The sequence below is a fragment of the Bidens hawaiensis genome, unplaced genomic scaffold (genome assembly GCF_021521415.1).
Source record: "Bidens hawaiensis isolate Kalapana, Puna unplaced genomic scaffold, B.hawaiensis_p1.1 tig00006617_1, whole genome shotgun sequence".
Lineage (NCBI taxonomy): Eukaryota > Viridiplantae > Streptophyta > Magnoliopsida > Asterales > Asteraceae > Bidens > Bidens hawaiensis.
In genome coordinates this window covers 1,118,497-1,190,585 of record NW_027491447.1, presented here as the reverse complement: position 1 = coordinate 1,190,585, position 72,089 = coordinate 1,118,497, and the positions used below count along the sequence as shown (strand labels likewise).

At 33.9% G+C, this 72,089-nt stretch overlaps 5 protein-coding genes and 2 pseudogenes across 5 annotated transcripts; 5 read left to right on the top strand and 2 right to left on the bottom strand.

The window, feature by feature from the left end:
- The first annotated feature begins 15,092 nt into the window (after nt 1-15,092).
- Nucleotides 15,093-17,910, top strand: LOC143633107 (serine carboxypeptidase-like; annotated as a pseudogene).
- A 2,142-nt stretch (nt 17,911-20,052) lies between these two features.
- LOC143633129 (uncharacterized) lies at nt 20,053-21,634 on the bottom strand. Its single transcript, XM_077101473.1, has 4 exons — nt 21,546-21,634; nt 21,378-21,431; nt 20,585-21,297; nt 20,053-20,516 (listed from the first exon to the last, which is right to left on the bottom strand). The coding sequence occupies exons 1-4, from the start codon at nt 21,632-21,634 to the stop codon at nt 20,053-20,055; spliced, it is 1,320 nt and encodes a 439-aa protein (XP_076957588.1).
- Nucleotides 21,635-24,539: 2,905 nt separating this feature from the next.
- LOC143633128 (uncharacterized) lies at nt 24,540-26,080 on the top strand (the record flags this gene model as incomplete). Its single annotated transcript, XM_077101472.1, has 6 exons — nt 24,540-24,613; nt 24,691-24,756; nt 24,859-24,952; nt 25,030-25,146; nt 25,775-25,875; nt 25,976-26,080. Coding segments are annotated over exons 1-6 (510 nt in total), but the record flags the coding sequence as incomplete, so codon positions are not given.
- A 16,934-nt stretch (nt 26,081-43,014) lies between these two features.
- LOC143633170 (putative CoA ligase CCL7) lies at nt 43,015-46,795 on the top strand. The gene is made up of 6 exons (XM_077101518.1): nt 43,015-44,012; nt 45,084-45,273; nt 45,516-45,661; nt 45,876-45,943; nt 46,473-46,575; nt 46,657-46,795. The coding sequence occupies exons 1-6, from the start codon at nt 43,020-43,022 to the stop codon at nt 46,768-46,770; spliced, it is 1,614 nt and encodes a 537-aa protein (XP_076957633.1). The 5' UTR covers nt 43,015-43,019; the 3' UTR covers nt 46,771-46,795.
- Nucleotides 46,796-56,566: 9,771 nt separating this feature from the next.
- On the top strand, nt 56,567-59,384 carry LOC143633106 (serine carboxypeptidase-like; annotated as a pseudogene).
- Nucleotides 59,385-61,526: 2,142 nt separating this feature from the next.
- LOC143633126 (uncharacterized) lies at nt 61,527-63,108 on the bottom strand. The gene is made up of 4 exons (XM_077101471.1): nt 63,020-63,108; nt 62,852-62,905; nt 62,059-62,771; nt 61,527-61,990 (listed from the first exon to the last, which is right to left on the bottom strand). The coding sequence occupies exons 1-4, from the start codon at nt 63,106-63,108 to the stop codon at nt 61,527-61,529; spliced, it is 1,320 nt and encodes a 439-aa protein (XP_076957586.1).
- A 2,905-nt stretch (nt 63,109-66,013) lies between these two features.
- Nucleotides 66,014-67,548, top strand: LOC143633105 (uncharacterized). The gene is made up of 6 exons (XM_077101454.1): nt 66,014-66,087; nt 66,165-66,230; nt 66,333-66,426; nt 66,504-66,620; nt 67,245-67,345; nt 67,446-67,548. The coding sequence occupies exons 1-4, from the start codon at nt 66,061-66,063 to the stop codon at nt 66,593-66,595; spliced, it is 279 nt and encodes a 92-aa protein (XP_076957569.1). The 5' UTR covers nt 66,014-66,060; the 3' UTR covers nt 66,596-66,620; nt 67,245-67,345; nt 67,446-67,548.
- Nucleotides 67,549-72,089: the final 4,541 nt, after the last annotated feature.

Below are 72,089 nucleotides of genomic sequence, written 5' to 3'. Positions count from 1 at the left end.
TTGAACCTTGCTTGCATAATTGTAGTAAGTTGAGTTTGTGTCTTTATTTATTTCACTCTGGCCGGGTCAAGTTTGTATTTAAAACATTATGTTTTGGTTTAGGCCATACATATTTCTTTATAGGTGTCGCCGTGTCGGAAATTTTTTGGCTCGATCGGTACACAGTTGATTATCGTGTGTGTATATAGGATCGTATCATTGCAGAACTCTTAAATTATTTAAAAACTAGCTTAAATGAACTCTTAATAACTAACGTTTTTAATTAATCTTTTTGTATGTTAATGCTATTTGATTGTAGTTTTATCACTTTTTATATCTATATTTACGATTTCAATTATGAAAATTAGTTTTTATACATATATAATTTTTTTTTACGTATACGTAAATTTGTTATTACATAAATTTAACACATATGTAAACTTGTGATTTATATATAAAATATGGTAAAACTAGTCTCAAACAATGCTAATATATGAAAAAAAAAAACAAAAAAAAATGTTTGGTTGTTATGAGTTCGTAGAAATTTTTAACTTTTTTTAGAGTTTTGAAATTATATATACATATATATATCGTTCTTGTTCGGCCGTTCCAGTCTCGAGTCAAATTGGGTTGGGTCGTATATAAAAAAGATAACTAAACAAAATATCGTACAACCACAAAAAGGAATGTGAGACACAATTAATAACGCATAATTAGAATACAATATAACTAAAGTAATTCTCTATGGGTTTTTATAATTTGAAATCTAACCATAACATCATTTAATTTAACATTCATAAGCAAGTTTTTCTTAATATAGTAAATACGACTATCGTTTAAATTTACACACCCAAACGATTGCGCTAATCGGACTTCACACACTTCATTGCCGAAAAACAACTTTTAACTGTTGCGGTTGCGACGGGTAATAAACAAGCTAGTTTCAATAAACGATAAACCAATGCATATGAATGGTGTTTCTTTGTTTGAACTATAACTGTACAAGACTTGATAAACCATTCAAGTTTTCAAATCAGCTATCTCCATTCAAATTATCGATGTAGGTCTTGAGTTCAACCGGAAGTCTTCTTTAATCAATTTCATCAAAATCATATTGGTACATCACGCTAATCGTAATATTTCTGGAATAGAAAATGCACAAAATTATCACAGGGAGTCAAACGACTCAAAGAAGCAAGTTGGATGTTACCTCATTAAAATGGTTCCCTTGGATTTGTATACCTAAGACAGTGTTGAAGAAATCATACTCACAATAGTGGCGATTTGTGATTATGGGCCGAGCATTTAGTAATGCACTAATGCTTCATTAATTTTTATTAGGTTGTAGATCGGGCATTTTAAATATCGGCTAAAATTTTAGAATTTTTAGCAAGGGTCTGTTAAAAATTATGGGTTGTGTGTAGGGGGGTGTTCAGAGTCAACATCCGAACTTTCAGATAGTGGATTTTACTATCCGAATTCGAAATATCGGATGTTCAATCGGATACTGAACAAGATATCTGAAATATCCGAAAAAAATAATTATTATAAAAAAATTTTAAAAACTACTTTTAAAAATATTTCGAATATCTAACATACCCGAAAATTATCCGAAGTATTCGAAAATTATCCGAAATATCCGAAAAATTATCCAAAATATCCGGAAAGTTATCCGAAATATCCAAAAATTATCCGACACTTGTAAATGATATTTATTATTTAATAACCAAAAAATATTTCGGATAGTGCGAATATCCGAACTATCTGAAAATTTTCAAAAGCACTATCTGAATTTAAAAATTCGGGTATCCGAGGTTCGGATATCCGAATTTTTGGATAATTCGGATTCGAATTCTCGGATATTTCGGATGCGGATTCAAATTTTGTTGAACACCCCTAGTTCTATACTGAGCTAGAATTATTTATGTTTTAACTAGGTATCTCGTTGATAAAGTAGTGGCATATAACATATCTGTCATATCAAATCTAGGGTGTTCTTCGGGTTTTGAATTTTTCGGGGTCGGGTTTTTCGAGTTTCAACATTTTAAATTAGACCCGAAACCTAACGCAAATCCTAATACAATGCTAAAATTAAAACAACATATGCTTCTTCACTCGTAATGTAAATAAACAAATGACAAACCAAAATAACCTGATAAAATAATCTAAAATGAGTAAAATTTAATAAAGTCCAACCATAAGGGCATGTGTAATAGGCGAGAAAAAAGGGCGACAAAGGGGCGATTTTTTTTAGAACCCCCCCCCCCCCCTCGCGCGATAAAAGAGGTGACAGGGGGAGGATATTTGCCGCCTGTCATTGTTTGAAAATATTATTATTTTATTGTTATGTGTGTGGGGTGGGTGTCTGTGTGTGTGCGCGTGCATGCATGTATATATATACTTGGCTACAACACCACTAAACACCTTAAACAAAAATGCCTCATTTTTTGACTGGGCGTCACATGTCAAAAATCGCCCCCCAATTGGTAGCTCCCCACTACACATAGCCTAATAAAAAGAAAACCAACAAATCGTCTTTAATCTGCCGTGATTAGGATGTTCGATTATGGTTTCTTTTATTCACAAATCAAAAACATTAATAAATAATAAAAAGTCAAACCATAATAGGTTGAACGGGAACTGTTGATCTGTGCCAAATTCATATTCAGATAACCTTAGCGGCTAGGGCCCAACCTATTATAGTTAAAAGTACATTTTGGCTTTAAAAATAAAAGTTTATTTTGGTTTTTCGGGTTGACCTGAAACCCATAATTAAGACACAAGAGCCAACCCAAATTGCCTCGGTTAGGGTTCGGGTTGGTGTTTTATTGTGTCTGGGTTTTCCAGGTCGGGTTAGTACGTGCACTGGTACGGACTTTCTCGGGTCAGGTTTTGGTTAAAAGTACTGATAGCCCTAATCAAATCTGTAAAGTCTAAAAGGAAATCAAGACTTTATTACAAAAACAAATGAAGTTGATAGAAAATGTTGAGGTGGGATGATGAAGTTTGACTTCTGGAATTCACGGGCAAAAAAGGAAAACACAACTCATCAGTTACGGTTCATAAACTTGTGTACTGTGGATCATACGTGCTCTGAGCTGCTAGCTGTACAATATCTATCTGCCTCACAAACTCACGAGTGTCCCCTTGTTTTCACCATTTATTTCTCTTCACCCCTTCTTACAAATACCACACTTCAATTCAATCAAAACATAACACACATTCAAAAATGCCATCAACTAGTGATATTCTTCACATTGCTTTACTTGGTTTTCTCATTATTTTGTCATCCCAACTAGTAGAATCCACTAGCCGAGGACACGGGCATAGTAACGTTATCAAAACGATGTTCTTGGAGTCCAGAGATCTGGTTTTTGTGGCACGAAAGGGTCCGGTTTTTCATGAAAAAGAAGTGAGTGGTTGTATGCCAAAGGGGCGTAGACCCTCTTCGGCTCCTAGCCGATATGCAAACAACCAAGTGTTGTTCCATCCGCTTGGTTGCTCTACTGTGGCTAAACCTTGATTCGAATGTCGGTAAGCAAGCTGGAAGTCTAAGTTAATATGTGACTATGTTATATTCTTTGTACTCGAGTAATTACTATTCTTATATTTTGGGTGATATGTAATTATTGTCGAGCAGTAAGCATAATTATGTTTCTCGATGGAAACAAATAATGATTTCAGTTTATGAAATGTATTTAAAAGAAAGAATGTTTGTAAAATAATATATTTTGATTGTGACATTAAGGCTACATGCATGGTTCTTGATCTCTATTTGAATGTTGGGCCAACAATGAGAGTAGCATGACCCTATTAAATTCATAACCCAACAGCAGTGATCTGAAACATAGTAACTACAAGTTAACAGCAGGTAATTCCACATGATTCATGAAAGCAACTTTACGACTGGTTTTCCCACAACAACAATTGTGACGTATTTATAGTTCATATATTTGAATGAGACATGACAATCAATGCCTAGTACACGTACGTATATATAAGGGAAACTGATTATTCTTTATGTCACATCTCAGGGAACAAAAACTGTAGCATTCGATCTCTAGTACCAACCAATATTGTTTGTATATAGTTGATCAATAATACATAACTCCTTGTCTTGGCCCAAGGACACATATATTAGGATTTCTTTACTTTCCCATGCTGTTGCCTGACTATGGTCCAGTCACCAGCCCCGTTGCTGATCTTCTTTGACTGCCACGCCATCACTGATGTTAATGAACTGCTCCTGCTCAAAGCATGTTCTACTATAGAGTTCTCCCATACACAGTCATTGTGCCTAAAACACGTTGGTGATATTTGAAAACGGACATTGCTAATACGTCTCCTAATCAAGATTTTTTTTATTTATTTTAAAATATCCAGTAATTGTTAGAAAAATACAATTCTTTTAGTTGTTAATTTTGATTTGCATAGTGAGTAGTTATTTGAAAATGCTATGTTTTCTTCTCCCCGTTAGAGATGAACAATAACCCAAACCTGACCATTTTAAGGTGAATGGGTTGCCTCTATTAACCAACCTGCATTATAGATACTTGATGCAGAAGTCCGAGATATTAAATGACTGTACATATCATTGGCCCATGTCATGTTTTGTTTTCTACTATTTCAGAGTTGACATTTACGAAACAAATAGAAACCGAGCGCATACTATATTAACTGAATGTGAAAAAAAATTGATAATGAATAGTTTGAATCCGGCAACGGAACAATAAACAAGAACATAATTAATACAGGAAAAGAAAAAATTCACCAATCATGGATTGGGCGATACAAGAGTCTCAACATATATCATTTGATCAATTGGATACATCCATCTCGGAGAACAAAACTCCCAACAGTGTGTTAAGAAGTCCTCCGTATTCATTTTTTTAAAAGAACTGGCTCCCTCTAAAATGGCAAGCCAATTGCCAATACTCGCTGTGGATACACACAGCCTTCTATGTCTACACTCGTTGCAGCTGAAAGCAACCGCGTTCACCCACCCAGCATCACCATCCATCCTCCACACATCGACATGCTTCGTATTTAATATTTTATAGGATACACACATGTGAATGCATCCATTGAGAACGCCTAAACTTCTCGAATAGTCTTTTGCATCACCTGGAACCACCGGACATTGTATACTCCTAAATTTTTTGTCTTCACATCAAAGCATATAATCCAGGCCCAGCTATTTCTTTCAATAGACATATCTATATCACAGTGAAATAAAGGCATTGGTCCCAAAAAGTAGCGTGAGTGGAAATGCGGCCAATGTTAGAGTCGACTAAAAACTCAATCTCTCTCCATGAATCCAATCTGTGAGAATAGATATAAGCCCTGTAGCGTTGATTCTTCAAATTCAAACAAAGAAGTTTGTAATCATTAGAATAGTCCTTAAAGAAACCAACATCATCAAGAGTAACGGGGAAAGGATTCATGGGGTTAGTCGGCAACCTCTTGTAGGCACCCGTCAATGGATTCCAAAATGCAAGCTTACCAACTTCACGCGTTGAGGCTAAACATACCAATCCATCCAAGCTTTCTAACATTACAAAACTATCCATAGGATCAAAGTTACGATAAGAAGGGATGATTGTTGACACGTCGTTGAGAGGTTCAAAATTAAACGTGCGAAAAATGACCGGATGACGGTTGTCAAGGATGAGAAGTTTATAGTCGTTGATGGTTACGTGGTGGAGGTGCATCCCGGCAAACTCAGGTGTCGATAGAAACGATTTCCATTGTTTACAAACACACATAACCGGCCTATGGACTTCGCCGGAAGCCTTGGTAGTATCTCCAATTCTATTAAATTAAGTGGAAGCTGATCGGCTTTCGTCGTCTTCTTCTTCTTCTTCTTCTTCATCTTTAACTTGTTATAGAGTTTTAGGGTTTTCTTCAACATGCTCTCCATATTTGGATGTGTGCAAACTAAGAAGAGATTAAATCAATCACGAGTTTAATATAACACCAACAAAAATATCTTCTTATTATGGAATATATACATATTACCAAATCACTTCATTTTGATCAAGATATATTTAATTTATAATTATATGATCATAACGTATATTCTTAGAAATTATTTTCTCTATTTATTAGATTAGATATTTAGACGAATGATACAAGTATTTTCGTTGTTTTTTTAGTTATGATTCGAATTTTAATGTAACTTTTCATTACCAAAATTTATAACTTAATTTTCAGTTATATCCTTATGCATTTAACCCATGCAGATTCACCGAAACATTTGTTCAATGCTTCTGTGTTTTGGCCGGAACACTCGCCAGGAAAAGAAATTTGTCAATGTCATCGCTGATGGAGTCAGCATGTCAAGTCCCTAAGGGTGTCCATGTGGTTGGCAGATATGATCTTCGCAACAAAAGGACAAAGGACATGCTCATACGATGGAAATTGAATAGTTAAAGTTCCTATAAGAGGAACTAACATAATTTCATGTGTGTTTTTAGGGATTGTACCTTTATTTTGTGACTTACTAAGTCAACCCATCGTTGAACTAGAAGCATGCCACCCATTCAGGGTTTAACCTAGAGTAAAGTAATTGGTACCAGGTATCGAACACGAACACACAGAACACGTTTGTTATTGAGAAATTTCACAAAACTCAATTGCTCATATTACAATCTCCTAAACCCCAAAGCACGGATATTTATAATCTAACCTATCACGTTTAGACTACAATTATGATTGCTAAATAGTAGGACATGATAATTATCCTAACAATTAAATCTGAGCACATTTAATTGTTTATAGTTATCCACTCCTTAAATCATGCTACTTAGCCTTGCACGCCAAGCAACGCTCTTGACCCGAAATTCCCAACATAGAGGTGGCAATCTTGACCCAAACCATTTCAAATGGATCAATTTGGGTTGCTTTAAAAATCATATGGGTTGGTTTGGGTCATAGATTTTATTAAGATGGGTCAAAATGGGTCACTTAAAATTCCACCTTATTTTCGGGTCAAAATGGGTCAACAAATTTAAAGAAATGGGTCGATGTGGGTTAGTGTCTTAAGGAAAAGTGGCAAACTCGGGTTGAAACGGGTTTTGGATTGGAACGATTTCGGTTTAGGTTTCGAGCTGACACGAGTTTTCGCACTGGACGGGTTTGGTTTCGGAGCACTGGACGGGTTTGGTTTCGGTTTCCTTTGTTTCTTTTTGGTCGGTTTTGGAACACTAGACGGGTTGGGTTTCGGTTTCTTTTGTTTGTTTTTGGTCGGTTACAGATTCGTTTTTGGCCTTTTGTTTCGTTGTGGTCGGTTTTTTCAGTTTCATTTATGTTCGGTTTCAGTTTTTTAGCTTCGTTTTGATCGCTTTTTTCGGTTTCCATCAATTCAGTTCAGTTTTGGTTTGTGTTTCGTTTTCGTCAACTTTCGGTTTCGATTCATTTCTCGGGTTTTTTTTAAGAACGAGGGAAAAGGCGGAAACGTTTTAGTTTTTTTACATTTTTCGTTTTTAATTTATATTTTGAGTTATGATTTTTTTATTAATTTTTTTGAATTTTTTTTGAGGGGTTTTTATTATTAATAAAAATCCCTCCAAAAAAATTCAAAAAAAAAATCATAACTCAAAATATAAATCAAAAACGAAAAATGTAAAAAAACTAAAATGTTTCCGCCGTTGCCCTCGTGCTTAAAAAAAACGATCTGAAACCCGTTTTGACCTGAACATTTTGACCCTAACACGTTCCGACCCGAACCAAAACAACCCTTTTTTTAGTTGACCCATTCCTACCCTAACCCGTTCCGACCCATGGCCCGTTTCGACCCAACCCAACCCATTTGCCAGCCCTAGCTTAACCAAATTATAAACTTATAACATAAAACTACTTTTTCGGTTATTGATTTGTATTAACCGGTTGATTTTTACTTAATCAGCTTTTGACATGGTTTCTGTTCGATTATGAGTCGGTTAACCAATGCTCCTGGTTTGTTTGATGTTGCTTCTGCCGCTTTGATGTCGCTGATGTCTATGAACCTTCATGTTGTTGTCCATGTTGCTGCTACTCATAACTTTTATGTAACACTGTTGCTTTTACAATTTTATTCGTTTGTTCGGATTCTTAACCTTTACAATAAAGAAATCATCATCTCAAGAAAGATATAGAAGCTGATTATTAGCTTTTAATCATACTAAACATCCACACTTTCATATAATCTTTTCTGCTGATCTTTTTTATGCCAATTGAAGTCATGTTTGGATTACAATCATAAAGTTTGGTGGGCTCTTGTAACATCCAGTCCGCGCTAGAGCTAACGTTCACTTATACATTAAAATATCAGAATCCGATGCGTTAATTTCATTAATACTAAAACAATACATTTTTACAACAAATCAATATAAAATACAAAACATTTATTCCTTTGATAATAATCCTTGATCATTTATTTCTTCGTATACAAAAACACTTGGCCTTTAAGCTTCCCCTTGTGCCCACAATTCGTTCTTCACGGATAGACCTGTCACCCAACAATAACCATTAGTTAAATGATGCATACACGTTCAATAATTCATATTCACTAGACACCTTTTGATGCATCACATTCACTAGGCACCTTTTGGTTTACAGTATCACAAAGTAAATCTTAAAAAGAAAATAAAACTATAGGATAAATAAAAGAAAATATTTTGGTGGTAGCTTGCCTTAAACAACAACGCAGACAACAGTTGAGCAGATTAAACAAATGTTTACCTCGAATCAGTGTTCGGATGAATGACTGTGGACTGGGTAAATGGAGAAACAGCAGACTAATTTCAATTTCGAGTGAGGAACAGAAAGATTAAAGTGAACGGGGCATGGGTGTTATATCGGGGTATTTGATGTTTGGTAACTCCGTGATTTTCGCTCGATTTTAAAGCCCGAATACAAGTTATATAATGGTTCGGGTAACACTTCGAGTTAATAGAATTTGGTCTTCATAAAAACACGTGACGGAATTTGCGCCGGGGAAACGAGAAGCAAGATGGAAGACTTCAAATTGACCCTTGACTTTTTTATTTTAAACCATTTGCATTTTAAAATTAAAACCCACCCTTTTTACATAATTACAAAATCATAAGTTTATTCAACAATTAAATTAAATGTTGCAAATTCTGAACAACGGTTTTTGTCACACCCTGACTTAGGGCCTAGGCGTGACACCCGTAGTTGGTACATGTTTTGAAAATATATCAAAGTTGGGATTTATTAGCGGAAGTCTTTGATTATAATAAACTATTAATTTATTTTGAAAATCTCTTGGATAATAAATATCCAAGTATTTTTCGTTTACAAACCTTTGTTTACAATATTTTATTTATTTAAAACTGAGCCATCTCCATATGCGAGCATCTAACTCCACGATTGACTCTTATGCTTTGCTATCTGTACTATGTTTGCTTTCCTGTAATGAGGGGGAAAAATACGTCAGCGATATGCTGGTGAATCGTTGACTCTGAAAACATTTGACTGACAAGATAGTTTTGGAACAAACTCAGCAGAAACGTCTCTTATTTCTGGGAACTTGTGCCACTGCCATACACACACAATTTTGGTTCTCCAAGAACTCATGCCCATTGGAGAACTTTTGTTATGACTGTTTAGCCTACGGCCACGTAGCCTTGATTGTAAGACTAGACAGTTATGTTTGGATCCAGACACACGTGTACTCGATCTGAGTTGTTTTTATTGTCTACCTTGTGACCTAGGGATCACGTAATCCCTTAAAAATTAGAGATCACGTAATCTCATATTTGACTGACTGTTTAAGATAAACAACCCGTTTATCTGACTGTAAAAGGTTTAACGTATTCACCTGTGATTGCGATTGTCTTTTTTGAATGATGTGGTGATCTCGTTTGAAAACCCTCGTGAATGAATGATGATTGATCTATATATAATAAAATAAGTTTGTATAAATACCCGGATCGTCTCTTGATCCAGCTACAGACCTTTAGTCTGGTTTTGATAGCTTTAAACCTTGACTGATCATTTGTTTGAATAAAATATTTAGACCTGTAATTTTTTCATTTGTTTACAAATCATGTGTTGAGTTTCTTCTTCATGAAGAAACATCTATTGATAGGTTTCTTCTTCAAGAAGAAACATTGAATTGACTATATCCATGTTATGTAAAATCTTACGTTTCTTAGTTGTGAATAAGCTACTATATCTGCTTGTATGTAAAAGCTTATGTTTCTTAATTATGAAGAAACATTATTTTAACTATAACCTTTGCATGTATAAAGCTATTGTAAACATAATTATGATCAAGGTTTGGGCTATACCCCTGACTATGGTCTAAGCCATCTAATATATATAATAATAAAATAATATTTAGGTAGAACCCCTACTTTACGCGGTATTCGGAGTTTATATGCCTAAACTTGTACGGGTAGCACGTCTACTTTCTATCGCGTATCAAGGCTTAAACCGTTAGAACTCCGGGGCTTGGAACGTACTTCGAGGTCGGCACACAAAACGATACTAAGTGTGTGAAATTGTGTGTGTTTGGTGTGAAGTGAATGTGCCGTATCCTTCCCCTTTTATAGCTGATTTTGGGGACCATCGCGCTTTCTAATGGGGTATCGCGTAGCGCGATGTCAGGTTTTGACGCGAGGCATGCTGACTCAGCCCTAGCGTTTGCCACGTGTCCCCCGGATGCGATACGTGTCTGGTGACTCATACAACCCCATCGCCAAGCGCGATAGTGTTGTTCCTGAGCTCATCGCGTAGCGCGATGGGTCCCGGAATCAGATTTTTCACTTTTGATCATTCATATTTGATAACTTGCCACTTCTTATTCATACTTTCATTTTCCAAAAATACTAAAGCGGCCCTTATGCGGCGATGCGAGCGTGCGCCATCAAAACGCCACATTACGCCCATCGCCCGAGTCCGTGTCAGGTGCTACGCACCCTCCACTAGGACTATGGAGAGTGGTTAGCCACATTAAAACATTTCTACGGAAACTGGCTTCCTTATAAAGAGTTTCCATTTCTTTTCTTGTTCCATGTGGGATGAAAGTTATCTTCCTTAATTATACCCATGTAGAATGCTTCCATTTTCTTCCGTCTTTTCATGTGGGATGGAATTTTCTTATTTCCTTAACATGAAATATCTTTATTTAACTTATCTCATTTTTCCTAATTACTTATCTTGTGAATATTTTTAACCCTTCAACTTTCAAAGTTGACATTTTTAGTCCAAAATAATTATGGGATTTTCTATGATGTTACAGTTTTATAACTCGTATGGAACATTAAGTTACGAAAATCAGTTAGGTATTCAGATTATTCATATACTTTTTAGATTATAATCGAGAAGCTTGCTCAATGAACGAATCTAACAACTTCTGAATCCAATTATTAATAACAGAAAGATAATCATTACTAAAAACGAAAAAAGGTTCAAGTATTTGCTCATCACAGTTCTCGCTTTTTCGTGGAGTTTTCGCACTATTAACAAGTTCTCGGTTTTACCATACTTTTCGCATGACTAACGGGTTCTCACTTCCATATAAGATTTCACATGGCAAATGCGAAAACTGACTAATCTAACTAACATATTAAAGCAATACATGTTACACATGTCCTTCAAATATGCAATCCATATGTGATGCCAACTAATCAATTTCTATTTATACATATTCCACCTAATTAACTAATTTTTAATTACCACTCCTTCAATTTAATACATTTTTATGTTAAATCATTTGACAATTAATTCATTTATTAATATTCAATATTTATTAATTACCTCAAATAAACCAATTATGACTTTCTTAGAATTATTATGACTTTCTTAGAATTATATTATTAACAAATTCTAATTATCTCAAGTTAGTTATTACCTAAAAAATAATAACTGGTTTCCACATTTTGATCAATTTGCTGAATTTTTTTTACAGAGGTATTATGAGTTTACGGGTCAAAAGTGTATAATATAATATTAAAGCAAGATGATTTTTCCACGTGACATCATTCTAAGGCTTCTACATAAGATGACGTAAATGTCATGTGAGCAGCTTCCTATTTTATCATCTTTTCTTTTAAACACAATATGAGACAAGGACCATTTTAGTTATGTTATAACCCGTGACTCAGTTTTTTATTTTTTTTAACAACCCGTGTATCACACGGGCTCTATCCTATTCTATAATACAACTTTGCAAAATCTAATCTAACTATATATTAAAGCAACATGATTTTTCCATGCGACATTATTCTAAGGCTTCCACATAGATGTCATGTGAGCAGTTTCTTATTTTATCATCTCTTCTTCTAAACACAATATGGAGCATGAACCCGTTTAGTTATGTTATAACCCATGACCTGGTATCTCTTCAAATACTACCATCTTCATATGAAGATAACACTTTATAAAATTTTGAAAAATAAATTACCATGTGATACAAGTCTCGAATCCAAGACCTCATGTTTTGAACTAAAGATGCTTACCAACTCCACTTGAGTAGTTATTGTGTTGGTTTTCTTGATTTATAAATGATATATTGTTAATTCACTTATAATTAATACCAGAAAATCATTAAACAATTAAGTTAACATCCAATGTTGTATTCAAAGAGGCTTTTAGAGATTTATGAATTATAAAATTTTGTCTCATTATTAATATCATATGAATGTATAATGTATGTTATCATGTATATTACTAAATTTAACCTTTTTGTTGTTTTTAACCACCCATGTATCGTACGGGCTCTATCCTAATTATACTATAAGTGAAGTCTCGTGATCTAGCGAAAATAAACTAGAGCGAGAGCTATCTACTTTGCAAAAAATAGGACCTAGAAGCGAAAACTTCACCTATTCTTTGTGAACCCCTACTTTCAGATCTAATTATCTCCAAATCGCACGCATAGCCACGTTCGGATGCAAGTTTACTCCTTAGTGATCTAGGGATGCATTTGGCAATCATCGAGCTTTTCATGCAAGTTAAACCGTGAAATATCAACCTTTTTAAACATCAACGCACCTTGAACTCATTTATTACTTCTTGGATTCATTAGGGGAATATTTATGTCGCTACTGATCCCACTGTCAATTCTTCACAAGGAACGATACTCTATCAATTTGTATACATGTAATTTTATCCTGAGAACATCTATGAAATTTTGACCCTACTCAATCGATATTTTCTTCCAACAATCAATCTCCTGAATCATCTCCTCCTCGCCCACGTCCTTTACCAATGCATATTAACATCCAGAATGGCATCTATCCATGACCGAAAATATTTAGTGCTTGTTAAAAATGGCACTTGAGCATTGTTGTTTTCTTATTTAAGAATTCATGTACTGATATTTTACACCATAGTAAGAGAAACAATGTTCTTATTTGATCTAGAAGAGTATGAAATCTTGTAGGGTTCACCTAATTCAATTATTATTAACATAAATGATGAATGATCCATTGGTGAAATTTTGATAATGCATCTATCTTTAGTCTCTTTTAACGAAGAATGCTTTGTATCAAGGAATCCAAATATATGGTCGCAATTGGGGCAAACTATAGTATTCAGATACAAATAAAACAAATCAAGGAACATTACTTCATTATACATAAACAAAAGTTGTCTCATATATCTCTATTTCTACGTAAGTGACAAAACCAACAATATGTGTAAAGTAACTTTTGTTTAAGCGAGGTGAACTAGTTAATGTTAATGTTCCTTGATTTGTTTTGTTCAAGTATAGTGGCATAATAATGTTCTTCGATTTTTTTTATTAATGGCTGAATACTATATTTCAATTTAGCCTATGAGACAATGGAATACAAAACTAACTCACTAAGATGATTATATAAATTAAAATTTCATGTTGATTGCGTATTATGAAACTGGACTAACAGTAAAAGTATGTGAACGTTGCATACAAAGAGAGATAATTATTTTATTTGATAAACGTATTATAAAAGAAATACAATGAATAAAGCCTAATCAATATACAACTCTAACACGTATTAAATTAACAAGATAAGCCATATGTGAAGTGTGTGTATATTATAAAGATAACATTAAAAACCATATGTATAGTATATCTTAAATATATATAAAATGAAATATTTAAAAGCTTTCTGATTGTTTTCTACATCTTCTCAAATCACCATATTATTTTATTTGTAAATGAAGGCTTCTTATGCATTTAACCGAATTCATAGGTATAGGTCTTACCAAACCCAGATAGCCCTTAAACGGTTTATGATATGAAAGTTATATAAAATAGAGATATACTAAAATTAATATCCGATTTTTTAAAAAAAAAATATTATTTATAATTAGAAAACAATTTTATAGTAAAAAAAAAGCAAGTTATGGGTCACCAAACCCAGATAGCTTTTAAACTATGTTATAGCATCTTATTTATTTGTGAAACATTTTAATCATCAAAAACTAAGTATATTATTAACTTTCTTACGATAAATAAAATTAAAATCCAAATAAATATATTAATATTAGAAACAAATGATGTAAAACAACATGTAATACGAGAGATAAAAGCTAGTTTATAATAAAATAAAGCTCTAATATTTATAAAAACAATATATTATAGGGCATTTATAGCGCTTATTATTACGTACTTTTGCAAGAATGTCAATTTATATTAGACAAACAAACGACAAGATCGAATCTTAATGATTTGTTTGGAATATAGGGTAATCCAAAAGTGTAAAAACAAATTAATTTCATATATCTTCTGTGACAAATATTTTAAATACACATAACTAACATAACTAACTGTAAACACATTTTTATCATATTAAGTATCATCATCATCGCACTCAGTATATCATATTAATTATAACTATCCTAATTCAAAATTTAAAAAGTTGCTATCGTGAGACTTTAACTAAAAATAATAATAATTAAGATGAAGAATGAGTCCAAATACAACCGTTGAAAGCTATCCAATGACAAAGCTATGGAAATAATCGAGCATCATCTCCATTTACAATTTCTTTTTGACTTCTAGTTCGCATTTTCACACACACTATGTATGTGAAACAATACAAGAAACAAGCAAACATATACACATCATACCCCCCACACAATAACACAACCTGCTTCTTTCTCCTATCTTCACAATCATGGCTACTCCTCCTCACATCTTTTATCTCATTCCTCTTATTATTCTTGTTGTTTTCCTTTCATCATCATGTGCAAGAACTATTCCTTCTTTAAGTTCTTTTCATCATTCAAAACCTTTCAAAAAAACAGGCCACCAACTCATCAAAGACCTCAATTTGCATCCGAGTCTTGACATTAATATCGTTAAGTCCTACAATCATTCGTCATATCTTGATCAACAACTCAAAGTTACACAATATGGAATTGTTGAGAAACGGTTATCGCTATCTGTTCTTGGTGACTCTGGAGCCACTGTTCATGATCTTGCTCAACACGCTGGATATTATCGCATTGAACACACCGTTGATGCCCGGTATGTTATCGTTTCGTGATTTCAACTTAACACCTTTTATTTATACTGGTACTGTTATATAAATCATGTAAAAAAAAGTTTTGGAAAACCTACCCCTTTAAAAATATCTTGATGATTGGGAAAAGTTAGGAATATTGGTTGGGAAATTTGACTACTTCTTTATTCTATTGGTACTATTTCTAATACAGAATCTTTTAATGATTTGAGTATTGGAGTGGATACACTGTGCTTAGAAAGAATGCATATTCACATGTGTAGTTTATATATGATGATATACAATTACATTATTTTTAACAGAGTTTATTATTTAGTTCCATTTACAAAGGCAAAGCCTTTAAAAAGAGGTTGCGACACAGCATGTTGTCTGCTTGTCTATCACTTTATTATAATAATTTTGAATTCAATGAGAAATCTTTCATTTAAAAAAACATTTAAAAAAAAAGTCTTTAAACACATGAGTTTTAGAGGGGGGTGCCTTGGGTTTATGTCCCACAGAAGACGGAAATTAAAGAAATTCGTCATTAAAAAAAATTGGTTTTCAATTATTAAACACAAATAAATTACTATTCACCAATTTGGTTTTGTTCTTCTTTCAAAAAGTTATGTAGCCGTTAAATAAAATTCAACTGATCATATATATTGAATATTGATTCGTTAGTTACAAAAATATGATATTTTTATTCCATTTTAATGCAACATGGACTCGGTTGTATATGCAGGTTGTTCTATTTTTTCTTTGAATCAAGAAAGGCCAAAAGTGACCCAGTGGTTATATGGCTAACCGGGGGACCAGGGTGCAGTAGTTCACTGGCTCTTTTTTATGAAAATGGCCCTTTTAAACTTACCAACAACTTGTCTCTTGTCTGGAACGACTACGGCTGGGATAAGGTTCATTTAGTTTGGCTCAAAATATTCTATAAAATATCGTACCAAGTGACGCTCACAAGTTAGTTTTCAAACAGGTTTCGAACTTGATATACGTCAATCAACCAACAGGAACTGGTTTCAGTTATAGTTCTAGCGACCAAGACGTCCGCCACGATGAAACCGGTGTCAGCAATGATCTTTATTACTTCTTGCAGGTTTGTTGCTAAACCTAAATTCCATCAAGTTGTCTACTAATTTTTGCTTCAAGGTTTTTCAAATATTAATCAACAATGATTCACATATTCAAATATATAGGTGTAACCGAATTACAAGATAATGTGATAATGATAAACAATAAATCAAATAATAATAACTATAATGAATAATAAATCCTGCTAACATTTTTGTTGAGTTGGATTAAACTTAACTTTTTTATGAATGTAGGCATTCTTCAAGGCACATCCGGATTATGTCAACAACGACTTTTACATAACTGGAGAATCATATGCCGGGCACTACATTCCGGCCTTTGCTGCTCGAATTAATCAAGGGAACAAGAACAAACAAGGGATTCATATAAATTTGAAGGGCTTTGGAATTGGAAACGGGCTTACAGATCCTGCAATCCAGTATAAAGCATACACCGATTACGCTTTGGCTAATAAGTTGATCTCACAATCAGATTACTCCCAGATAAACCAACAAATACCCGATTGTGAAGCGGCAATCAAATAATGTGGTATGCATATATAACAATTTCTATTTTTGTGTGTGTGTGTGTGATTTTAGTCATTCCCTGGGCAAAATCAAGTATGCCACTTGTGTCTCTAGGTACAACGGGTACAACAACATGCGTGTTGGCGTTGGAAACTTGTCAGGAAATTTTCGAGGATATCTTGGATATTGCAGGCAATATAAATGTAAGATCACAAACAATATTACCCGAAAAAACATAACCATTCAACATTTACTAATGTTAACTTCTTTTCTTTGTAGTATTATGATATTAGGAAACAATGTCAGGGGAGTTTATGCTACGATTTCTCCAACATGGAAAATTTCCTGAATGAACCATCGGTGAAAACAGCGTTAGGTGTACCAAGCGACATAGATTTTGTTTCGTGTAGCGATGCAGTACACGAGGCGATGCTAAATGATTGGATGCGAGATCTTGAAGTTGGGATTCCAGCACTTTTGGAGCAAGGAATTGAGTTGCTTGTATATGCTGGAGAATATGATCTTATTTGCAATTGGCTAGGTGTGTTCTTGATCTGAAACTCTTGAAATAAATAAAGAATTTTTTTTTATTAAAAAACATATGAGAAATTTTCAGGGAATTCGAGATGGGTTGATGCTATGGTGTGGTCGGGTCAGAAACAGTTTCTTGCAGCTTCGAATGTGTCGTTTGTAGTTGGTGGGAAAGAAGCTGGAGTTATGAAGAACTATGGACCGCTTACGTTTCTTAAGGTTCATGATGCTGGACACATGGTTCCAATGGATCAACCGGTAGCTGCATTGCAGATGTTGCAGCTCTGGACTACCGGAAAGCTAACATCAAAAAGGGGATGATAAGCTTCCATGAATGAAGAAAAAAGAAACTGAATGATTTTTACTTGTTAGTGTTTCAAGTGTTTGCTGTTTTTTTGAATATTGTTCCACTTAAATGAAAGAAAGAAAATTTTACTTGTAATTAGATATCTGTTTGCCAAATTTTCATTTCTTATGTGTATTGTTTTGTAGTGACAAGATGAACATGGAACCAACCGGTCCAAACCAGATTAGACATGAACCTAAGATCATAGTTATCAAATGCGATAAGCGCTCGAAAGCGTTGACGTGGGGCCTAACGCCCAGGTGATAAGCGCAAAAAAAGCGCCCGGCTTAAAAAAACGCACATTAAAAAACAAAAATTTAACTAAAGTAGAACATCTTAATAAGAAAACAAGCATTCATTCTTGAAAAAGTTCAAAAACAACCAAAAACCGAAATCCAAAACATTACATACCAAGTACATCTTACAAAGAAAACATAGAACACATAAAATGTAGGATAAAAAGAATGAAATCCGTTGAGTTGGAGGATGCAACATCAAACTGAGATTGACTAGCCATTTACTGAATCAAATATTAAAGTTAGATTAGATTGTAAGAAATAAAGAACATAAAATGCAGAATAAAAAGAAAAAAATCTGAAAAGAAGAACAAAATGATTTTTTTTATCAAATAATTATCGATAAGAACAAAACTAACTTGTAAATTATGAGTTTCTTCAATGATTTTATGTGTGATAAGATTGATTATGGAATCCCTTAAATAGTGGAGTTTTAGGTTCTCCTAGAGAATAGGAACAGGTTGTTTAAATGATATTTAACGCATATGGAAATATGGGATAAAAATCTGGCGCTTTAAAAATCTGAGGCATGCAAGTCGCAATTAATTCGCCTCGCCCATTAAATGCGCTTAAGCGCAAAAGGTGCTCGATTTTGATAGCTATGCCTAAGATTAAAATATTCATAGACCGTAGACTGTAGAAATTATAGATTTCGTAATCCCTTAAATAACTTTCTAATATGTGAAGTTCGATTGATGACACTTAAATTAACAACATAAATCAATGTTAGTCTAAGGAAAATATGATTTAAAAGTATCATGCATAATCAACGGTAAACGTTAATAAAATTTTCAATTAAATCAAACGAGATTTATATTTTAAAAAGGGTTAAAGTTTGTGAATAGAGTTATGATTGATCACTTTCCTTCATGACCCGACAATGAATTAGCATAGCATTTGATGTAGTATAAAGTTTATGGAAAATCACTAGAATTAATGACTATTTTACTTAACATATAGCCATTTGAAATAAGCTATAAAAAAAATTGGAATGACCATTTTAACTAAACCTATAGCCATAGCCATATAAGGAAAATTAGTGAGGGTGGATCGAAAAGCATAATGTTTACTTTTTGTTTTGAATGCAGTGTTGTAACATCTGAGTATATAACCGGTGTGTAAGTTCCCGTCCAACTTCTTGCTATACTAGTTGTTAGTTTCTAATAGAATTGGTCATTCATAAAAAAAATTTGTCTATATGCATGAAATTATAAGTGTATCACCCGATCAAAATACGTCGTGTCATAAATACCATCATTGACTAATTTTTAGGATGACACGGAAATCTACTTAGATTACAAATCTATAAAAACACTTTTTAGAAAACTCATTCAGAATACCAGTTTTATCTCGTCTCTCACTCAAATTCTTCATTCAATTATTATACGGAGGGTTGTATATCACTTATTCTCTCTACACCGCATAGACTCCAAATTGTATTTAAAAACACCTAATTTAAACTTTAGACAAACGTGATGTGATAATTTTATTTATTACTATTTGAGTAAATTGCAGTTTGCATCCTTGTGATTTATGGGTGGGGACGCACTTAAGACTCTATTTTAAAAAACGACCATGGGGAGCCTTTGGTGCTGTTTGTTTTTCAGAGGTAAAATGTCAGAAGACTGCGAAACCACATCTGCCAACATCTGTAGCAGAAGAGGTGGACCAAAACTCTGCAGTCTGCAACAAGAAGACTGTTTGTTTTTTAACGTCTGCAGACTGCTAAAATAAGCTGAAATTTAAATAAACTGAAATATAAATAAAAAAGGTCTTCAACATTCAAATTTAAATAATAGTCAACAACACTGAAATAATTTTCATAATACCACAAACATTTTTTAAATCATTTATTCCGTATTTTGTATTAACTGCTCAGCAATTTCATCTCTTAACTGAGTCATATATTCCCGATCTGATGCAGTGCCAAGTGCTTCAACCTCGTCTTCATCAGCATCAATTTGCCTACGACTATTTCCAATCGACACATTGGGTTGATCGTATTGTGTAAACAACTCATCGTCCAAACCTTGTTTCCTAATAAAATTATGTAGCGCGAAACATGCAACGGTAACTTTCCTTTGTGTTTCCAATGGAAATGGTGTCATCCTCTTCAATATAGGAAATCTTGCTTTCAAGACACCCAAAGCACGCTCAATGACGTTTCGAAGTTTTGCATGTGCATGATTAAATTTTTCTTTATTGGTTAACGCACGTCTCCGACGAAAATCTCCAAGCCAATACCTCACATTACGATATGGAGCCATAAATCCTCGTATGTGTGCATACGCGGCGTCACAAAGATAGTATTTCTCTGTAAATATTTTCAATTAATTACAATATTAAACTAACATAGAAATAATTAACAAACAATAAAAATACCTGATGGTGGAAATGGGAATGGCGCGTGTGGATCTAATAATGCCTCTGATAATATTCTAAAATCATGTGCTACCCCTTCCCATCCGGCCACAAGAAAAGTAAAAATCATGTTAAAATCACAAATTGCTAATACGTTTTGATAACAATCACCCTTTCCCCTTCCTTTATATAAATCTTGTTGCCTAGTAGGAACAACAACATGTATCAAGGTCCCATCAAGTGCACCAACCGCTCCTTTAAAAATCTTTCGTAGCCTCTTGTTATGTCCCGGAATGTTTGGATTCGGATTAAAAGAAGTTGGTACTATTATATCTTTGGCGAAAAGCATCATTTTATCCAACACTTCATGAAAGAATTTATGAATTGTTTGCTTTGAGTGTTGAAATCTACGCTTGATAACCACGTAACGTTGGTTATGGCCGATTATCATCAAAAACATAGCCATTTTTTCCTCAACCGAAACATGTTTACTATCCTTTAACGAATAATTTGTTCTAAAATGTGCACATAGTCGAACAAATGATTCACGGGACATGCGTAACAATTCAATGCATTGTTTGGGATTTCCTTGCAATAACTCTAACGTGTATTTATGTCCCGTTATTGTCGAATCATTGTCTCGTTTTCGTTTCAAACCCCTCTTCCAAAAAAAGCGGATATACAAGTACATAACAACTACCAGAAGTATTTTCTCATCATTATTCATTATGAACCTGTTAATAAAACATAAACAACCATGTCATATAGCTATAACAAAACAACCATTATCATAAAGCATAAACAACCATGTCACATAGCCATAACAAAACAACCATTATCATAAAGCATAAACAACCATGTCACATAGCTATAAAATAACATACAATGTGTTAAACTTAACCAAAAAGCATAGAATGTTTTCAACATAACTAAAAAAACATACACCAAAAACAAATAATGTTTTCAACAAAACAAAAACTACTTCATAAGTCCTAAATTTTTAGCCGTCATCTCGATCCACCCTTTTAACACGACGGGAACATTTGGCAATGCCATCCACGCCTCTCTCATGTCCGTGGTCATTTCAAAAATATGAAAAGCAACCAAATATAGAAGGTCCGTCGGCTCTAACCCAACCAAACTTAACTTCTCAGAACACTCAACAACTGTTGTAACTACCGGGCGTTTTTTTTTCAGGTTTTTCCCTAGTCAAATGTCGCAAAGCATTTTTCATGTCAAGTGCTAAATCCTCAAAAGTGACAGATGATGATGGTTTTGAGGTTTTAGCCCTTTTGGGGGTAGGCTCGGGAGTAGGCTCAGGAGTAGGCTCAAAAGTAGACTCGGTAGTAGGCCCGGTAGTAGGACTAGTGCCGGCATCATCTTCTGTGTTGTCCATAATCATCAGTTGTTGGACCGATTGGAGTCGATGACAAGAGGATGATCCAACCACTGATGTTTGGGTTGAGGTCCACTTGCGATTCCCCGTGGCAATATTCTCATCAAACAGTTGTGCATGAAGTTCCGGAAATGCTAATGGAGTTGTCTTTAAGGATGCCGCTTTTGAATGCCCCTAAAAAATAATGGTAGATGTTAAAAAATAAACTAGGGGTGGACTTTAAGGTAGAGGTAGATGTTAAAAAATAAAAATATATGAACATACCTTCTTAAAGTCTTCCCATTCCTCGTTCGTTAAGGTAAAGGTATTTGTTTGAGGGTTGTAGATGTTGCCGGTTTTGTTTTTCAAATACAACCATCCTATGTATTTGGCTTTAAGATTATCATAGGCGTTTTTGACTTGTTTTTGAGTCAAATCCAATCCAAACTTTTCCTTAAGAACCCGTATTACCTTAGCCCACGAGTCTTTGTGCAAACTCAACCCTTTTTTACCCACGGTGTTTTTCTCTTCAATGCATGTTTCTAATAAACATTTTATTTGCTCATTCGACCAATGTTGTTTCTCTACCATTTTTATGATCAACTAACAAGAAACAACAATTCTATTAAAACAACAATTCATCGAACCTAAACTTTCTACAAACTTTATTCAACAACAAAGTATTAACAATATTCAACAAACCTAAACTTTCTACAAACTAATAACAATCTAACAAAATTAACAAAAACCTTTAACAGTTAACAAAACACTACAAACTTTATTCAACAACAACTAATAACAATATTCAACAAACCTAAACTTTCTACAAACTAATAACAATCTAACAAAATTAACAAAAACCTTTAACAATTAACAAAACACTACAAACTTTATTCAACAACAACTAATAACAATATTCAACAAACCTAAACTTTCTACAAACTAATAACAATCTAACAAAACTAACAAAAACCTTTAACAATTTACAAAACTACAAACTTTATTCAACAACAACTAATAACAATATTCAACAAACCTAAACTTTCTACAAACTAATAACAATTAACAAAACACTACAAACTTTATTCAACAACAAAGTATTAAAAATATTTAACAAACCTAAACTTTCTACAAACTAATCAAAATCTAAAAAAATTAACAAAAAACTAACAAAATCTAACAATCTAAAACTTTAACAATCTAACAAAATCCAACAAAACTAACAACAAACTAACAAAATCTAGCAATCTAAACTTTAACAATCTAACACACTTATAAAATTAAAAGAATAGGTAATTAGATTATAGCAATGGTGGTGGTGGTGGTGGAGGAGTATTAAACCTGGACAAAGAGAAAAGAGGCCGGCGGGTTGCAGGGTGGAGGAGCAGCGGCGGCGGCGTGGTGAGTGGAGCGGCGGCGGTGTGGATGCAGCCGGCGGGTTGCAGGGTGGAGGAGCTGGGCGGCAGTGGAGAGGAGTTAGGAGGAGGAGTGGAGTTAGGGTTTGGGGTATCTGATGAATGATCGATTAAATAAGAATGGGTAGAAGAGGTCAGAAGTAATAATACCAACACTTTTGGGAGAAGAGGGCGCGCAGACGTTTTTTAATGAAACGTCTTCGGAAAAAACAAACAAGCTGCAGAGCCCAAGCTCTGCGCGCCCTCTTCTCAGTGCAGACAAAAGAGGTGGAGAAGTGCTTTTGAGGAAAAACAAACAACACCTTTGTGATTTACAGGCGGGGTCAGCTTGTGTCCCTCTGTCTATTCATCGTTTTCTTGGACGTTACACACAAGTATGTTTGTAATTGTGCCACCATGTAAAATAGGGTCTCAAGTGTGTACCGCACATAAACCACATGAACACAAATTGTAATTTACACTTTTTTTTTATTATTATTAACAACTCGTATACTCCTAAAATTATTTTACAACAACCACTGGGCTTATACTAGGGCTGTTCACGAGCTGAGTCAGCGTCGTTTCAAGCCCAAGCTTGAAATTAAATGAGGCAGCTCAGCAAGGCCCGAGCATGATTTTGAAGTTACACAAGCCTAAGATCGAGGCGACGAGTCAAGCCATGACTCGAGTCGAGCTTGGGTCGATTTTGGCTATGTTACAAAAATGAGCGAGCTTAGTTCAAGTTGTTTTGAATCAAGTTTTTTTAGCTAGTTTTATTATAGGTTTTATCAAGCAAGCCACAAACCTAAATTTCAAGTTTTTTTTTTCGTTACTAAAAATGATTATTATTGTAATAATTACGTCATCGATCCACGACAGTCAAAACTGATATACCCAGAAATCGTTTGGGGTATATCATTTGCCGCCACTCAGTTCGAATTTGTTGATAGTCAAGGTAAATCTTTCTTTCTGTCTTCTGTATCTACTGAATTTGTTGATCACCATCTGTTCGATCATATGCCTCAATAATCAAAACCCTAGAAAACCCCAAATCCCCCTAATTTGTGTTATGTATATGTGCTTATTTGACTTCTATTGCAGTGAAATTGAACACCAGTTATTGAATGGATGCTGATAGGTAATAATACTTTCTTTACAATTTTTCAATCTGCTTTTGGTACTTGTTAATAATAATAACAATATTTCTGTTTTAGGTTGAATTCACCACAGACCTCAGCTGTTCTGTTTGAAGTCATGGGATACCAGCTCCAGTTTTCACAGGTACATGATTATATACACATTTGAATGTATTTGCTTTTAGCATATGCGCTTGTAAGATTTGTGTCTTCGGTTATTAGGATCCAAATTCTAAGCATTTAGGGACAACCGTGTGGGATGCTTCCATGGTATTGGTCAAGTATCTGGTAACAATTATCATTTCTAATTCTTGTTAATTATGTATGATTGAATGATTGATTATATGGTTACTTTTGTATGAATGTATGCTTATGGATGAAATATTGCAGGAGAAAAATTGCAGGAAGGGGCGGTTTTGTCCATCGAAACTGAAAGGAAAACGTGTTATTGAACTTGGAGCGGGCTGCGGTGTTGCAGGTTTTGGTGAGATCTCTCACGTATGCAGCATATCAGTATATTCTTATATTTTGTTATATGATGTATGATGATTGTGTTTTTAGGCATGGCATTGCTTGGGTGTGATGTTGTTTCAACAGACCAAGTTGAGGTTTTGCCTCTTTTAATGCGCAACGTTGAACGTAATACTTCGCGAATCACGCAGATGAATCCTGATGCAGGTTCTTGAGTTTTTTAATTATTAGTTCAGTAATTATGCATCAAAGTTTCAGTTATCTTGTTTTTCCATTTTGTTTTTAAACTAATGGTTTTTGCTTACATATCAACCCATTATAAAGCAAATGGGTCAAGATTGCTCGTGTAATCATTACTTCATCACAAAAATAATTGCCCGATAATTTAAAATATGTACGGTTAATGCAGTTTTTAGTTGGCATAATGGCAATTTTACCGTTAATGCATGAAAGATACTTATAAATTTGGAGAACTTGCAAGATATGATGATAATTGATAAAGGTAATTAAGGGAATATTGATAATTCACAACTATTCATTTCAAAAATCGCACTTTGTGACAGGGAATGAATAAATAAATAATGCTCATCTGTTTCTTAAATGAATTAATTTGTTACCTTTTGTTATAAACATGTGAAAAATATTACTAAAATAACAAGATTAAATAACAATTACGCACATATATTAAACGGTGATTTCAGGAACTTCTCTTTACACGCCACAAATATTGATTTATGTACAATTGACAGCAGAAACAACCTTAGAAAAGAAGTATCATATGTTACCTTTGGAATCTTTGAACGTGATATTTGATTCTTTTATTTCATCTTCTCAGATTCGATCGGGTCCATAACTGCTGCAGAGCTCAGTTGGGGCAACCATGATCATATAAGGGCACTCGATCCACCTTTTGACTACATTATTGGCACTGATGTTGTATGTTTAACTAAAACCGGAATCCGTGTTTTTTCACTTTAATTGGTTTGGTCTTCTTAACTCATAATTATATGACAATATTTTTCTGTGTTACTACAAGGTTTATGCTGAGCATCTGTTGGAACCACTATTGCAAACAATGCTTGCACTGTCGGGGCCCAAAACCACGATTTTGGTGATTACTAAACAACATTTAATCACTGCCCTATTCACTATTGTGCACATTCATTTCTTATATACATTTCGTATGCTCTTTTATTGCAGATTGGGTATGAAATTCGTTCAACAAATGTTCATAACAAATGATTGAGTTATGGAAGAAGCATTTTGAGGTGAAAATAGTGCCCAAATCAAAGGTATACCTGATTTCACAACTACAAACATGTTTATAAATGTTCTTCATTTTCAAGATTCAAGATTCACTTTTTTAATTTAAGTTTTTTTTTCCTCAATAGATGGACAGGAAGTATCAGCATCCAAGTATACAGCTTTACATCATGACCTTAAAGTCCCCAGAAGGAATTATAAATCTTGATCCCATTACCGAAAATGATGCAAATGAAAAGATTGAAGATGAAGCTGATAATGATAATGATAATGAATTGCCACAAGAAATCCGGACTCTTAGTGACTGGGAAGCCAGAAGATATGGATCAATGGCTGCTCGGCTTCTTAGAGACATCAAGATAAGTTAGATCCCTGTTGTATGTTTACAATGTTTTCTGTTTTAATTTGATTATAAAACATCATGAAATTACACCGCTGAGACCATGTTGAGGAATTTGGTGGCGCGTTCAGTAGTAAAAGACAGTTTCGCCCTACTGAATTGTAGTATTAAATTCAAGAAATTTTGCAGTGCATATGTTCAATCTCTTCAATGACATTGTGCTTTAAACGTTTCATTAAGGTTGTTAAAAGAACGAGCCAGTGTAAATTCACACCCGAGCTTGCGATAAACAACAATACGAGTGAAGCTGACTTGGCTTGTAAGCTCCAATCTGAGTTGAACGTTAAGATATTTAATTACTTTTAACCAGGGCCCCAAATTTGTATTTTGTTTTAGGCCCCCTAAATACACATGACAGATGTGGCATTGTGGCGTCAGCTTACCATCACATCATGTTTCTTTGGGGCATTTTACCGCCAAACTCAATAAGCTTTAAGAATTATAATGTATTAATTGTGTTTGTTGATGTGTGTGGCCGTAGGGGTGGCAAAACAAACCTAAATTGGTTGTTTTGGGTCAATATGGATAACTTTTAAAATTGAAATAGGTCAGGATGGATCAAAGAACTTTTTAAGAAGGTTGAGATGGGTTAGGGAAAATGCTAGTAACTTTTGGTTATGGATTATAATTGATTAAAACAAGCTCCATACTATTCTATTTGAAACAAAACTCACGAAACCGAACCTAAACTGAAAACTTCGAAATCGAAAACAGCGAAACCTAATATATACCGAAATCGGCCAAAAACGAAGAAAGAACCAAAACCAATCTGAACCGAGAGAAAACTGGGATTTTTTTTAATAAACGAGGATGGCGGGGGAAACATTTTAGTTGTTTTACCTTTTTAGTTTTTTATTTATATTTTGAGTTATTATTTTTTATTGATTTTTTTGAATTTTTTTTGATGGTTTTTGAAACCCTTTGTATTATAATAACCTTTACTTGGGTCAATATGGATTAACCCATACCCATCCGAACCTTAAAAAAAACTCATCTTGTGTCACACCCCGACCAAAGGCGGCGGAACATGCCGAGGTGTAACGATTGTCCATATGCACATGACACTAATTAAAGTGACAGTATTTAATAAACTTATTTCATTTCACAACATCGAAAATGTCACATAACAATTATCCATCAAATAACCATGAACAAGATATCACAAAATATGGCAAATTGATATTGTTCATTTTTACTAATATCCTAAGGTCTTTGATGTCGTTTTCTTCACAATCATAAATCAACCAAGACGCAAACCTGCAACATTTCATAAAATAAAGTTTGTCAACACAAAGGTCGGTGAGCAATTCATAAGTTTAATCATATTAGTATATAATAAAGATAGCAACAAAACTTGCATACGAAACGATAAATAAAAGTGGTAATTTGGATAAATAGATATCGCTAAACACATTAGCGACACCTAGCTATAAGGGGATGCCAAATAGTCTAGGATTTTATAGTTATCGTTAATTGCATTACGTTAACGACACCTTGCTATAAGGGGATGCCAAATAGTCTAGGATTTTATAGTTCCACCAACCAAAAGCGATAAACACATAGGCATATAAGCATAGAACACCAAATCGAGCAATTATTTAGGTAAAGTATACAACTACGTTTGTGGTTTAAGATTCAAATATAAAGCATTTTGTTGAATAAGTATGAAATGTCACCCCCAAAATAAAAGATGGAAAATGGGGTATGAAGTACTCACCTTCAAGTAGTAAACTTGAAAGATAATAATTTGGAGATTTGTCGGAACGACGAGTTTAGCGCACAATGCCTAAAAAGAAAAGAAGTCTTGAATTTAGAAAGGTTGTCTTGAAGGTCTTTAAACAAAATAAATGTTGAGAAATGTAAATAATTAAAGTTTAAGGTTTAAAATGTGACTATTTAAGAATTTATAATAATAACCCTTTAAAAATGTAAGTTTGCTCGAAACCGGGTTAAAGTATCTAACCTTAATATTTACTCAACCTATGTTAAGTAATAAGGTGGGTAAAATGCAAGAATGCAAATCCCTTTGGAATAAAGATACTAAAACGGGTTTTTTTATCGAGTGTTCGGGTTGTCGGTTCGGGTCTTGATAATTGGTCAAACCCAAAGTCAACTTTCCAAAATATTGAATGTTATGAGATAACTCAATAAAATTTAATAAGACTTAACCAAATATGTAGTTCCATTGTTTTAGAACTAACAACGCACGTTAAGCGAGTGTTCGGTTTTATCGGTCCAAACTTTGTTATGAGATCAAGTTGGATCCAACATTTCCAAGTACTTAAGAAAATATTTAAAAATCAATTTGTAACTGTTTTTAAAGAAATATACAAGTCTTGATGGCTAAAAAAAACACACTTGTGTGTCTTAAGCGAGCAAGAATCTCTGTTTGGTTCGGTTTCCATCTTACAACAAGTTCATAGATGGTTTCCACATGTCCAAACACTAAATAACTTGTATAATAATGTACAAATAAAAAAATACCAAAAGTTAACAATAAAGTCTTTAAACAAAAGTTCGGTTTTCGGTTCGGATCGTGTTTCGGGTTAAGACCGAGGTAAGATTCTACAAACCCATAACCGTAGAATTTGTAAAAAATGATTTTAGAAACTTAGATCTAACACTAAGTATGTTTAAACAAACAAAACTAGTAACAAAGTTCGGTTTACGGTTTAGAGCTATTTACGGTTAAACCGAAGCATAGACTCTTAAAAACCCATAACCATGGAACTTGTAAACATGACCAACAAACTAAAATAAGCAAGATTAATATGTATGAACAAGTTATATAGATGTATATATATCAAGGACACGAAGTCCTCCATGAAGCCTTGCCTTATGGGGTCCGAAACCTCACCGACCGGAATCGGAGAAGTAACTACCAAAGGTAAATAAGGGGTGTATATTATATATATGTTGCACAACCATAAACAAGTATTAATAAGGCTACATAAACTAATTAAGATGAAAGACCAAAATCCTTTAAGAACACTTAAGAAGATAACCTTGAATCTTTGATGTTTGAGATAGTTTTTTTTTTTTTTGGAGTTGTAGCAAGGGAAAATGAAGAGGAAAGGTGGTGTATATATAGGGTAATGTTGGTGGTCAAATATGGGTGTGAGACACAAGAGTTTTCATGCAAAATGGATCAAGACAAAAACACAAAACATCAAAAAAAAATAAATAAATAAATAAATAAAAATAGGATGTTTTCAAGACCCAACAAGTGTGAAACAATATTGTAACATAAATCCATTATTTTGATTATAACATAAGCTTCGGTTTACAAATCGGGTCGGTTTACATAATAAACAAATACAAAAACGAATACAAACAAGACCCGAAATTGACGAATGTCACATCTTGACTCATATTCATCTTTATCCAAGCCTATTTTGACCATCATCCAATCTAACTAGTTTTATACCCGTCCGATGGCCAGGCAGTTTAATATGATGTCATAATCATATTAATATGCATTCTATAAAAATTAGTATTTGTTTAAAACGATATTACAACACAAACTAGAAAACTGATCCAACGATTGAGATCCATGATTTCCTTTTATCATTTTTACCTCATAATTGTCTGGCATAACTTATTTCAACATAATTTTTTATAGGCACCCATATTAACTTGAATTCATTTTAGATATAACTCATTTTGATCAGATCAATCTTAATACTTAGTTTAAAATGATAAAAGATATCATTTTACTTACAGCCCTTTGTAATCCAAAACCATTTTGAGCAGTTACGAGCCAGACCTGACCAGCCCATTTTGCAAGACTTTCATGATTAAGAGGAGAGAAAAGCCATTGGAAAACACAAATTAACCAACACGAGTCAACCTCAGACCCTTTAAACTAAACACACCATAACAAATCATTCCCAATTGTATTCAATAGGAAAAAAGTTGACCATTTATTAAAGATATAAAAACGAATATAAATCAGTGAACGTATTGCCGTTATTAGGTTACCTAAGTGTGAATAAGTCTTATAAGCTTATTAACAAAATTGCTTCTAGGATCCTCTTGCTCAACATTCGCCTGCCTATTTTTTTAGCTTTGCAATTCCTTCTTTAATTTCTTTATATCACCTACACTCGGCATCCATTTTATCCCAAACTCTTTGGCTCGGTCAAAGTGATTGATTAACTGTTTATTCACCATGAACTCTGCTTTGCATCCCAACAATAAGTCATTCCCAAGTATGCTCATTGCTCACTGGCTAGAACCATCTTTAAAACCACACAAACATGTTTAAAAAGAGGCCCGAAACGAAATATAGACTAATGATTTGCTCTTGTTTTTTCTTTTACCCCGGTTCCTGTCTTTTTGTTTGTATTCCATTATTGTAAAGACTGACACTGATGCATACAAATGTTTAAAAGAAAACCCCCCAAATTATCATACCGTCCACCCGCAACAGTTGAACTAACCTGGAAACTCATAAACATGAGATATGGTCAAAACGGTTATATCAAGCAAATGAAGAAAATGAAAATATAACATTAAGACCTGTGTAGTGCCTTTGAAAACAACTTCATATATGTCACGAGTAATAATAATAATGAAGTCCTCTTGCTAAACTCAAATCAAGAACCACTTTGTTCACACATCTTGATTCTTGCATTGTCCAAAGCTTGGAATTTCTCTAAATCACTCAATGCTTGATTTGATGAATTGTTTTTCTGAAACTCACTTCCTTCTTTTTTAAATTCTAATGATAACTGCTAAGTTCTAACGATTATCGGTTCTCCACCATTTCAGTATTTAACCCCTTCTCTACAATCTAATAACAATAAGTAAGAGATGGAATAATAAGAGTCATAAATTTTAAATCAAATCACCAACCACTTTCTTTTTAATTTGCTCAAATGATTGCTTGTCTGGTTTGTCAATAATAAAGCAAACAGTTGTAAATGTGTGAGATGGCACGCCACATATCTCCAACAACATTCCATCTAGTAACTTTCTGTTGTTCAACTTTATCTGCAAGCAAAAGTAGGGAATTCAATTTCAATAATTGAAGAAAATAAACATATCACATAAAGCATAATCCCACAAGAAGACTCTGAAGTGATCAACATTTGATGTTGTCAGTACCTTCAAAAGCCTTATGGCCTTGACCCAAAAAGCCTCTAGCTATTTGCCACTGAAAGAAATCGATGGACTCCTGATTTTTAATTTACCATAAAATATTTTTAAGAAATATGCAATCAGGATTAGAAAAATAACCTACTTGAATATGTTCATTTAGATGACTCAATAAATGCATTATTAATTACCGTCAGGCTCTATATGTGCCGGAAACATGAAATTTTCGCTGCTTGCTCCTCCACGTCTACAATTACATAACTATATAAAGCAAAATCACATTAAAACCACCTAATCAGCCACAAATCAAATAACAATTCGAGATAGTACAGACTAGACCTGCTTTGATTACATTCCACACCACAGCAGAAGGAAGAGCGATTCCGTGGTCAGCAGTCGTAACCGTTTGTATTTAAGAAATGAATTTGTGATAGGAATTGAGGAAGAAAGGGTGTTAAATAGGGAATAGAAACCCTAAACGTGGGTGTGGGAGTGGGAGAGAAGATACTGGGAAGGACGCCGGAGAAAAAGGAACTTGAACATAAAACCGCAAGCTATGTAACTGATAGTAACCTCTGCTTCTAGAAGAAATTACAGGACTTCAAACGTCCAGATTTCATCTCAGACCAATCTAATGGTTATAAGTCATTCAAAGTTAGTATAATTACCGGGAACAATATATTATATAATTCAACCCATTCATATTGCCACCTCTTTGTGAGCAACCAAATGCTAATAATTTTAATGATTAGTGTGGAAAGTTGTAGATGTTAAAAACACTTTTGGAACACATTAATTGATTATTTTGGTTGGATTTTAGTACGAAGACGTGTAGGTAGCAGCTTCACAAGAGGAGCATGCATGTTTTCCGTTAACATCCATTTCACATGTCATATATTGTGTGTGACGCTAAAGTACTATCTCATGTCTTAACATGTGAGCTAAGAAATCGTACCTTATATTCTTTATCATGTGTGTATACCCATGCATGCATACATATAGAGAGAGAGGTGAGTTAGTGTACAAAACAAAATTAGCGTGTGAAGGATAAGAAGCTACCAGAATGTGGCACGTGACATATGACCGAGGGTATATGTCTTCGCAATAATTATGCACAAACGTAAATGAGTCAAATCTATACTCTTTAATAAAAAGCCGCATGTTTTGTTAATGGCATCTCAATTTCTTTAGACATATGAATTAAAATGAGTAAAATCTATACTCTCTAATAAAAAAGCCGCATGTTTTGCTAACTGTCACTCTTATATTAAATCTCATCATTTTTAATAAACTTATGATAATAATTATAATAACCTATAAAAAAAGACAGATAATAAAAAATTGTCAAGCCATGCATGTTTAATATTATTAAAATTTATGATTAAAAATTTTTTAATTTAATATTCACCTTTTTTTTAAATATTTAAAATTTGTAATTTATATAATAACAATTATGGAAGAATTGTGCAGTCAACTATTGTACTCTGGGCTTTAGTGTATGTATCATGGTTTTCTCATTTTTCATTTAGCAAGTGTCTTTGCCTTTCATATGTGTCTGCTTTTAAAACAATCTTAATTGGTTTTCCTTCCCACAAAAACCCTAAATTGATCAGACACGCTCTCTCTTCTCTGTAGCGGACCTGAGCCTCGGTTAACAACCCCGTCTCAAATTTATGAAATTGGGTTGCGATGTTTGTTTTAGAGTTGCAATTTTTCAAGTGTATATTTTATGTGGTTTGCCTCTTATTTGTGTTGTCGGGTGAGAGTGTAAGTAGCAACCTATTCGGGGGTGGCTCGTTAGTTGCAGTCAGCTCTGGGTGTAATATTTGTGTGTTGTCGGTTCTGAATTTTCTATTATCGGGTTTGATTTTGTAAAGCCTAGCAACGGGATGATGTGACTGGTGAATTTGTACATTGATGTAGCCTTTTGTTTTTGAATCGAAGGCTTGCCTTTTCTGTCTCATAGTGCTTACATTTTTTTGCATAACTAGGGGTTTGGTTTTAGCAATTTTCTTTTGTCCATGTATTTCATCTCATTCTATCATATAGTTTGAGAATTCATTGATATTATTAGGGCTTCGTATATCTGTTATAGGATTACTAGTAGGGGAGGTGGAAGAATTCGGTTAAACAGTCTTCAGCTTTAGTACAGCTTCTGGTCACAGATGCTAAAGTTATCTTTTATGTTTATGTGATTGTTGTGTGTTATGTTTTTTTATGATCCTTATACTCTATGTTTTCTTCACTTGGACATTAAGTGATCTTTTACTCTTATAAGCATTGAGGCATCTTTTGATGTCAAAATATAAAAATATAAATCTAAAGTTGTGCAAGGACTTTATACGCACAAGGAGAGGGTGTTTTTTCAGCTTTTAGTTCCAATCAAGTTGACGAATTTGTGTGTTGACCCGTTTAGTTTTTATAATATTATTTAATAGTGTTATTTGACATGAAGTCTGAATAAAATTGTTATACAAGTTTAAGTTGCCTTTTAATTTAGAAACTTTTGTATAATAATCTTACACGCTTGTTTCACAAACATTGCTTTTATTATATTTTTTGATGAATGATGACCTTATACTTTTACTCAAGCATCCCTCTGTTTACACTTATACTAATGTCTTATTAACCATTAGATGATTACTAATTACTTTTTTATGATTTGATTTAAAAAGCATTGCAAAGTGAAGTTTACAAATAATGTATGTTATTGAAATTGTTTTCGCATTATTTTTTACTTGCAGTTTGGTATACAAAGACTTTATTTTCTTTGTTGTTTGCAGTGCAGGTTCTTTAGCGGAAACTGTAACAACGTGTGAGGAGATGATAGAAGCATGCGGCCATATCGACCCGTATATAGTCCTAACCCAAATGCACTTCATAGTTGGTGTTATTGTGGGCTGTAAACAACGTTACGGAACCGAGCTCACAAGGAACTCATAAACGCATCAACGACAACCTTGGCACTGCCACCGGCTACACTAGCTGCGAAAACAAACCCTGCAAAAAGGTTAATTCATAACTAAATAGGTACGTTCACATACACATACTATGTAAATAAACACAACTTACTAAACCAGCAACTTTCTCTACAGAACTTGAAAGCAGCAGTAAAAGACAAAAGTCATGAAAGGACGGTGACAAACTAAGAAGTCCAAGAACAATTAAGTGTTTTGTAGCTAACACTAACAAACCTAACCTTTTCTATTTATGCTATAGTTTGGCTAGCAACCTTCAATGTATTGTAATCATATATGTGAGAAATGCATCTTTTGTAGCTGTAATTTGGCAACCTAATTGTTGCTCCAATCCATGCCTCATGTTCTTCATGCGTTTATTAACGTGTTAACCATGCCTGGAACTGCTGCAACACGCGGGGTACATTAACTAGTTATATCCTATTTTATAAAAAAAAAAAAAAAACGTTATTTAAAATATATACATTTCTTGAGATTTTAATTTAAAGTTTGAAATTTATTAAGGTTGTATGTTCTTCAAATTTTGTTATAATCCTATAAAAACTAGAATAGAGCTCGTATGATACAAGTGTAGTTAAAAAAATACAACAAAATGGTTAAATTTAATAATATACATAATAGCATACCTTATGGATTCATAAGATATAAATATTAATAAACAAAATTTTACAATTCATAAATCTCTTAAAACCTCTTTAAATACAGTATTCGACAGTGACCCGCGCGATTAGGAGAAATGCTAACATCATTATATTTAAAAATATTTAAAGGTTAACTTACAATATACTAATAGGATATTTAATGAAATTGTATATATACGTTCATCTAGAATATTTCTAATTTATTTATTGGGATTTCCAAATATAATGTAACTGATTGGCTTGATAACATAAGAAACTGCTCATATGGCATCTACTTGGTATCCTATGTGATTGTGGAGGCATGTAATGATGCATGTGGAAAAATTATCTTGCTTTAATAGTATAGTTAGATTAGATAAACAAAATATTGTTTCATATCTCTCATACTAGTTAATACCCATAATAATTCAAATTGAATAGATCTTTACTCTATAAATAGTATATGTAGAGTGTCATATACAAATTCTATAATTTTCATTGTTAGCACTTAGCATTTTTGCACGGCCAGAGTTTTGAAGGTCTAATTAAATCAATGACAAACATGTGTGATTTACGGATTAAACTATCTTATGAAGGATTCAAATAATAAATTATACTTCTAAGAACTAAAACATTCTTTATTTATAACTTTTCTAACTAAGTGCATTGATTAAAATTTTAAATGTATTTTCTTACTTTACAGTTTATTTAATTTGCATTAAAACCTGAAAATCCTTCTAGAAAATAAAAGTTTATTGCATATTTTAAAATTGTCGTAAAGACCCATGTACAAAGACCGTGTATTAATAGTGTTTTATATGTTTATCATTTATTGTATATCGATTATTTATTAAATATTGTATTTTTATGAAGTATCCGTATAGTATAGAGTCTCAAAAGTATATGTTATAAAGATTGAACCTTTCTTCTGACTTTTCTTTTAACTTTTGGTGACTTGCCTTTGCCTTTGTTGGAAAAGACTGAAAGTACAAGGTCAAGGTTGGTATAAACTATCAACCACTTTTGATTCAGTCGTATATGAAGACAGCTTACTTGTTTTATTCACTTAATCCTTTAAATCACATCCGAGTATTAAAGTATGGGACCAGCTCAAATGACTTTTTTGATGTTATATTTTTATGAATGGTCACTTGAATATCTAAATTGTTGGCGGGCCACTTACGTATCCGGTCATTTCAGTTACCTAAGTACCGGACATTGTTAGGAGGAAATCCATCATAGGTGAGAAACCCTCTGGCCCAACTTGAACCTAAGACCTCCTGACTCCTGTTTTTAAATAAAATCTTTGAGTGTTTATTCTCAACCACTTAAACTTGGGGATCATTGGCTTTTGATGCTATATGATGTCCGGTTACTTTTATTACGCATATTTCAAATAATAAACCTTAATATTTTTTTTATGGATTTTTTACTAGTATAGTATTCATTTTACTCTTATTTTTAAATATGCAATTAATGACATTAAAACTTGATTACGTGCTTTTGATAGTTTACGTTTACATTAAAACCGATCTCTAATGTTAAATGAAGTTGAAATAAATCCATAAAATAGTATATATTTCCGCCATGAATGATGGAATGCATAAACTAATAAAATTTACTTGGTACGCATTGCTTAGTCATATTTTCAATTATTTTATTCTATAAATTATGTCGTTCCTCTATTCATTCAACTAACTGAATTTATACAATATCCAGACTTTATTCATTTGGTGGAAAATCATAATACGAGCAAAATATCTTGTTAGCACAATTAAAAAGTCAAGATAGAGATGAAGCATATGGATATGTCTTATTTGCTTACAAATCTTTTGATCCTCAAATCACACCTGCGTGTTAAAGCTAAACTCTTATTCACAAATCGTACCAAAGCTAAACTCTTATTCACAAAAACACACAAATCATACCAAATCATACCAAAGCTATCCTCTCAACCATGTTTTATCCTGCGGAATACGATTTAACTATATATAACATATTTTTTTTAAATTTCTCTCTTTTTTTCTTTAAAAAAAAACTCACATCTAGTTTTTATTTTTATCTTACCCACAAATACTTGTTTTGTTATTTTTCTCATTTTTATACACTCATATAATTTAATGACGGGTGTATAGTAGTTTTGCATATATGAAAAGTTACTATAACATTTTTTATGATTTAGAGTTGCATTACCAGGCAAAAGTGCTCAAGGCTACATTTAAATCCAACCAATCACATTCATCCACTCATATTTTTATATTAAAAAAGGATGTAACATACAGAAAAATTTCAATACGAACTTTGACAATTTTGGAAGTTAAAGTACCAATTAATCATTTAGCTAAAATAAATATAGGAAAACGACACATGGTTGATGACAAATTAGATGAAATTGACACATGGCTGATAACTAATCGGATGGAATGACACATGGCTGATGACTAATCAAAGGGAATGACATATGTCGCTACATATCATCACAGAATAACATGAGTCATCACAAGAATGACACATGCCGAGTTCTAGTAACACCTCGTGCTTATTGATTAAGTTTCCTAACAATATAAATAGAATACTTTAGAGTTCATTTCTATTCATCCCAAACACCAAACCATTCCCGTTTTCTCAAAGTATGTGCCATACCGATACCACTCCAGAGTTTTGAAGTTTCATAACCCGACACACTATGTAAGGTCGAAGTGCTACCCATTTTAAGGCAGGGGTTATTTTTAAGTCATTTCAATACATAGCTTAGATTATAATCGAATATATAGCTTAAACCTTGGAAAGTTATTATAAATATATTTAAGCTTTTCATCTATAAAGGTTTACAAAAAGAAATGTTTCTTTATAATTAAGAAACGTAAAGTTTTACATACAAAGGTCATTGTCAATCAACGTTTATTATAGAGCAAGAAACATAAATCTTTTAAACAAAAGATATTTATAATATAAATGCTTTATGTAACTCTAAAACGTGACGAGCATGTAGTAACTGGAAGGGTGCCAACACCGGTAGTTGAGTTTCTTGTCTCATGATAGTAATTCGTATAAATTCCAATCAACCGCGATACCCGTTTACTTTCTTGGAGAGCTCAATGAGAGTGTTTGAACCTATTAGTCCAAAGCATGCAACACCAAACGCCATAATGTTATATCAAAACAAATATTTTATCAAGGTTTAAAGTTACAAATTAGACTAAACGTCTAAAGCTATATCATTCGATCTATATATTTATACAAAGTTATAACTACAAGTTCGAAATAACATGCACAACATAAATCGGTAAAGACATACTAATAATAACAAATGTTAGTGCATTGACTCTAAAACTAGCGAGAAGGCGTTAACCACTTTACATATTAAGTAAAAATTTTATTGTTAGTTAAGCCATTACGAGTTTATTATAGAAAAGTTATTGAGAGCCCCATACCTACGTAACATTGGCATCAATGTTTTTCAATTTTGTAGTTAAAATCACACCAGAGACATTATACTTTCTCACCCTCTATGTTTTCCATATCACTTTCGCCTAGGGATGAGCTCGGTATCAAACTGGTATTGACCGGTGCTGCTATCGAAATTCTCGATTTCTATTTTCCTAAAATATTGATACCGGTAACAAAGGCAAATATTTAGAAAATACCAGTACCGATACAATATTGATCACAAAACATAAAAAAGTCGATACCAAATTAATATGACAACGCTGGTATCGATTCAGTACCCGTACCTGTTTACTCTTCGCTACTTTCTCCTGCCTCTCACTCCAAAACACCTAAAGAGTCACCGTCGGGTATCCTCTAAAGCCATAATATATTCATAACTTTACAAAATAATTTAAAAAAGTCCCTAAAAGTTTGTACTTCATCTTATATCCCCTTAAAATACGACGTAAATAAATACTATTCAACGCTCATAAAGCCATAATCATATAAGGCTGAGGGGTGTGGGGGGCTCTAATGGGGGCGCGAGTGGGGGCTCCAGCCAATAATATTGTGACGTATGGCAGAGAGAGAAACTGGATAAATGGGGTGTTGGAGCCCCCGTTGGAGCCCCTGGCTGTAACACCCCGACCAAAGGCGGATTATACATCGGGGCGCCACATATTGCTTCATTACTCGCGACACTATTGGTGTCAATATTTATTAATACACATTTTATCGCGCACGCGCAGCGGGGAAAATAAAGAACATAAATCAATATATTATAAATTATAACATTCAAACAACATTAACTTGTCTTGATACATTTTAATTCTAGGTCCAAAAGTAAAAACGTCCTACGTGTCCACAAGCTCCAAAACAGCTACTGCAAACCTGAACATGTGTTAAAATAAACGTCAAACACTTGCGTGTTGGTGAGAAATCAAGTTTAATAGATAATCATAGATAATCACAGTAAATCTGCGCGCAACACGTGTATGTCTAGAGTTTAACAAGGGTGTAATCAGATTGTGATCAAGCCTAAGATAGTTCATAGATCATAGTTCAATCCATGCTCCCAGTTGAGCATAAAAACGAGAAAACATCTGTGCAAGTGTAAACAAAGAAAACCGTAAACGATAGGTCTCCCGTGTTCAACTAATGGTACCAACGGAACTGCGGAATAGGCCGAACAAAGCGGTTAATGATACACATACAAATAAACAGCCAAGTAAACGTCCTCAACACATGGGATACTGCGCGACTAAAGTTCATAAACAAGTTTAAGACTCAAGTTTTGTATGAACACATGAACATCCCAAAGCATTTAAAATAAAAAGGGATTAGATACGAGATAACTCACATGATAAACGATGCGGTGATAGATAAAGCAAGAACCAACTTTAAACAAGCACAAGTTAACCTATAAATAAGATTATTGTTTTAACGATTGGTTTTAAGTCTTGATTATAAGTTAGCATAATTAATAAGTAAACTATTATATATAATATATATTACCGGAAAAGCAGGAAGAACAAGGAGGAAGACGGAGGCAGAGAGGAAGACGGCAGAGAGAGCAAGGAGCAAGAGAACAGGAGAGATTAAGTGTTTTGTGTGTGATGTGTTATGAAATATTATTATTATTTATAGAAAAACCCTAGGAGACATAATCCCTAGAAAAGGGGAAAAGATCTTAAAAAAAGCAAAAGATATCAAAAAGCATAAGAATCCAAAAACAAAAGATATCAAAAGATATGGCAGCTGCAGGGGCAAGATAAAGCTGTCAGGGAAACAGTAACAGGCATGGGCGGTTCAGATAAAGGTACTGGATAAAGCTTGGCAAAAGCAGATCTCAAAAGATAATGTCAGTCACTTTTTCTACCAACCAATGGGGGTTGGTACGCATGCTGCGCCGAAAGTAACTATTCAGACATTAGATAGGTTAGGTCAACAGCACAGAAGATAAGACAACACAAAAGCAAACGGCTAGATTTAAACAGAAGATACAAGGGTTAAGCGCGGGAAGGCTGAGTGCGCGAGCGCGCAGGCTGGCACAACAATCCTTAGCGCACTGCGGGAAGAATCACAAATCCTTAGCGTGCTGCGTGAAGAACAAGAATTCTAAGCGCATCGCGGGAAGAACATACATTCTTAGCGCATTGCGGGAAGAACATGCATTCTTAGCGCGCTGCGAGAAGAGTTCTCTTCACGCATCGCAGGAACAAGATGTCTTCACGCAGGCTTCCATGTAAGGAGTCTGGCGCGTGGAGCTGCAGACATCCTTAGGCGGGAAGAACCAAAGGACAAGCAAAGAGGAGGGAAACAAAGCGTAAGGGTGGGACGGCGACAAGAGGGAAAAGAAGGCGGAAAGAGAGAAGGAAGAGGGACGGGACGGCGGAAAGAAAGAGAGAGAAAGAGGCGGGAAGGAAAATATATATTATTATTAAAAGTAAAATATAAGTATAAATATTAAATAATAAAAGAGAGATCGGGTCAGAGAAACGGGTACCTGGGTCGGGTCGGATCGGGGCAGATGTCACACTGGCCCTGGTGTGGAGGGGCTCCAGCAGGGCTCCAGCGGATTTTTTTTTATTTTTTTATAAATATATTCAAAAAACGTATTATTAAAAAAACTCATAAATTATTAAAAAAAACACACATTAAAAAAAAACACATTAATATCTAAAAATAAAATAAAAATTAAAGTACTAAAAAAACATTATTGTTATTCTTCGGCTTGGTCTTCTTCGATCAACCTCTTTCGGATACGTTCCTTTTGCTTTTCCATCAGCATTTGATCGACCGGATTTAGGTTACTGAAGTCTCTTGTAAGGAAGTCCAAATCTCTCATTCGACTTTTTTCCTTTTTGTCATTAGAGACCACCTCCATGGTTTTGTTGAATTTATTGAGGGATTCAACAAGATCGACGATGTTTACGGCTCCCCCCTCAGCCGGTTTTTCCCCTTGGCGTCCCTTCCCAATGGCCGCCTCCTCGGCGGTGAAGACGTTTCCTCCCCCGCAATGTTTAGGTCGAATCCAACGCGGCAATCCGACCCGGCGGAAGTGCTATACGCTCCAGACGAACTAGTTTTAGTCCGTTTCGGCCCTACTTCCGCATCAAGGTCCGGCGCCACCAGCTCAACCCACTTGGAACACCTTTTCAACCTCTCCCACAACTTTAAATCGTCCCACGTCTTCACCATCCCATACCTCCGCAAACACTCCTGCCTCCACTCTTCGACAGTGAAATTGTAAACCGCCAAATCATCACTGCCACTTGGTCTCATACGACCGGCGTTCCTGTTGAAAAGATTAGTAAACAAGCCGACAAATTTTCTGCTTTCGGACCACCGACCCGAAATCATATCGGCGTTTCGCTCTGTACTCCCAACGAGCGTATAGAACGTCTCCCTAACCTTTGTCCAAAAAACCTTGCTTTTTTGGTAGTCGGCTGCAAAATGAATAATTAAATTAGATTTCCAGTTAACTTTTTTATTTAACTTTTTTATTAAAAATCATTTTTAAAAACGTTAAAACAATTACCGCAACGCCGATCCTCAGAAATGACTATCCAAGCCCGACACAAGGCTTCCTTCTCATCCGATGACCACGGAGTGGTTTTCCGTTTCATCCTCGGAGTCGAAGCCGGTCCCGGCCCGTCCGTTGCAAGTTGTTTTTTCCGGTGGACGCGTCTTCTTGCTCCCGTAGCATCACCGTGTGATTCTTGTGTCTCTGGAACAACAAAGTTATGAGACGGTTGTATGTTGGATGGTTGAAAGCCGGATGTTTCTTGCGGCCCCGAATAAAACATCGGTTGGTCTGGTGACGACCATAAATCGTCGTCAATATAATCTGAATCTAGGTTTGGGTACCAATTTCCAGACATTTTTTGGTATTATATAGGAGTTTGGGATATTATATAAGAGTTTGTAAGGTGAAATTGTGTTTTGATATGGTTGAAATGAGAGTAATTTCGGGTATTATACAGAGGTTTTAAGGTTTTTTTTTAAAACAATTCGGAGCTCCAACGGCTCTTTTGGGCGAGCTCAACGGCTCTTTCTCTCTCTTCTCCCGCGACCACACTCACGCCTGCCTGGGGGCTCGCGCTCGCACCCCGTTCGCGCCCCGGTTCGCGCCCCGGTGGTGTGGGGTTAGCGCCTAGAGGCGCGAGCGGAGGGGCTCTCGCGCCCAGGTTAGCGCCCCACACCCCTCAGCCTAATATAATAATAACTTCCATTCAAACAAAAATCATTACTTCCAAGTTCTCATCTTCTACACCACCACCACAGTCCATGGAGAAATCCGGGTACGGCCGTGACGGAATATTCCGATCACTCCGGCCACCGTTAACCATCCCGCCAAAACCCACATCAATGGTCTCCTTCCTGTTCCGCAACGTCTCATCTTACCCAAACAAACCCGCCTTATTCGACTCCGATTCCGGCGAATCACTCACTTTCTCCGACTTCAAAACCACCGTCGCTAAACTCTCACACGCCTTAAGCACCCAATTGGGTATCACCAAAAACGACGTCGTACTCATCTTCGCACCCAATTCAATCCAATACCCGGTTTGCGCGTACTCAGTTATCGCCCTTGGCGCCATCGTCACCACCGTTAATCCACAGTACACTGTTCAAGAGATATCTAAGCAAATTAAAGACTCCAAACCCAAATTGATTGTTACTGTTGAAGATTTGTATGATAAAGTTGCAAACTTTGGTCTACCCGTTATGTTTTTGGGATCAGAGAGTTCAATTAAAGGGTGTTTTGGGTATAAAGATTTGATTTTGAAATCTGGGTCGGTTTCGGAATTGCCTAATGTTTCGATTAGAGGTGATGATACTGCATGCTTGTTGTATTCATCTGGGACAACTGGTGTTAGTAAAGGTGTGGTTTTGAGTCATATGAATTTTATCGCGGTTTCGCAAATGTTGACTTCTGATCAGAGGTTAATGGGTGAGAAAGATCATGTGTACTTGTGTTTTCTGCCAATGTTTCATATATTTGGATTTGGGGTTATTTTGTATGGGCAGTTACAAGAAGGGAATACTGTTGTGTCAATGAGGAAGTTTGATTTTGGTGGGATGTTGAAGAATATTGAGAAGTATAGAGTCACACATTTATGGGTTGTGCCACCTGTGTTTCTTGCTTTGACTAAGCAGGATGTGGTCAACAAGTTTGACTTGTCGTCGTTGAGGCAGATCGGGTCCGGTGCTGCGCCTTTGGGGAAGGAGTTGATGGAGGAGTGTGGTAAGAGACTGCCTCATGTTGCGGTTCTTCAGGTAAACTTCATGATCTTATTTACAGTTTTGTTTGTTGGAAATTTTTTAACTTTAAATGGTGTGTTTATGCATTTATGAATTCAATGATGCAGATCTATCTTGGTATTGTTTGTTTACTGCAAATGCATATGTGCACATGGCTACTTGCCTATTTGGTTATTTTTGTGATTGTTTTATACTTTTATGTTCTTTTGGATCAACATTAATTTGGTATTCCAATTTGCATGTCTTCATTGATGTGTGTGTGTGTAGAAGTAGTAGTACTGGTGTTATTATGTAAGCTAGCCAAGTCTACGCTTGAGCTCGACTTGTTTCGAGCTATAATTTTAAAGCTTGAGCCTGGTTTGTAAGTAGTTTTAGCTCGGGTTCGGCTCTTTTATTACTTTTTAGTTTATTTATAGACCTTTATAATAAATTTTATTTGTGTTGTTAATTATAATTTTTATGTATAAAAATAATAATTATTAATTAAATATATTTTATTTTATAAATATTATTATTTAGATATATGTTTGATATATTAAATCAAGATATAAATAATAGGCTTGTTTTGGTTTGCAAGTATACTAGAGCTCAATAAGTGAAGCTTGAGGTCGGGCTTGTTTATAAAACATGCTTATTTTTAGCCTTGAGCAGTCTATATCCCATTTAAGCTACTAAGCTAGGCTGAATTTGAGCTTTTAGCAAGCTGGTCTCGAGTATCTTATGAGCGGTTTGGCTTGTTTACACCACTAGCTAGTAATTTGGATAAAAGAAGGAACCCCTTTCTAGTGTTGTTAAGTCCCATTTTATACGGCAGTGATTGGGCCCAACCGCTTATGGACGGGCCCAACTGCCCAATAGCTCTTCAACTACCGAACACCATTTTGAACATCATTTTGCTTTGATCTTGTTATTATTGTTGCTTTTTAGAATCTTGAAAATATGTGAGGAAAACAAGACACCATACATCATTCAAGTCTTCATGATCTTATTACAATGAGTATAATTGTTTACATTCATATGGTTTTGTTATATATTTTCTACCCCCTTTCTTAATCTTACAAAATATAATAATCGTGTGTATAACAGGGATATGGTATGACTGAAACGACCGGGGTCATTTCAGTCGAAAGCCCAATAATTGGACCGCGGCACTCGGGCTCAGCCGGAAGGCTTATCCCTGGAGTTGAGGCCCAAATAGTTAGTGTAGATAGCGGTAAGCCTCTTCCTCCTAATCAGATGGGTGAAATATGGGTCCGAGGAGCCAACATGATGCAAGGTATGCTCCTTTTATTATCAACACTAGCACGTGTCGGTTGTCAAAATGTGCCGGTTGGATAAAAAGTCAAAACGGGTCATTTTTGTTCATTAAGGGCCGGACCGACCCAAAACACTTGTTTTCCACAATGTTTACTATTTTTGTAGATAATTTTTGTGAATACCGAAATTATATTATTTTAGTAATAATCTTATTTTTGGAATACAACGATTTAAGAGGTTTTATGTTTTATCCATTTTCAGGTTATTACAACAATCCTCAAGCTACAAAGCTTACAATAGATAAGCAGGGCTTCGTGCATACCGGGGATCTTGGATATTTTGATGACGAGGGTCAAATTTTTGTTGTTGATCGAATCAAAGAACTCATTAAGTACAAAGGTTTTCAGGTAAAACATGCTATGTTCATGCAGATAAAGATTCTATTTTTGTTCATGCAGATAAATAAATCATTTTTCTTTCAATGTAGATATTATTGTTGTAGCAGTATAGTTTTTTTAATCAGATTTAACACAACAATAACCTATCGAATTTCAAAATGAAAAAAAAAAAAAAAAAGATTAAAACAGTTCTTAATGTTTACTCTATGCTCATAATTTTCAGGTTGCACCAGCAGAGCTTGAAGCACTTTTGCTTTCACATTCTGAAATATTGGATGCTGCAGTAATCCCGTAAGCCATAATAATATAATCTTTTTCAAACTTGCTACCCAATTATTTGCACAAACCCGAACACGACATGAACCCAAAAATCGAGTTGGACACATGAACCCAAACACAACATGCATATTCGCCGGTTGACATGAATACGACCCGTTTAACTTGATTCTTTTATGTACATATCAGTACTCTATAATACCACAGAGAAATATGAACGTATACGAAACAAATTCGTTTAGATTATAAAAGTTAAGGTCAATTTCTGTTTAAATTTTCAAAACTTTGGCAGAGAATACTCAACCAAGTTATGACATAAAACACATTATATTTTTTTTCTTTTAAATAAATAGGTTAAATGGGTCAACTCGCGAACTCGCCAAGACAACCAGAATCCAACTCGTTTAGCTAAATGGGTTCGCAGGTTTGACCTGAATCTAACTCAAAACCGGGAATATTGTGTCCTGTCATAAATTCACTCCCCGAAATTTTACTGTTTAAATCCAGTTCATAATCATTAAAACCGCATTAATCTTTCTACTAGGTACCCTGATGCTGAAGCTGGCGAGGTCCCGATTGCATTTGTGGTCCAATCTCCAAACAGTTCGCTGACCGAAGAAGATGTCATGAAATTTATTTCTGAGCAGGTAAATATCGCATTACTATATAATTACTTTGCACAAATTTCATTTCTGAATTCTGATTGGAAATTAAACGTTGCATTGCAGGTTGCACCTTTTAAAAGATTAAAGCGAGTGACGTTTGTGAACAGCGTTCCAAAGTCCGCTTCAGGGAAACTTCTCAGACGTGAACTTATCGCAAAGGTCCGCTCAAAAATGTAACACTTTTATGTATGGTTAGTTTGATTAATATTTGTGGTTCTTTAGCAGTTCATGTATAATGAATTAATGTGTCAAGAAAACTGAATTAATTTAAGAGTTTCATGATCTTGTTTTCATTTTGCTATAAGTTGTCTTGTCTCCCATGGATGTTTTTTTAACTATGGTTTCGAAAATGAGAAACCTAACCTGTAAAGTTAGTTTGAACCGTTTTATATTTTAAAAATCGTTAGTTTGTATTAAAAAGTTACTAATGATGTTCGGTTCGCATGGTTAGTTACAACCTCCAAACCATCGTTTGAACTGTTAAACTGTCAAACTGTAAAAATTGAAATGTTGATCGAACCTGAAACGCTGATCGTACCGTTAAGTCGGCAAATCCAAAATATGGCTGAACAGGTAACCCGCAAAAGGGGTGATTTGATTTTGATGATTTGAGAGGACCCATGATTCACGCATATTAACCAACATGTTTTTGTTTCTAGTTCTTAACGCCATCACCCCATGTGCAAATATTATTAACCATGTACCACAAATACGCACATGACTTGATACAAAATTCAATAAAATTTAACGCGTGCTTTGATTTGATTCATTTCTATCATTTATGTCGTATTTCAATACAGAAGATTACACTTTAAAATTCACCTATATATATCATCATCGTACTCAGTATATCCCACCAATAGCAAAGCTATGGTAGGGTCTGAGGAGGGTAAGATGTAGACAGCCTTTTCTCTACCTCGTAGGAATAGAGAGTCTGCTTTCGGTGAGACCCTCGGCTCGAATATATATATATATATATATATATATATATATAGGGGAAGGTTAACGTACAATAATCGGTTATCGTACATTAGGTACGCGAGCTTTTTGAACGTCGATTTCAATTTCATGCGGTGGCATAATTGTAAATAACTTAAATTTAATTCTATGATCTAATTCATCAATTGATTCATTGAACGTCCATCCATATCAATATAATTCAACCGTCGATCAGTATTAAACTAATTTGCAGATCGATATCAAACTAATTGAGTTAATTATCTAACCCTAAAAATTTTCGTTACCTGCAAATAAAACAGAACGTTTTATCAAAACGTATAAGAAGAATCACAATTTAAGGCAGAGTTTCGACCTAGAATCACAAATAAAATGTATAAACCTAGAATGTATTAATAGAACGTTTAAAGGTTTAAAACGTATAAGGAAGAATCATATGAAAAAAAACATTCTAAAAACCTTAAAAGGTTTAAAACGTAACTAAAAATAAGAACTAAAAATCATTTATACATTCTAGGTTGAAAAAGTAACTAAAAATCATTTATACGTTCTTTTATCATTGAAATTCCTTTAGAACGTGTAAAGGTTTAAAACGTATTAACAGAACGTTTAAAGGTTTAAAGCTAATACGTTATGTTAATATGCTTTAAACCTTTAAACGTTCAGCTAAAACGTTTTTAGCTTTAAACGTTCAATGTCAAAAACCCATCATTCAGAACTCAAAATTGATCGATTGAAGCTTCAAATTGATGATTAAGTGAATCGATTTCAAAGATTAACCGATCAATTGGCTTCAATTTCAATTCAACTAAACAAACATGTGACGAGTTTTGCGTTTTTCCGATGAGTTTGTTGTTGACGACGATGATGGTGACGAAGAGTGTTGATGGCGCCGGCGAGCGGAGGTGAAGGAGGTGTACTGATGTCGGCGACTGGTGGTAGAGACGGAATGAGGGAGATGGACGAGCATATGAGTGTAATTGTGATTTTGGGTTTTGAAAATCTAACGGTTGGAAGTGTCGCGTACGTAATGTATGATAAAGGATTATTGTATTTTATCCTTTATATATATATATATGAGTTATAGTTATAGATGTGTACAAGTTACATACTCGACCTTCATAAGCATGATTTGGATATATGTGGTTCCAAAACCAAAGTTAAATCCAACTCGATTTCAAATGTTTATATCGTATAAACATCTTTTGATAATCTAAAACAAGTTTAGCCTCCATTTGATATTTTCACAAAATTTCAACCCGTTTAATCCGTGCTATTTAAAAAAATAAAATAAAGGTCGCATCTTTTACTAAAAAAGGTCATGCATGTTTTTATTAGGTAGCGGTCCAAATTCAAATCCAATTTTAATGGCTGAAATTCACTTGTAGGGGATTAGTTCACGTAAGGTTAACTTATATAATCAACACCACTAATTTGATAATTTGGTCATTTTGAACCATCCATTTTCAAGTTCCACACTTGGGATTATCCTTCAGATAACTTAATTGATAATTTTGATTGTTTATAGATCATAAACTAAAGCTTATAACTCAGTATTCCATTAAAAAATTTTTATTTGGTCAATGTAGTTAAAATCTTTCAGAGATACAAGAATGCATCACATAGTTATTATGTGTATAACAACTTAACGTATCTAATAATGTTTTAATCGATGTGTAATGTGATTCTAAGCTAACGATACTATAGTTAAGATTATTTTCTAGAAATTACTATAAGAACACCAACTCAATCTAATTACCAAACAATGCCCATGGTCTATTGATATGAATATATGATGTTTGCTCGTCCCAAGAAATACTGTGAGCTCAAGTCCTTACCGGTTCAAGATTAGGTGAGTTCTGGACAAAAAAAAAAAAATTTCGTAGTGACATGAATATAGGGATGAGGCTAACTTACCATATTGAATTATTGAGCAATCCTCACTCCTAGTGTCCTAAGCAGTTAATGCGGTAAAATATCGGATATCGGCCGAGGACCGATATTTGAGATATCGGTTATCGCGGTAAGATATCGGTAATTTTAATATCATGCAGATTATATATATATATATGTATATATATATATAGCACTTTAAGACTAACAATTCAGTATATTCTCCTCCTATTAACAAATTAACCTTTTGCAACACTAACAACTGTAACAATTAGGAACTGATTAATACTCGAAACACCAACATTAAACACTAAAAGTTGAAAATTAAGGCTTAAAATGTTGATTCGGGAATATCGGTGAAATATCGGTCAATATTGGTCAATATCGCTGATATTATCGGTACCGATATTCTGACCGATATTTCACATGAGGACCGATAATCGAGATATCACTGAGATTGACTGCACAGCTAGTGTCATGATTATAGGCATAGCTTACCAATTACCATATTGAGAAATTCTTACTTCTTATATTCCGGATAATGGAGGTAATAGAATGAATAAGAGAATATAATTGATAACAGAATGAAGCATATTCCATTATCCTATTTGGTTATTCTGTGAAAATCGAATGAATAATACCTTGTATTGTTTGGTAGATAATAAAAGATGAAAGAACGAAATTAAGTTATTAAAAATAACAAAAATACCATTTCCTCATGATAAAGAAAATTTACAATCTTTTGTAACTAAACACTAAATACCAATCTATGGTACAATAATGAACCATTTAAAGAACTTAAGTTATTACGTGATCGTGAAATCCCATCTTTCGTGCAATCGCAACTCCACCTTCAGCTTTCTCTGTATCACCGCCCTCTTCATTTGCATAATTAACATCTTCGCCCCAATCTTTCATCTTCGTTGGTTGATGATGAATATGATTTGGATCCATATCGTTGGCAACGATAACCAGATCACCCACATTTGTTACAAACACATAGGTAATGCCGTTTATCATATATTTCATTCACTAATAAGGTATTTTGCTTATGACATGATAAGAATTGATTTTGTACACATGATTGTTTGTAAGTAACATTTTCATCATATTTATCATATAAAAATGATGCCCATATAGTAACTATCCATATTTTATTCTCATGAAAAAGATAAAAAAGAAATTGTATGTTAATTCCTTCTTAAATTATCATCTCTGTTACATTTAGAACTCACACATACCCTTTTTTCCACATTCGTACGAAAAAAAAAAACATATTTATTTAAAAAGTTTTAACTATAATTATGCATAATAAATGTTTTATAGTGTAACGGTGCCGTTGTATTGTTTAATTAGGCCATGTGGTATACTTTAACCCCTCTTAATCCTACATAAGCATCATATCACTCATTATTCTCTTTTTCACTTCATCTCACTCAAAGTAGATGGTTTAATCCTTTTAACTCCATCTCACCCCTATTAATTGTTAATTTAATATATTGTTATTTGCCTTTTAACCCGTGAAAAGCATAATCATGACCAATTTTTAACAAATTTAACACAAGTGGGGAATGGTTTAATCCATCTTTAAAGTGTTATGTCATCTTAATTTATGTTCGGGTTAGAGTATACCCCATGACCTTAGTTGCACCGCTTCAAATCCATTTATTATTTGATAACCAACTTTTTTTATATATTTGATAATCAATTGTGTAATCGTCGCAATGTTTCTTAACCGTTGCATCTTTTTAACTCGGTGTAAGCAATACTATAAATAGAGGCCTTTCGTTTACATACACAAGATTTTTATCCCTGCAACCATCTTCTCCATGGGGAGTACTAATGTCGGTGGTGATTTCCGTTAACTCTCACATCAGAATATTTCCGTTACTTGGTTTTCCCGTCTGTTCAATATCTACAATACTCGTCCATTCAATTGGTATTCCATTTCTATAATAGTAAGGATCAACATATAACTGCTCAAAGTAGCTTTAAACCTTGACTGATCATTTGTTTGAATAAAATATTTAGACCTGTAATTTTTTCATTTGTTTACAAATCATGTGTTGAGTTTCTTCTTCATGAAGAAACATCTATTGATAGGTTTCTTCTTCAAGAAGAAACATTGAATTGACTATATCCATGTTATGTAAAATCTTACGTTTCTTAGTTGTGAATAAGCTACTATATCTGCTTGTATGTAAAAGCTTATGTTTCTTAATTATGAAGAAACATTATTTTAACTATAACCTTTGCATGTATAAAGCTATTGTAAACATAATTATGATCAAGGTTTGGGCTATACCCCTGACTATGGTCTAAGCCATCTAATATATATAATAATAAAATAATATTTAGGTAGAACCCCTACTTTACGCGGTATTCGGAGTTTATATGCCTAAACTTGTACGGGTAGCACGTCTACTTTCTATCGCGTATCAAGGCTTAAACCGTTAGAACTCCGGGGCTTGGAACGTACTTCGAGGTCGGCACACAAAACGATACTAAGTGTGTGAAATTGTGTGTGTTTGGTGTGAAGTGAATGTGCCGTATCCTTCCCCTTTTATAGCTGATTTTGGGGACCATCGCGCTTTCTAATGGGGTATCGCGTAGCGCGATGTCAGGTTTTGACGCGCGGCATGCTGACTCAGCCCTAGCGTTTGCCACGTGTCCCCCGGATGCGATACGTGTCTGGTGACTCATACAACCCCATCGCCAAGCGCGATAGTGTTGTTCCTGAGCTCATCGCGTAGCGCGATGGGTCCCGGAATCAGATTTTTCACTTTTGATCATTCATATTTGATAACTTGCCACTTCTTATTCATACTTTCATTTTCCAAAAATACTAAAGCGGCCCTTATGCGGCGATGCGAGCGTGCGCCATCAAAACGCCACATTACGCCCATCGCCCGAGTCCGTGTCAGGTGCTACGCACCCTCCACTAGGACTATGGAGAGTGGTTAGCCACATTAAAACATTTCTACGGAAACTGGCTTCCTTATAAAGAGTTTCCATTTCTTTTCTTGTTCCATGTGGGATGAAAGTTATCTTCCTTAATTATACCCATGTAGAATGCTTCCATTTTCTTCCGTCTTTTCATGTGGGATGGAATTTTCTTATTTCCTTAACATGAAATATCTTTATTTAACTTATCTCATTTTTCCTAATTACTTATCTTGTGAATATTTTTAACCCTTCAACTTTCAAAGTTGACATTTTTAGTCCAAAATAATTATGGGATTTTCTATGATGTTACAGTTTTATAACTCGTATAGAACATTAAGTTACGAAAATCAGTTAGGTATTCAGATTATTCATATACTTTTTAGATTATAATCGAGAAGCTTGCTCAATGAACGAATCTAACAACTTCTGAATCCAATTATTAATAACAGAAAGATAATCATTACTAAAAACGAAAAAAGGTTCAAGTATTTGCTCATCACAGTTCTCGCTTTTTCGTGGAGTTTTCGCACTATTAACAAGTTCTCGGTTTTACCATACTTTTCGCATGACTAACGGGTTCTCACTTCCATATAAGATTTCACATGGCAAATGCGAAAACTGACTAATCTAACTAACATATTAAAGCAATACATGTTACACATGTCCTTCAAATATGCAATCCATATGTGATGCCAACTAATCAATTTCTATTTATACATATTCCACCTAATTAACTAATTTTTAATTACCACTCCTTCAATTTAATACATTTTTATGTTAAATCATTTGACAATTAATTCATTTATTAATATTCAATATTTATTAATTACCTCAAATAAACCAATTATGACTTTCTTAGAATTATTATGACTTTCTTAGAATTATATTATTAACAAATTCTAATTATCTCAAGTTAGTTATTACCTAAAAAATAATAACTGGTTTCCACATTTTGATCAATTTGCTGAATTTTTTTTACAGAGGTATTATGAGTTTACGGGTCAAAAGTGTATAATATAATATTAAAGCAAGATGATTTTTCCACGTGACATCATTCTAAGGCTTCTACATAAGATGACGTAAATGTCATGTGAGCAGCTTCCTATTTTATCATCTTTTCTTTTAAACACAATATGAGACAAGGACCATTTTAGTTATGTTATAACCCGTGACTTAGTTTTTTATTTTTTTTAACCACCCGTGTATCACACGGGCTGTATCCTATTCTATAATACAACTTTGCAAAATCTAATCTAACTATATATTAAAGCAACATGATTTTTCCATGCGACATTATTCTAAGGCTTCCACATAGATGTCATGTGAGCAGTTTCTTATTTTATCATCTCTTCTTCTAAACACAATATGGAGCATGAACCCGTTTAGTTATGTTATAACCCATGACCTGGTATCTCTTCAAATACTACCATCTTCATATGAAGATAACACTTTATAAAATTTTGAAAAATAAATTACCATGTGATACAAGTCTCGAACCCAAGACCTCATGTTTTGAACTAAAGATGCTTACCAACTCCACTTGAGTAGTTATTGTGTTGGTTTTCTTGATTTATAAATGATATATTGTTAATTCACTTATAATTAATACCAGAAAATCATTAAACAATTAAGTTAACATCCAATGTTGTATTCAAAGAGCCTTTTAGAGATTTATGAATTATAAAATTTTGTCTCATTATTAATATCATATGAATGTATAATGTATGTTATCATGTATATTACTAAATTTAACCTTTTTGTTGTTTTTAACCACCCATGTATCGTACGGGCTCTATCCTAATTATACTATAAGTGAAGTCTCGTGATCTAGCGAAAATAAACTAGAGCGAGAGCTATCTACTTTGCAAAAAATAGGACCTAGAAGCGAAAACTTCACCTATTCTTTGTGAACCCCTACTTTCAGATCTAATTATCTCCAAATCGCACGCATAGCCACGTTCGGATGCAAGTTTACTCCTTAGTGATCTAGGGATGCATTTGGCAATCATCGAGCTTTTCATGCAAGTTAAACCGTGAAATATCAACCTTTTTAAACATCAACGCACCTTGAACTCATTTATTACTTCTTGGATTCATTAGGGGAATATTTATGTCGCTACTGATCCCACTGTCAATTCTTCACAAGGAACGATACTCTATCAATTTGTATACATGTAATTTTATCCTGAGAACATCTATGAAATTTTGACCCTACTCAATCGATATTTTCTTCCAACAATCAATCTCCTGAATCATCTCCTCCTCGCCCACGTCCTTTACCAATGCATATTAACATCCAGAATGGCATCTATCCATGACCGAAAATATTTAGTGCTTGTTAAAAATGGCACTTGAGCATTGTTGTTTTCTTATTTAAGAATTCATGTACTGATATTTTACACCATAGTAAGAGAAACAATGTTCTTATTTGATCTAGAAGAGTATGAAATCTTGTAGGGTTCACCTAATTCAATTATTATTAACATAAATGATGAATGATCCATTGGTGAAATTTTGATAATGCATCTATCTTTAGTCTCTTTTAACGAAGAATGCTTTGTATCAAGGAATCCAAATATATGGTCGCAATGGGGGCAAACTATAGTATTCAGATACAAATAAAACAAATCAAGGAACATTACTTCATTATACATAAACAAAAGTTGTCTCATATATCTCTATTTCTACGTAAGTGACAAAACCAACAATATGTGTAAAGTAACTTTTGTTTAAGCGAGGTGAACTAGTTAATGTTAATGTTCCTTGATTTGTTTTGTTCAAGTATAGTGGCATAATAATGTTCTTCGATTTTTTTTATTAATGGCTGAATACTATATTTCAATTTAGCCTATGAGACAATGGAATACAAAACTAACTCACTAAGATGATTATATAAATTAAAATTTCATGTTGATTGCGTATTATGAAACTGGACTAACAGTAAAAGTATGTGAACGTTGCATACAAAGAGAGATAATTATTTTATTTGATAAACGTATTATAAAAGAAATACAATGAATAAAGCCTAATCAATATACAACTCTAACACGTATTAAATTAACAAGATAAGCCATATGTGAAGTGTGTGTATATTATAAAGATAACATTAAAAACCATATGTATAGTATATCTTAAATATATATAAAATGAAATATTTAAAAGCTTTCTGATTGTTTTCTACATCTTCTCAAATCACCATATTATTTTATTTGTAAATGAAGGCTTCTTATGCATTTAACCGAATTCATAGGTATAGGTCTTACCAAACCCAGATAGCCCTTAAACGGTTTATGATATGAAAGTTATATAAAATAGAGATATACTAAAATTAATATCCGATTTTTTTTAAAAAAAATATTATTTATAATTAGAAAACAATTTTATAGTAAAAAAAAAGCAAGTTATGGGTCACCAAACCCAGATAGCTTTTAAACTATGTTATAGCATCTCATTTATTTGTGAAACATTTTAATCATCAAAAACTAAGTATATTATTAACTTTCTTACGATACATAAAATTAAAATCCAAATAAATATATTAATATTAGAAACAAATGATGTAAAACAACATGTAATACGAGAGATAAAAGCTAGTTTATAATAAAATAAAGCTCTAATATTTATAAAAACAATATATTATAGGGCATTTATAGCGCTTATTATTACGTACTTTTGCAAGAATGTCAATTTATATTAGACAAACAAACGACAAGATCGAATCTTAATGATTTGTTTGGAATATAGGGTAATCCAAAAGTGTAAAAACAAATTAATTTCATATATCTTCTGTGACAAATACTTTAAATACACATAACTAACATAACTAACTGTAAACACATTTTTATCATATTAAGTATCATCATCATCGCACTCAGTATATCATATTAATTATAACTATCCTAATTCAAAATTTAAAAAGTTGCTATCGTGAGACTTTAACTAAAAATAATAATAATTAAGATGAAGAATGAGTCCAAATACAACCGTTGAAAGCTATCCAATGACAAAGCTATGGAAATAATCGAGCATCATCTCCATTTACAATTTCTTTTTGACTTCTAGTTCGCATTTTCACACACACTATGTATGTGAAACAATACAAGAAACAAGCAAACATATACACATCATACCCCCCACACAATAACACAACCTGCTTCTTTCTCCTATCTTCACAATCATGGCTACTCCTCCTCACATCTTTTATCTCATTCCTCTTATTATTCTTGTTGTTTTCCTTTCATCATCATGTGCAAGAACTATTCCTTCTTTAAGTTCTTTTCATCATTCAAAACCTTTCAAAAAAACAGGCCACCAACTCATCAAAGACCTCAATTTGCATCCGAGTCTTGACATTAATATCGTTAAGTCCTACAATCATTCGTCATATCTTGATCAACAACTCAAAGTTACACAATATGGAATTGTTGAGAAACGGTTATCGCTATCTGTTCTTGGTGACTCTGGAGCCACTGTTCATGATCTTGCTCAACACGCTGGATATTATCGCATTGAACACACCGTTGATGCCCGGTATGTTATCGTTTCGTGATTTCAACTTAACACCTTTTATTTATACTGGTACTGTTATATAAATCATGTAAAAAAAAGTTTTGGAAAACCTACCCCTTTAAAAATATCTTGATGATTGGGAAAAGTTAGGAATATTGGTTGGGAAATTTGACTACTTCTTTATTCTATTGGTACTATTTCTAATACAGAATCTTTTAATGATTTGAGTATTGGAGTGGATACACTGTGCTTAGAAAGAATGCATATTCACATGTGTAGTTTATATATGATGATATACAATTACATTATTTTTAACAGAGTTTATTATTTAGTTCCATTTACAAAGGCAAAGCCTTTAAAAAGAGGTTGCGACACAGCATGTTGTCTGCTTGTCTATCACTTTATTATAATAATTTTGAATTCAATGAGAAATCTTTCATTTAAAAAAACATTTAAAAAAAAAGTCTTTAAACACATGAGTTTTAGAGGGGGGTGCCTTGGGTTTATGTCCCACAGAAGACGGAAATTAAAGAAATTCGTCATTAAAAAAAATTGGTTTTCAATTATTAAACACAAATAAATTACTATTCACCAATTTGGTTTTGTTCTTCTTTCAAAAAGTTATGTAGCCGTTAAATAAAATTCAACTGATCATATATATTGAATATTGATTCGTTAGTTACAAAAATATGATATTTTTATTCCATTTTAATGCAACATGGACTCGGTTGTATATGCAGGTTGTTCTATTTTTTCTTTGAATCAAGAAAGGCCAAAAGTGACCCAGTGGTTATATGGCTAACCGGGGGACCAGGGTGCAGTAGTTCACTGGCTCTTTTTTATGAAAATGGCCCTTTTAAACTTACCAACAACTTGTCTCTTGTCTGGAACGACTACGGCTGGGATAAGGTTCATTTAGTTTGGCTCAAAATATTCTATAAAATATCGTACCAAGTGACGCTCACAAGTTAGTTTTCAAACAGGTTTCGAACTTGATATACGTCAATCAACCAACAGGAACTGGTTTCAGTTATAGTTCTAGCGACCAAGACGTCCGCCACGATGAAACCGGTGTCAGCAATGATCTTTATTACTTCTTGCAGGTTTGTTGCTAAACCTAAATTCCATCAAGTTGTCTACTAATTTTTGCTTCAAGGTTTTTCAAATATTAATCAACAATGATTCACATATTCAAATATATAGGTGTAACCGAATTACAAGATAATGTGATAATGATAAACAATAAATCAAATAATAATAACTATAATGAATAATAAATCCTGCTAACATTTTTGTTGAGTTGGATTAAACTTAACTTTTTTATGAATGTAGGCATTCTTCAAGGCACATCCGGATTATGTCAACAACGACTTTTACATAACTGGAGAATCATATGCCGGGCACTACATTCCGGCCTTTGCTGCTCGAATTAATCAAGGGAACAAGAACAAACAAGGGATTCATATAAATTTGAAGGGCTTTGGAATTGGAAACGGGCTTACAGATCCTGCAATCCAGTATAAAGCATACACCGATTACGCTTTGGCTAATAAGTTGATCTCACAATCAGATTACTCCCAGATAAACCAACAAATACCCGATTGTGAAGCGGCAATCAAATAATGTGGTATGCATATATAACAATTTCTATTTTTGTGTGTGTGTGTGTGATTTTAGTCATTCCCTGGGCAAAATCAAGTATGCCACTTGTGTCTCTAGGTACAACGGGTACAACAACATGCGTGTTGGCGTTGGAAACTTGTCAGGAAATTTTCGAGGATATCTTGGATATTGCAGGCAATATAAATGTAAGATCACAAACAATATTACCCGAAAAAACATAACCATTCAACATTTACTAATGTTAACTTCTTTTCTTTGTAGTATTATGATATTAGGAAACAATGTCAGGGGAGTTTATGCTACGATTTCTCCAACATGGAAAATTTCCTGAATGAACCATCGGTGAAAACAGCGTTAGGTGTACCAAGCGACATAGATTTTGTTTCGTGTAGCGATGCAGTACACGAGGCGATGCTAAATGATTGGATGCGAGATCTTGAAGTTGGGATTCCAGCACTTTTGGAGCAAGGAATTGAGTTGCTTGTATATGCTGGAGAATATGATCTTATTTGCAATTGGCTAGGTGTGTTCTTGATCTGAAACTCTTGAAATAAATAAAGAATTTTTTTTTATTAAAAAACATATGAGAAATTTTCAGGGAATTCGAGATGGGTTGATGCTATGGTGTGGTCGGGTCAGAAACAGTTTCTTGCAGCTTCGAATGTGTCGTTTGTAGTTGGTGGGAAAGAAGCTGGAGTTATGAAGAACTATGGACCGCTTACGTTTCTTAAGGTTCATGATGCTGGACACATGGTTCCAATGGATCAACCGGTAGCTGCATTGCAGATGTTGCAGCTCTGGACTACCGGAAAGCTAACATCAAAAAGGGGATGATAAGCTTCCATGAATGAAGAAAAAAGAAACTGAATGATTTTTACTTGTTAGTGTTTCAAGTGTTTGCTGTTTTTTTGAATATTGTTCCACTTAAATGAAAGAAAGAAAATTTTACTTGTAATTAGATATCTGTTTGCCAAATTTTTATTTCTTATGTGTATTGTTTTGTAGTGACAAGATGAACATGGAACCAACCGGTCCAAACCAGATTAGACATGAACCTAAGATCATAGTTATCAAATGCGATAAGCGCTCGAAAGCGTTGACGTGGGGCCTAACGCCCAGGTGATAAGCGCAAAAAAAGCGCCCGGCTTAAAAAAACGCACATTAAAAAACAAAAATTTAACTAAAGTAGAACATCTTAATAAGAAAACAAGCATTCATTCTTGAAAAAGTTCAAAAACAACCAAAAACCGAAATCCAAAACATTACATACCAAGTACATCTTACAAAGAAAACATAGAACACATAAAATGTAGGATAAAAAGAATGAAATCCGTTGAGTTGGAGGATGCAACATCAAACTGAGATTGACTAGCCATTTACTGAATCAAATATTAAAGTTAGATTAGATTGTAAGAAATAAAGAACATAAAATGCAGAATAAAAAGAAAAAAATCTGAAAAGAAGAACAAAATGATTTTTTTTATCAAATAATTATCGATAAGAACAAAACTAACTTGTAAATTATGAGTTTCTTCAATGATTTTATGTGTGATAAGATTGATTATGGAATCCCTTAAATAGTGGAGTTTTAGGTTCTCCTAGAGAATAGGAACAGGTTGTTTAAATGATATTTAACGCATATGGAAATATGGGATAAAAATCTGGCGCTTTAAAAATCTGAGGCATGCAAGTCGCAATTAATTCGCCTCGCCCATTAAATGCGCTTAAGCGCAAAAGGTGCTCGATTTTGATAGCTATGCCTAAGATTAAAATATTCATAGACCGTAGACTGTAGAAATTATAGATTTCGTAATCCCTTAAATAACTTTCTAATATGTGAAGTTCGATTGATGACACTTAAATTAACAACATAAATCAATGTTAGTCTAAGGAAAATATGATTTAAAAGTATCATGCATAATCAACGGTAAACGTTAATAAAATTTTCAATTAAATCAAACGAGATTTATATTTTAAAAAGGGTTAAAGTTTGTGAATAGAGTTATGATTGATCACTTTCCTTCATGACCCGACAATGAATTAGCATAGCATTTGATGTAGTATAAAGTTTATGGAAAATCACTAGAATTAATGACTATTTTACTTAACATATAGCCATTTGAAATAAGCTATAAAAAAAATTGGAATGACCATTTTAACTAAACCTATAGCCATAGCCATATAAGGAAAATTAGTGAGGGTGGATCGAAAAGCATAATGTTTACTTTTTGTTTTGAATGCAGTGTTGTAACATCTGAGTATATAACCGGTGTGTAAGTTCCCGTCCAACTTCTTGCTATACTAGTTGTTAGTTTCTAATAGAATTGGTCATTCATAAAAAAAATTTGTCTATATGCATGAAATTATAAGTGTATCACCCGATCAAAATACGTCGTGTCATAAATACCATCATTGACTAATTTTTAGGATGACACGGAAATCTACTTAGATTACAAATCTATAAAAACACTTTTTAGAAAACTCATTCAGAATACCAGTTTTATCTCGTCTCTCACTCAAATTCTTCATTCAATTATTATACGGAGGGTTGTATATCACTTATTCTCTCTACACCGCATAGACTCCAAATTGTATTTAAAAACACCTAATTTAAACTTTAGACAAACGTGATTTGATAATTTTATTTATTACTATTTGAGTAAATTGCAGTTTGCATCCTTGTGATTTATGGGTGGGGACGCACTTAAGACTCTATTTTAAAAAACGACCATGGGGAGCCTTTGGTGCTGTTTGTTTTTCAGAGGTAAAATGTCAGAAGACTGCGAAACCACATCTGCCAACATCTGTAGCAGAAGAGGTGGACCAAAACTCTGCAGTCTGCAACAAGAAGACTGTTTGTTTTTTAACGTCTGCAGACTGCTAAAATAAGCTGAAATTTAAATAAACTGAAATATAAATAAAAAAGGTCTTCAACATTCAAATTTAAATAATAGTCAACAACACTGAAATAATATTCATAATACCACAAACATTTTTTAAATCATTTATTCCGTATTTTGTATTAACTGCTCAGCAATTTCATCTCTTAACTGAGTCATATATTCCCGATCTGATGCAGTGCCAAGTGCTTCAACCTCGTCTTCATCAGCATCAATTTGCCTACGACTATTTCCAATCGACACATTGGGTTGATCGTATTGTGTAAACAACTCATCGTCCAAACCTTGTTTCCTAATAAAATTATGTAGCGCGAAACATGCAACGGTAACTTTCCTTTGTGTTTCCAATGGAAATGGTGTCATCCTCTTCAATATAAGAAATCTTGCTTTCAAGACACCCAAAGCACGCTCAATGACGTTTCGAAGTTTTGCATGTGCATGATTAAATTTTTCTTTATTGGTTAACGCACGTCTCCGACGAAAATCTCCAAGCCAATACCTCACATTACGATATGGAGCCATAAATCCTCGTATGTGTGCATACGCGGCGTCACAAAGATAGTATTTCTCTGTAAATATTTTCAATTAATTACAATATTAAACTAACATAGAAATAATTAACAAACAATAAAAATACCTGATGGTGGAAATGGGAATGGCGCGTGTGGATCTAATAATGCCTCTGATAATATTCTAAAATCATGTGCTACCCCTTCCCATCCGGCCACAAGAAAAGTAAAAATCATGTTAAAATCACAAATTGCTAATACGTTTTGATAACAATCACCCTTTCCCCTTCCTTTATATAAATCTTGTTGCCTAGTAGGAACAACAACATGTATCAAGGTCCCATCAAGTGCACCAACCGCTCCTTTAAAAATCTTTCGTAGCCTCTTGTTATGTCCCGGAATGTTTGGATTCGGATTAAAAGAAGTTGGTACTATTATATCTTTGGCGAAAAGCATCATTTTATCCAACACTTCATGAAAGAATTTATGAATTGTTTGCTTTGAGTGTTGAAATCTACGCTTGATAACCACGTAACGTTGGTTATGGCCGATTATCATCAAAAACATAGCCATTTTTTCCTCAACCGAAACATGTTTACTATCCTTTAACGAATAATTTGTTCTAAAATGTGCACATAGTCGAACAAATGATTCACGGGACATGCGTAACAATTCAATGCATTGTTTGGGATTTCCTTGCAATAACTCTAACGTGTATTTATGTCCCGTTATTGTCGAATCATTGTCTCGTTTTCGTTTCAAACCCCTCTTCCAAAAAAAGCGGATATACAAGTACATAACAACTACCAGAAGTATTTTCTCATCATTATTCATTATGAACCTGTTAATAAAACATAAACAACCATGTCATATAGCTATAACAAAACAACCATTATCATAAAGCATAAACAACCATGTCACATAGCCATAACAAAACAACCATTATCATAAAGCATAAACAACCATGTCACATAGCTATAAAATAACATACAATGTGTTAAACTTAACCAAAAAGCATAGAATGTTTTCAACATAACTAAAAAAACATACACCAAAAACAAATAATGTTTTCAACAAAACAAAAACTACTTCATAAGTCCTAAATTTTTAGCCGTCATCTCGATCCACCCTTTTAACACGACGGGAACATTTGGCAATGCCATCCACGCCTCTCTCATGTCCGTGGTCATTTCAAAAATATGAAAAGCAACCAAATATAGAAGGTCCGTCGGCTCTAACCCAACCAAACTTAACTTCTCAGAACACTCAACAACTGTTGTAACTACCGGGTGTTTTTTTTTCAGGTTTTTCCCTAGTCAAATGTCGCAAAGCATTTTTCATGTCAAGTGCTAAATCCTCAAAAGTGACAGATGATGATGGTTTTGAGGTTTTAGCCCTTTTGGGGGTAGGCTCGGGAGTAGGCTCAGGAGTAGGCTCAAAAGTAGACTCGGTAGTAGGCCCGGTAGTAGGACTAGTGCCGGCATCATCTTCTGTGTTGTCCATAATCATCAGTTGTTGGACCGATTGGAGTCGATGACAAGAGGATGATCCAACCACTGATGTTTGGGTTGAGGTCCACTTGCGATTCCCCGTGGCAATATTCTCATCAAACAGTTGTGCATGAAGTTCCGGAAATGCTAATGGAGTTGTCTTTAAGGATGCCGCTTTCGAATGCCCCTAAAAAATAATGGTAGATGTTAAAAAATAAACTAGGGGTGGACTTTAAGGTAGAGGTAGATGTTAAAAAATAAAAATATATGAACATACCTTCTTAAAGTCTTCCCATTCCTCGTTCGTTAAGGTAAAGGTATTTGTTTGAGGGTTGTAGATGTTGCCGGTTTTGTTTTTCAAATACAACCATCCTATGTATTTGGCTTTAAGATTATCATAGGCGTTTTTGACTTGTTTTTGAGTCAAATCCAATCCAAACTTTTCCTTAAGAACCCGTATTACCTTAGCCCACGAGTCTTTGTGCAAACTCAACCCTTTTTTACCCACGGTGTTTTTCTCTTCAATGCATGTTTCTAATAAACATTTTATTTGCTCATTCGACCAATGTTGTTTCTCTACCATTTTTATGATCAACTAACAAGAAACAACAATTCTATTAAAACAACAATTCATCGAACCTAAACTTTCTACAAACTTTATTCAACAACAAAGTATTAACAATATTCAACAAACCTAAACTTTCTACAAACTAATAACAATCTAACAAAATTAACAAAAACCTTTAACAGTTAACAAAACACTACAAACTTTATTCAACAACAACTAATAACAATATTCAACAAACCTAAACTTTCTACAAACTAATAACAATCTAACAAAATTAACAAAAACCTTTAACAATTAACAAAACACTACAAACTTTATTCAACAACAACTAATAACAATATTCAACAAACCTAAACTTTCTACAAACTAATAACAATCTAACAAAACTAACAAAAACCTTTAACAATTTACAAAACTACAAACTTTATTCAACAACAACTAATAACAATATTCAACAAACCTAAACTTTCTACAAACTAATAACAATTAACAAAACACTACAAACTTTATTCAACAACAAAGTATTAAAAATATTTAACAAACCTAAACTTTCTACAAACTAATCAAAATCTAAAAAAATTAACAAAAAACTAACAAAATCTAACAATCTAAAACTTTAACAATCTAACAAAATCCAACAAAACTAACAACAAACTAACAAAATCTAGCAATCTAAACTTTAACAATCTAACACACTTATAAAATTAAAAGAATAGGTAATTAGATTATAGCAATGGTGGTGGTGGTGGTGGAGGAGTATTAAACCTGGACAAAGAGAAAAGAGGCCGGCGGGTTGCAGGGTGGAGGAGCAGCGGCGGCGGCGTGGTGAGTGGAGCGGCGGCGGTGTGGATGCAGCCGGCGGGTTGCAGGGTGGAGGAGCTGGGCGGCAGTGGAGAGGAGTTAGGAGGAGGAGTGGAGTTAGGGTTTGGGGTATCTGATGAATGATCGATTAAATAAGAATGGGTAGAAGAGGTCAGAAGTAATAATACCAACACTTTTGGGAGAAGAGGGCGCGCAGACGTTTTTTAATGAAACGTCTTCGGAAAAAACAAACAAGCTGCAGAGCCCAAGCTCTGCGCGCCCTCTTCTCAGTGCAGACAAAAGAGGTGGAGAAGTGCTTTTGAGGAAAAACAAACAACACCTTTGTGATTTACAGGCGGGGTCAGCTTGTGTCCCTCTGTCTATTCATCGTTTTCTTGGACGTTACACACAAGTATGTTTGTAATTGTGCCACCATGTAAAATAGGGTCTCAAGTGTGTACCGCACATAAACCACATGAACACAAATTGTAATTTACACTTTTTTTTTATTATTATTAACAACTCGTATACTCCTAAAATTATTTTACAACAACCACTGGGCTTATACTAGGGCTGTTCACGAGCTGAGTCAGCGTCGTTTCAAGCCCAAGCTTGAAATTAAATGAGGCAGCTCAGCAAGGCCCGAGCATGATTTTGAAGTTACACAAGCCTAAGATCGAGGCGACGAGTCAAGCCATGACTCGAGTCGAGCTTGGGTCGATTTTGGCTATGTTACAAAAATGAGCGAGCTTAGTTCAAGTTGTTTTGAATCAAGTTTTTTTAGCTAGTTTTATTATAGGTTTTATCAAGCAAGCCACAAACCTAAATTTCAAGTTTTTTTTTTCGTTACTAAAAATGATTATTATTGTAATAATTACGTCATCGATCCACGACAGTCAAAACTGATATACCCAGAAATCGTTTGGGGTATATCATTTGCCGCCACTCAGTTCGAATTTGTTGATAGTCAAGGTAAATCTTTCTTTCTGTCTTCTGTATCTACTGAATTTGTTGATCACCATCTGTTCGATCATATGCCTCAATAATCAAAACCCTAGAAAACCCCAAATCCCCCTAATTTGTGTTATGTATATGTGCTTATTTGACTTCTATTGCAGTGAAATTGAACACCAGTTATTGAATGGATGCTGATAGGTAATAATACTTTCTTTACAATTTTTCAATCTGCTTTTGGTACTTGTTAATAATAATAACAATATTTCTGTTTTAGGTTGAATTCACCACAGACCTCAGCTGTTCTGTTTGAAGTCATGGGATACCAGCTCCAGTTTTCACAGGTACATGATTATATACACATTTGAATGTATTTGCTTTTAGCATATGCGCTTGTAAGATTTGTGTCTTCGGTTATTAGGATCCAAATTCTAAGCATTTAGGGACAACCGTGTGGGATGCTTCCATGGTATTGGTCAAGTATCTGGTAACAATTATCATTTCTAATTCTTGTTAATTATGTATGATTGAATGATTGATTATATGGTTACTTTTGTATGAATGTATGCTTATGGATGAAATATTGCAGGAGAAAAATTGCAGGAAGGGGCGGTTTTGTCCATCGAAACTGAAAGGAAAACGTGTTATTGAACTTGGAGCGGGCTGCGGTGTTGCAGGTTTTGGTGAGATCTCTCACGTATGCGGCATATCAGTATATTCTTATATTTTGTTATATGATGTATGATGATTGTGTTTTTAGGCATGGCATTGCTTGGGTGTGATGTTGTTTCAACAGACCAAGTTGAGGTTTTGCCTCTTTTAATGCGCAACGTTGAACGTAATACTTCGTGAATCACGCAGATGAATCCTGATGCAGGTTCTTGAGTTTTTTAATTATTAGTTCAGTAATTATGCATCAAAGTTTCAGTTATCTTGTTTTTCCATTTTGTTTTTAAACTAATGGTTTTTGCTTACATATCAACCCATTATAAAGCAAATGGGTCAAGATTGCTCGTGTAATCATTACTTCATCACAAAAATAATTGCCCGATAATTTAAAATATGTACGGTTAATGCAGTTTTTAGTTGGCATAATGGCAATTTTACCGTTAATGCATGAAAGATACTTATAAATTTGGAGAACTTGCAAGATATGATGATAATTGATAAAGGTAATTAAGGGAATATTGATAATTCACAACTATTCATTTCAAAAATCGCACTTTGTGACAGGGAATAAATAAATAATGCTCATCTGTTTCTTAAATGAATTAATTTGTTACCTTTTGTTATAAACATGTGAAAAATATTACTAAAATAACAAGATTAAATAACAATTACGCACATATATTAAACGGTGATTTCAGGAACTTCTCTTTACACGCCACAAATATTGATTTATGTACAATTGACAGCAGAAACAACCTTAGAAAAGAAGTATCATATGTTACCTTTGGAATCTTTGAACGTGATATTTGATTCTTTTATTTCATCTTCTCAGATTCGATCGGGTCCATAACTGCTGCAGAGCTCAGTTGGGGCAACCATGATCATATAAGGGCACTCGATCCACCTTTTGACTACATTATTGGCACTGATGTTGTATGTTTAACTAAAACCGGAATCCGTGTTTTTTCACTTTAATTGGTTTGGTCTTCTTAACTCATAATTATATGACAATATTTTTCTGTGTTACTACAAGGTTTATGCTGAGCATCTGTTGGAACCACTATTGCAAACAATGCTTGCACTGTCGGGGCCCAAAACCACGATTTTGGTGATTACTAAACAACATTTAATCACTGCCCTATTCACTATTGTGCACATTCATTTCTTATATACATTTCGTATGCTCTTTTATTGCAGATTGGGTATGAAATTCGTTCAACAAATGTTCATAACAAATGATTGAGTTATGGAAGAAGCATTTTGAGGTGAAAATAGTGCCCAAATCAAAGGTATACCTGATTTCACAACTACAAACATGTTTATAAATGTTCTTCATTTTCAAGATTCAAGATTCACTTTTTTAATTTAAGTTTTTTTTTCCTCAATAGATGGACAGGAAGTATCAGCATCCAAGTATACAGCTTTACATCATGACCTTAAAGTCCCCAGAAGGAATTATAAATCTTGATCCCATTACCGAAAATGATGCAAATGAAAAGATTGAAGATGAAGCTGATAATGATAATGATAATGAATTGCCACAAGAAATCCGGACTCTTAGTGACTGGGAAGCCAGAAGATATGGATCAATGGCTGCTCGGCTTCTTAGAGACATCAAGATAAGTTAGATCCCTGTTGTATGTTTACAATGTTTTCTGTTTTAATTTGATTATAAAACATCATGAAATTACACCGCTGAGACCATGTTGAGGAATTTGGTGGCGCGTTCAGTAGTAAAAGACAGTTTCGCCCTACTGAATTGTAGTATTAAATTCAAGAAATTTTGCAGTGCATATGTTCAATCTCTTCAATGACATTGTGCTTTAAACGTTTCATTAAGGTTGTTAAAAGAACGAGCCAGTGTAAATTCACACCCGAGCTTGCGATAAACAACAATACGAGTGAAGCTGACTTGGCTTGTAAGCTCCAATCTGAGTTGAACGTTAAGATATTTAATTACTTTTAACCAGGGCCCCAAATTTGTATTTTGTTTTAGGCCCCCTAAATACACATGACAGATGTGGCATTGTGGCGTCAGCTTACCATCACATCATGTTTCTTTGGGGCATTTTACCGCCAAACTCAATAAGCTTTAAGAATTATAATGTATTAATTGTGTTTGTTGATGTGTGTGGCCGTAGGGGTGGCAAAACAAACCTAAATTGGTTGTTTTGGGTCAATATGGATAACTTTTAAAATTGAAATAGGTCAGGATGGATCAAAGAACTTTTTAAGAAGGTTGAGATGGGTTAGGGAAAATGCTAGTAACTTTTGGTTATGGATTATAATTGATTAAAACAAGCTCCATACTATTCTATTTGAAACAAAACTCACGAAACCGAACCTAAACTGAAAACTTCGAAATCGAAAACAGCGAAACCTAATATATACCGAAATCGGCCAAAAACGAAGAAAGAACCAAAACCAATCTGAACCGAGAGAAAACTGGGATTTTTTTTAATAAACGAGGATGGCGGGGGAAACATTTTAGTTGTTTTACCTTTTTAGTTTTTTATTTATATTTTGAGTTATTATTTTTTATTGATTTTTTTGAATTTTTTTTGATGGTTTTTGAAACCCTTTGTATTATAATAACCTTTACTTGGGTCAATATGGATTAACCCATACCCATCCGAACCTTAAAAAAAACTCATCTTGTGTCACACCCCGACCAAAGGCGGCGGAACATGCCGAGGTGTAACGATTGTCCATATGCACATGACACTAATTAAAGTGACAGTATTTAATAAACTCATTTCATTTCACAACATCGAAAATGTCACATAACAATTATCCATCAAATAACCATGAACAAGATATCACAAAATATGGCAAATTGATATTGTTCATTTTTACTAATATCCTAAGGTCTTTGATGTCGTTTTCTTCACAATCATAAATCAACCAAGACGCAAACCTGCAACATTTCATAAAATAAAGTTTGTCAACACAAAGGTCGGTGAGCAATTCATAAGTTTAATCATATTAGTATATAATAAAGATAGCAACAAAACTTGCATACGAAACGATAAATAAAAGTGGTAATTTGGATAAATAGATATCGCTAAACACATTAGCGACACCTAGCTATAAGGGGATGCCAAATAGTCTAGGATTTTATAGTTATCGTTAATTGCATTACGTTAACGACACCTTGCTATAAGGGGATGCCAAATAGTCTAGGATTTTATAGTTCCACCAACCAAAAGCGATAAACACATAGGCATATAAGCATAGAACACCAAATCGAGCAATTATTTAGGTAAAGTATACAACTACGTTTGTGGTTTAAGATTCAAATATAAAGCATTTTGTTGAATAAGTATGAAATGTCACCCCCAAAATAAAAGATGGAAAATGGGGTATGAAGTACTCACCTTCAAGTAGTAAACTTGAAAGATAATAATTTGGAGATTTGTCGGAACGACGAGTTTAGCGCACAATGCCTAAAAAGAAAAGAAGTCTTGAATTTAGAAAGGTTGTCTTGAAGGTCTTTAAACAAAATAAATGTTGAGAAATGTAAATAATTAAAGTTTAAGGTTTAAAATGTGACTATTTAAGAATTTATAATAATAACCCTTTAAAAATGTAAGTTTGCTCGAAACCGGGTTAAAGTATCTAACCTTAATATTTACTCAACCTATGTTAAGTAATAAGGTGGGTAAAATGCAAGAATGCAAATCCCTTTGGAATAAAGATACTAAAACGGGTTTTTTTATCGAGTGTTCGGGTTGTCGGTTCGGGTCTTGATAATTGGTCAAACCCAAAGTCAACTTTCCAAAATATTGAATGTTATGAGATAACTCAATAAAATTTAATAAGACTTAACAAAGTATGTAGTTCCATTGTTTTAGAACTAACAACGCACGTTAAGCGAGTGTTCGGTTTTATCGGTCCAAACTTTGTTATGAGATCAAGTTGGATCCAACATTTCCAAGTACTTAAGAAAATATTTAAAAATCAATTTGTAACTATTTTTAAAGAAATATACAAGTCTTGATGGCTAAAAAAAACACACTTGTGTGTCTTAAGCGAGCAAGAATCGGTTTGGTTCGGTTTCCATCTTACAACAAGTTCATAGATGGTTTCCACATGTCCAAACACTAAATAACTTGTATAATAATGTACAAATAAAAAAATACCAAAAGTTAACAATAAAGTCTTTAAACAAAAGTTCGGTTTTCGGTTCGGATCGTGTTTCGGGTTAAGACCGAGGTAAGATTCTACAAACCCATAACCGTAGAATTTGTAAAAAATGATTTTAGAAACTTAGATCTAACACTAAGTATGTTTAAACAAACAAAACTAGTAACAAAGTTCGGTTTACGGTTTAGAGCTATTTACGGTTAAACCGAAGCATAGACTCTTAAAAACCCATAACCATGGAACTTGTAAACATGACCAACAAACTAAAATAAGCAAGATTAATATGTATGAACAAGTTATATAGATGTATATATATCAAGGACACGAAGTCCTCCATGAAGCCTTGCCTTATGGGGTCCGAAACCTCACCGACCGGAATCGGAGAAGTAACTACCAAAGGTAAATAAGGGGTGTATATTATATATATGTTGCACAACCATAAACAAGTATTAATAAGGCTACATAAACTAATTAAGATGAAAGACCAAAATCCTTTAAGAACACTTAAGAAGATAACCTTGAATCTTTGATGTTTGAGATAGTTTTTTTTTTTTTTGGAGTTGTAGCAAGGGAAAATGAAGAGGAAAGGTGGTGTATATATAGGGTAATGTTGGTGGTCAAATATGGGTGTGAGACACAAGAGTTTTCATGCAAAATGGATCAAGACAAAAACACAAAACATCAAAAAAAAATAAATAAATAAATAAATAAAAATAGGATGTTTTCAAGACCCAACAAGTGTGAAACAATATTGTAACATAAATCCATTATTTTGATTATAACATAAGCTTCGGTTTACAAATCGGGTCGGTTTACATAATAAACAAATACAAAAACGAATACAAACAAGACCCGAAATTGACGAATGTCACATCTTGACTCATATTCATCTTTATCCAAGCCTATTTTGACCATCATCCAATCTAACTAGTTTTATACCCGTCCGATGGCCAGGCAGTTTAATATGATGTCATAATCATATTAATATGCATTCTATAAAAATTAGTATTTGTTTAAAACGATATTACAACACAAACTAGAAAACTGATCCAACGATTGAGATCCATGATTTCCTTTTATCATTTTTACCTCATAATTGTCTGGCATAACTTATTTCAACATAATTTTTTATAGGCACCCATATTAACTTGAATTCATTTTAGATATAACTCATTTTGATCAGATCAATCTTAATACTTAGTTTAAAATGATAAAAGATATCATTTTACTTACAGCCCTTTGTAATCCAAAACCATTTTGAGCAGTTACGAGCCAGACCTGACCAGCCCATTTTGCAAGACTTTCATGATTAAGAGGAGAGAAAAGCCATTGGAAAACACAAATTAACCAACACGAGTCAACCTCAGACCCTTTAAACTAAACACACCATAACAAATCATTCCCAATTGTATTCAATAGGAAAAAAGTTGACCATTTATTAAAGATATAAAAACGAATATAAATCAGTGAACGTATTGCCGTTATTAGGTTACCTAAGTGTGAATAAGTCTTATAAGCTTATTAACAAAAT

Coding starts and splice junctions, on each gene's coding strand:
- LOC143633129 (XM_077101473.1), bottom strand. CDS start 21,634: ATGAGAGAGGCGTGGATGGCATTGCCAAATGTTCCCGTCGTGTTAAAA. Junction 21,432..21,545: donor AAAAATTTAGGACTTATGAA/GTAGTTTTTGTT, acceptor GTTATTTTATAG/CTATGTGACATGGTTGTTTA. Junction 21,298..21,377: donor GGTTGTTTTGTTATGGCTAT/GTGACATGGTTG, acceptor TTTTATTAACAG/GTTCATAATGAATAATGATG.
- LOC143633170 (XM_077101518.1), top strand. CDS start 43,020: ATGGAGAAATCCGGGTACGGCCGTGACGGAATATTCCGATCACTCCGG. Junction 45,274..45,515: donor AGGAGCCAACATGATGCAAG/GTATGCTCCTTT, acceptor ATCCATTTTCAG/GTTATTACAACAATCCTCAA. Junction 46,576..46,656: donor TGAAATTTATTTCTGAGCAG/GTAAATATCGCA, acceptor GTTGCATTGCAG/GTTGCACCTTTTAAAAGATT.
- LOC143633126 (XM_077101471.1), bottom strand. CDS start 63,108: ATGAGAGAGGCGTGGATGGCATTGCCAAATGTTCCCGTCGTGTTAAAA. Junction 62,906..63,019: donor AAAAATTTAGGACTTATGAA/GTAGTTTTTGTT, acceptor GTTATTTTATAG/CTATGTGACATGGTTGTTTA. Junction 62,772..62,851: donor GGTTGTTTTGTTATGGCTAT/GTGACATGGTTG, acceptor TTTTATTAACAG/GTTCATAATGAATAATGATG.
- LOC143633105 (XM_077101454.1), top strand. CDS start 66,061: ATGGGATACCAGCTCCAGTTTTCACAG. Junction 66,231..66,332: donor TGGTATTGGTCAAGTATCTG/GTAACAATTATC, acceptor GAAATATTGCAG/GAGAAAAATTGCAGGAAGGG. Junction 66,427..66,503: donor CTGCGGTGTTGCAGGTTTTG/GTGAGATCTCTC, acceptor TTGTGTTTTTAG/GCATGGCATTGCTTGGGTGT.